This window comes from Engystomops pustulosus, chromosome 9, assembly GCF_040894005.1.
Source record: "Engystomops pustulosus chromosome 9, aEngPut4.maternal, whole genome shotgun sequence".
Taxonomy (NCBI): domain Eukaryota; kingdom Metazoa; phylum Chordata; class Amphibia; order Anura; family Leptodactylidae; genus Engystomops; species Engystomops pustulosus.
Genome location: NC_092419.1, coordinates 21,953,235 through 22,025,323, shown reverse-complemented (window position 1 = coordinate 22,025,323; position 72,089 = coordinate 21,953,235). Strand labels below are relative to the sequence as shown.

General features: G+C 45.1%; 1 protein-coding gene across 3 annotated transcripts; it reads left to right on the top strand.

The window, feature by feature from the left end:
- Positions 1-13,642: 13,642 nt before the first annotated feature.
- On the top strand, positions 13,643-67,612 carry OCRL (OCRL inositol polyphosphate-5-phosphatase). 3 transcript variants are annotated; one of them, XM_072123165.1, is made up of 23 exons: positions 13,643-13,749; positions 15,990-16,069; positions 18,507-18,545; positions 30,671-30,784; positions 31,439-31,549; positions 32,891-33,014; positions 35,867-36,031; positions 36,363-36,464; positions 53,320-53,434; positions 53,584-53,700; positions 53,886-54,073; positions 54,422-54,533; positions 56,285-56,394; positions 57,509-57,644; positions 57,916-58,026; positions 58,146-58,311; positions 58,423-58,658; positions 60,024-60,047; positions 62,348-62,464; positions 63,877-63,961; positions 65,474-65,601; positions 65,680-65,791; positions 66,932-67,612. In XM_072123165.1, exons 1-23 carry the CDS (start codon positions 13,670-13,672, stop codon positions 67,054-67,056), a joined length of 2,697 nt encoding a protein of 898 aa, XP_071979266.1. In that variant the 5' UTR covers positions 13,643-13,669; the 3' UTR covers positions 67,057-67,612. The 3 variants fall into 3 exon arrangements, with proteins under 3 accessions (XP_071979266.1, XP_071979268.1, XP_071979267.1); XM_072123167.1 differs by lacking the exon at positions 18,507-18,545; XM_072123166.1 differs by lacking the exon at positions 60,024-60,047.
- Positions 67,613-72,089: the final 4,477 nt, after the last annotated feature.

Genomic DNA, 72,089 nt, shown 5'->3' with positions numbered 1-72,089 from the left:
CTAAAATACTGTAATAAGACTATACAGAACATATGTAACAATCAGAACAATGCTGAGACCACAATGAGGAGGAACATATGTAACATGGTTCCTATGTTACTTCTCATGTTGGTTCTGGTCGTGGTTCCTATGTTACTTCTCATGGTGATTTGCACGTTTGAGGAGGAACATATGTAACAAGGAAGAATCAGAACAATGCTAGGGCAATAATGAGGAGTACCATATGTAACAATGTAAGAACCAACACAAGAACCAGTAGTAAAACCAATGTTATAAACACAATAAGGATCGCCATGTTCAATTTCATAAGAACCAGTAAGAAGCTTAGATGAGAAGCGTCTCAATGTAAGAGCCAGATGTTATGTCTCTACATCACATCACAATTAGAATAGCGCCCCATGTGGTGAAGTCATGACACTGCAGGAGGATGATGTTTTAAAGTGCAACCTCCAGCAGTAACCTTTCTGCACATTACAGTGGATTAGATTGATAATGATCAGCACAATATTCCGATGTTATCCGCTCAGCGATGATTATTGTGCAGGACGCAGCGTCCGCGGATGTGCTGGATTCCCAGCTGAACCGGGCTTTTTATTTGGAGGGGTAAAGGTGAGAGCAGTAATGACAAGTAATAGATTCAGAATACGGCCTTGCTGTTTCAATTTACATATGGTGGAATATATCAAAAATATTTACAAGGAATGTTGTATGATAAGTAACAAAAATTATAATAAGCCAAAAATCCTGGAGCAACAGGGACATCTAGTGGTCACAGCAGGAACTGTGCAGAAAATGTCCATAAAATATAGAATAAGAGGAGTAGATGTGGAGGGGGCACTAATGAGACCAATAGAGACAACAGGGAGTCACACCAATCACACCCCTCTACGGAACTCACACAATGGGGCACATTTACTAAGTGTCCGTAAGGCGCATTTTCGTCGGGTTTCCCGACTATTTCCGATTTGTGCCGCATTTAAGTGGGATTTTTGGCGCACGCGATTGGATTTTGGCGCAATCACGTTGACTTGCATGCGACAAATCGGGGTTGTGGCCGACAGACAACCCGACTGATTTGGACAAATGGCGGGATTTACAATTCATATTGTGTCGCAAGATCAGCACTCACATGCACCAGGAAGAAGAAGGTGAACTCCGGCGGACCTGAGTGGGGAAGCGACACATGCAGGAAAATGGACGTACGATCTTGAAGAATCGCACTGGACTTCATCCACGTTGGACAATGCACCTCGGGGATCGCTACAGGACCGGGTGAGTAAATGTGCCCCAATGAGTATAATGCAGGTTACACAAAGTGATGCAGACTGTTATCTGGAGGAGCTGTGTGTGAGTTTGGGGTGGGGGGCTTTTTAGACTGTGGTGCTCCCCACAGAGAACCATGAAAAGTGCAGGCCACAGTCCTTTCATATGAACAACCACAAAGCCCCAGCACTTCTGCACTTCTATTAATGACAGCCTTCAAAACAGTGACCTCCACAGTGCCCCCAAAACAGTGACCTCCACAGTGCCCCCAAAACAGTGACCTCCACAGTGCCCCCAAAACAGTGACCTCCACACTGCCCCCAAAACAGTGACCTCCACAGTGCCCCCAAAACAGTGACCTCCACACTGCCCCCAAAACAGTGACCTCCACAGTGCCCCCAAAACAGTGATTTCCACAGCTCCCCCCAAAACAGTGACCTCCACACTGCCCCCAAAACAGTGACCTCCACAGCCCCCCCAAAACAGTGACCTCCACAGCACCCCCAAAACAGTGACCTCCACAGCACCCCCAAAACAGTGACCTCCACAGTGCCCCCAAAACAGTGACCTCCACAGCCCCCCCAAAACAGTGACCTCCACAGCACCCCCAAAACAGTGACCTCCACAGCACCCCCAAAACAGTGACCTCCACAGCACCCCCAAAACAGTGACCTCCACAGCACCCCCAAAACAGTGACCTCTGCAGCGCTCTTAACAGTAACAGCCATTGCTCCATTCTTGAGGCCACTGGGGGGAGTCATTTATCTTATTTCCGCCTTCCCTGCGCTCTTTTTGCACCTTTTGTGAGTCTATTTTTTGCACCTCAATTGTTGTTGTCATTTTAGGCTCCATGTCAAATGCAGGGGTTTTTTAGCCTTATTAGGTGCAATTTTTTGCACAACTCATACCATTGCCTTTCCTGGTCATGACTGGATTGTTGTGCAATTATTTGTGCCCATATAAGTGCAAATCAATGTAAGATAAGGTGCAAACATCTGTAAAAAGGCACAATGTACTGACAAATAGGGCGCAACAACACACAATGGTTACACGGCGAATTTAGGTGTAACATTCCCTCTGGGATCCATTCCCTCCCTGCCACATAGTTCTCTGCTGCTTTCTTTTTGCAGAACTAATCAGCTTTGGCTTTTAGAATCGAGGAATCCAGCGGCTTTCCCCTGGCACTGCCAGCCCTCTCCGTCACTGTCCTGGAGGGTACCCCTGACTAATTAAGGAAGTTGCCCTGGGACTGGAGGCTGTGGGTATTTCTGGGAATAAGAGTTTATATTGGCAGTTCCCACCTTAATGCTAAGGGTGGGGGAGGCGGCTTATTTGGGGGTACCATCCCTCCCCCTCTACTACCTCACCACGTTACCCCGCCTAGTTTACGTGGGGTATTATAAGCCCCTGTTTCCTGAACACGTACCTCTTGGCACCTTGCCACCCTCACTCCCTGTGTTATATTTATTGTTGTTTATGTGAATTTACGCTTTTTTTCTTGTTTATCTCTTAAGTCGCAGCTGGCTGAAAGTGAGAAATGTGTTGGAAAAGGCTTGGCTGGCCGACTTGCCAGCTGGGAGTCCAGCTGGCATACAGCGGCCGAGCTCGAGGAGAACAATTAAAACTCCAAGTGCCTTAAGCCTTTGGCTTTGTTGGATGGAGATAATAAAGCTGCAACCTTTTTACACCCAGCAAGAGTTGAGATATGTTTTATTCATACGTTGGTTGGTAAGGGGTTAACTGCGGCATTAAGGTGCCAAGGCGTTTACTTAAAGATACGGGTAGTTCATGCCTTCAGTCCTCCATTGTGTATGCAAAACAAAAAGCTGCAATATTTTATGCCCCCCCCCCTCCCCCAAGTAAATTTTAAAGCTACAGTTATTCTCTTGACTTCAAAAGTTTTGAGACATTGGGGCTCATTTACTAAGGTCCTTGCGCCAGTTTTCTGTCTGACACAGGCTACAGAGAGCACAGATCACAGCAGTGTGAGGGATGATTACACATCTCTCCAGAGACAATGGGGCAGATTTACTTACCCGGTCCGTTCGCGATCCAGCGGCGCGCTCTCTGCGGTGGATTCGGGTCCGGCCGGGATTCATCAAGGTAGTTCCTCCGCCGTCCACCAGGTGGCGCTGCTGCACTGAAAAGCATCCGGATGCCCTGAAATTCACCGAGCCGGACCAAGTGAAGGTAAGCGCGTCCCAAGCGACACTTTTATTGTTTTAAATGCGGGGGTTTTTCCGATTCCGTCGGGTTTTCGCTCAGCCACGCCCCCCCGATTTCCGTCGCGTGCATGCCGGCGCCGATGCGTAACAATCTGATCGCAAGCGCCAAAATCCCGGGGCAATACAGGGAAAATCGTCGCAATTCGGAAATATTCGGGTAACACGTCGGGAAAACGTGAATCGGGCCCTTAGTAAATGACCCCCAATATTTATCACTGGCGGCAGAGAGCACAGAGCACAGCAGTGTGAGGTCTGATTACACATCTCTCCAGAGACAATATTTAACACTGGCGGCAGAGAGCACAGAGCACAGCAGTGTGAGGTCTGATTACACATCTCTCCAGGGACAATACTAAACTCTGGCTGCAGAGAGCACAGAGCACAGCAGTGTGAGGTCTGATTACACATCTCTCCAGGGACAATACATATCACAGTGGCTGCAGAGAGCACAGAGCACAGCAGCGTGAGGTCTGATTACACATCTCTCCAGGGATAATACACAACACTGGCTACAGAGAGCACAGAGAACAGCAGTGTGAGGTCTGATTATACATCTCTCCAGGGACAATACATAACACTGGCTGCAGAGAGCACAGAGCACAGCAGTGTGAGGTCTGATGACACATCTCTCCAGGGACAATACATAACACTGGCGGCAGAGAGCACAGAGAACAGCAGTGTGAGGTCTGATTGCACATCTCTCCAGGGACAATACTTAAAACTGACCTCAGTCTGCAGGGTCTAAATTGCTGGCACATTCCCTTTAAATCCCTTCCCCTGCAGAGGGGCCCAATTTATCAGTGTCTGTGGCCCTAGTAATCGGTGAGTAGGCGTGTAGTCTCCTGCAGGCAGAGTTGATGTATAAATCCCGCTGCACAGAGTAAATATACAGATTCTGTGAATCACTCCCCGGGGACGCCGTCGCTCGCGTTCTCCTGAATTTCGTCTGACACATATTTCTGCCAATTTTTTAAAATCCCCAAGAGACTGAGTCTCCTGGCGCCCGGTGTGTGCGAGTCTCTGGGATGTTCAGGGATTTTGTGCAACTGATAAGAAGGAAACCTACAATGTGGGACAAGATGTGACTTACCAGAGACCTGCTGAGAGGAGGGGGGGGGGCAGATGTGACCAGGAGAGGAGGGGGGGCAGATGTGACCAGGAGAGGAGAGGGGGTAGATGTGACCAGGAGAGGGGGGGCAGATGTGACCAGGAGAAGGGGGGGGGCAGATGTGACCAGGAGAGGGGGGGCAGATGTGACCAGGAGAGGAGGGGGGGGCAGATGTGACCAGGAGAGGACGGGGGGGGGGGGGGGGAGATGTGACCGGGAGAGGAGGGGGGGGGGAGATGTGACCAGGAGAGGGGGGGGGGCAGATGTGACCAGGAGAGGAGGGGGGGCAGATGTGACCAGGAGAGGAGGGGGGGCAGATGTGACCAGGAGAGGAGGGGGGGGGGGCAAATTTGACCAGGAGAGGAGGGGGGGGGCAAATGTGAACAGGAGAGGGGGGGGCAGATGTGACCAGGAGAGGGGGGGGCAGATGTGACCGGGAGAGGAGGGGGGGGGGACATGTGACCAGGAGAGGGGGGGGGGCAGATGTGACCAGGAGAGGCACAAAACACCACTCCGCAACCAAATGCTGCATTTAGAAAAGACATTAATAGTGGAGACCCCAGAGCAGATAATAATAATACTGGAGACCCCCAGAGACCCCAAAAAGCAGACTAAAAATACTGGAGATGTGAGAGCATAAAACTAATAATACTGTACTATGTGCAGCCACTAATGTGCACAGACTTTAAGAATCTAGCACTCGCTGCACGCGCCAATAGTGGTAGTTTTTCTTGGCGCTCTTATTATAACGGGCGTGAGCCACAATCAGACTTTCAACATAAATGTGGCGCCCAATGCAAATCAGCACCAGAACGTCCCTTTAGGTGACGCCCTGAACGTTCTGTCACCTTCTTTGAATCTTGTTCCATTATTAGTCACAAATGAGATTTACTTTGTAGGATAAAAATTAGAGACAAATTTGGCGCAAAATTAGGCGCTAATGAATTGGACATGAGACAATTCCAAAGCGCATTTGCTAAGGCAGAACTAGATCCATCATAAATCACAAGCCAAAAAAAAGAACAAACCAGGCGCAAAAATAGGCGAAGCTGAGACCCCCTATGATTAATGTCCCCCTATGCCTAAAAACTGGTGCAGACAGTTTTATAAATCTGGGTCAATGATCTCCAGTCTGGAAAAGGCCCAGGTCTCATGTATGTGTTGTTTTATTATTCCTATTTATATCCTCTAGCACCCCCCTGCACCCCATTCATAATCCTCTTGTCTTCTCTTTTATTACCCTGTAGTCCCTACACTTATAATGCTCCACACCCAATTATAATGCTCTAGTCTCCCACTTATAATGCTCCACCCCCTCATTTATAATGCTGTAATCCCCCCTCTAATAATTTGTGGAGGGAGAGGGGCCACAAAATGAGGAGACACAATATGGGAGAAAATGAGAGGCTGCAATATGAGGGGGAGGAGGAGAAGAGCGGCCCCTTGATGAGCAGAGAAGTGATGAGCCACAACATGAGTAGGAGATGAGAGGACACAATGGGGCACATTTACTTACCTGTCCACGTTGCGATCCCAGATACGGAATGTCTGCCGAAAATGGATGCCGCGATTCACTACGAGCGGGCGCCCGATATCCTGCATGTGTCGCTTCCCGCTCAGGTCCGCCGGAGTTCACCTTCTTCTTCCTGGTGCATGTAAGTGCATTGTCTTGCGACACAATTTTAAAGTTAAATCCCGCGGTTTGTCCGAATCCGTCGGATCGTCCAGCGACCATCCCCCCCCGATTCGTGTCACATGAAAGCTGATCATATGCAACACAATGCCCTTCAAACCTGTCCCGGCGGCAAAATCCCCGGAAAGTCGCAAAACCCGACGGAAATGCGGCTGCGGGACCCTTAGTAAATAAGCCCCAATGTGAAAGGGGATGAGAGGTGCCACAATATGAGTGTGAGATGATAGGGGCCACAATATGAGGAGGAGATGATAGGGGCCACAATATGAGGAGGAGATGAGAGGTGCCACAATGTGAAGGGGATATGAAAGACCACAATATAAGGTAGAGATAAGAGGGGGCCACAATACAATGAGGAGCCATAATATGAGGAAGAGGTAAGATCGGCATTATACTATGTGGGAGCTAATAAGTGTAGTGTTACACTGTTTGGTTTGATGTGCCATAGAGGGGGAGGGGCAGGGAGGTAAGAGTTCTCCCTAAGGGCGCGTTCACACGTTGCGCTTTGGATGCGTTTTCATTGCGTTTTAAAACGCATTACAACAGTTGAGGAGAGGTGATTTGCCTAATTACATTACTATTTACATTTGTTAATGCTATGTTAACACATTGTTAACAAAACGCATGTGTTACCGCATTGTTAACATGCGTCATACATGTACAGGGGGAGGCATGCGTTAACATCACGTTTGCAATGCGTTTTGTAAACGCAAACGTTAACAGTAATGTAATTAGGCAAATCACCTCATCTCAGCTGTTGTAATGCGTTTTAAAACGCAATGAAAACGCAACCAAAGCGCAACGTGTGAACGCGCCCTAAGGCTGCATTCACACTGACGTATGTTCCCCCATCCCCTCTTCATAGGAAATAGCGCTGCCCAGCTGTACGTATAAGGAAAAAGGGATGGAGCTTGCTGTAGTTATTTTATTAAAATATATAAAGCATAACAATAACACAAAATATAAACCAAACATTATAACAATATATCCAAAATATTTACAATAACTCATTCACACCTAGAACACTTTTTTTTTAATTTTAAGAATACACCTAAATAATTAAATGACACAACATAACCCCGCCCCCTGACTGCCGCCTGAAGGGGTTATCGTTTTTAAAAAAAAAAAAATATATAGAAGGCTTGGGGAGAGGACTATAAAAACTAAATAAATCTTCACTCCCCTCTTCCCTCGGGCGGCGCCCATCACTGCCGCTTCTTTCCCTGCCACGGCCTTGCGCCTCCTATAGTATCAGTATCAATGTATCGAGGCCGCGCAGGTGAGATGAGAGAAAATCGGAAGTGACCGAGGGAGGACAGGAGCTCCGCAGGAGGGGAGTGATTGTATAGCCCCCAAACCTTACATATATATATATATCCATATAAAAGGCCCCCGGACAACCCCTTTAAGGAGACTATGCCAGTTAAGGCCGCCTTGCAGGTAGGTAGATGCTCCCCTGGGGGATTCTGGGAAATATGCAAATACATCTTAGAGGATGAGATTAGGAAACATGGCGTCTCAGCACCAAGTAAAAAGCTGTGACTCTCAGGAAGCCAAACCGGTTTATCTATGGCAGAAGGAGCACATTTCCCACTGGATAGGGTGACAGTATGTCACTGTTATGCATAGGTGTCACAGGTGTATGATGGGAGCTGTAGTTCGGCGACCGACGCCATTTTTCTGGAGTCCTGAGAGGGCAGGGGAGGGGAGGGCGGAAAGTCACGTGACAGAGGGCACCCGGAGGCCACGTGACGATGGGCAGAGTTGGATCACGTGACAGCAGTACTCTGGTAGCGATGGATGCAGTGACCTCTTCTCACCACTAGGTGGAGTCGGCACAATCGTCACCAGCAGCAGCAGCAGTAGATTGACGCGCGGCATAACGTCACGGGGAGGAGGCGGAGCTACGAGGCCGGGAGCAGAGGCCTGACCGGAGACACCGGAGACATGGAGCGGCCCGGAGGAGACTCTGTATCCTGTATATGTGCGGTATACCGGGGCTACACATGGCGGGACACGAGATACACGTCATACATGTATAGGACACACACACATCATACATGTACAGAGGGACACACACACGTCATACATGTACAGGGGGACACAGGCGTCATACATGTACAGGGGACACACAGGCGTCATACATGTACAGGGGACACACAGGCGTCATACGTGTACAGGGGACACACAGGCGTCATACATGTACAGGGGGACACACAGGCGTCATACATGTACAGGGGGACACACAGGCGTCATACATGTACAGGGGACACACAGGCGTCATACATGTACAGGGGGACACACAGGCGTCATACATGTACAGGGGGACACACAGGCGTCATACATGTACAGGGGGGACACAGGCGTCATACATGTACAGGGGGACACACAGGCGTCATACATGTACAGGGGGACACACAGGCGTCATACATGTACAGGGGGACACACGTCATACATGTACAGGGGGACACAGGCATCATACATGTACAGGGGGACACACAGGCGTCATACATGTACAGGGGACACACAGGCGTCATACATGTACAGGGGGACACACAGGCGTCATACATGTACAGGGGGACACACGTCATACATGTACAGGGGGACACACGTCATACATGTACAGGGGACACACGTCATACATGTACAGGGGGACACACAGGCGTCATACATGTACAGGGGGACACACAGGCGTCATACATGTACAGGGGGACACAGGCGTCATACATGTACAGGGGACACACAGGCGTCATACATGTACAGGGGACACACAGGCGTCATACATGTACAGGGGGACACAGGCGTCATACATGTACAGGGGACACACAGGCGTCATACATGTACAGGGACACACAGGCGTCATACATGTACAGGAGGACACACAGGCGTCATACATGTACAGGGGGACACACAGGCGTCATACATGTACAGGGGGACACACAGGCGTCATACATGTACAGGGGGACACACAGGCGTCATACATGTACAGGGGGACACACAGGCGTCATACATGTACAGGGGGACACACAGGCGTCATACATGTACAGGGGGACACACAGGCGTCATACATGTACAGGGGGACACACAGGCGTCATACATGTACAGGGGGACACACAGGCGTCATACATGTACAGGGGGACACACAGGCGTCATACATGTACAGGGGGACACACAGGCGTCATACATGTACAGGGGGACACACAGGCGTCATACATGTACAGGGGGACACACAGGCGTCATACATGTACAGGGGGACACACAGGCGTCATACATGTACAGGGGGACACACAGGCGTCATACATGTACAGGGGGACACACAGGCGTCATACATGTACAGGGGGACACACAGGCGTCATACATGTACAGGGGGACACACAGGCGTCATACATGTACAGGGGGACACACAGGCGTCATACATGTACAGGGGGACACACAGGCGTCATACATGTACAGGGGGACACACAGGCGTCATACATGTACAGGGGGACACACAGGCGTCATACATGTACAGGGGGACACACAGGCGTCATACATGTACAGGGGGACACACAGGCGTCATACATGTACAGGGGGACACACAGGCGTCATACATGTACAGGGGGACACACAGGCGTCATACATGTACAGGGGGACACACAGGCGTCATACATGTACAGGGGGACACACAGGCGTCATACATGTACAGGGGGACACACAGGCGTCATACATGTACAGGGGGACACACAGGCGTCATACATGTACAGGGGGACACACAGGCGTCATACATGTACAGGGGGACACACAGGCGTCATACATGTACAGGGGGACACACAGGCGTCATACATGTACAGGGGGACACACAGGCGTCATACATGTACAGGGGGACACACAGGCGTCATACATGTACAGGGGGACACACAGGCGTCATACATGTACAGGGGGACACACAGGCGTCATACATGTACAGGGGGACACACAGGCGTCATACATGTACAGGGGGACACACAGGCGTCATACATGTACAGGGGGACACACAGGCGTCATACATGTACAGGGGGACACACAGGCGTCATACATGTACAGGGGGACACACAGGCGTCATACATGTACAGGGGGACACACAGGCGTCATACATGTACAGGGGGACACACAGGCGTCATACATGTACAGGGGGACACACAGGCGTCATACATGTACAGGGGGACACACAGGCGTCATACATGTACAGGGGGACACACAGGCGTCATACATGTACAGGGGGACACACAGGCGTCATACATGTACAGGGGGACACACAGGCGTCATACATGTACAGGGGGACACACAGGCGTCATACATGTACAGGGGGACACACAGGCGTCATACATGTACAGGGGGACACACAGGCGTCATACATGTACAGGGGGACACACAGGCGTCATACATGTACAGGGGGACACACAGGCGTCATACATGTACAGGGGGACACACAGGCGTCATACATGTACAGGGGGACACACAGGCGTCATACATGTACAGGGGGACACACAGGCGTCATACATGTACAGGGGGACACACAGGCGTCATACATGTACAGGGGGACACACAGGCGTCATACATGTACAGGGGGACACACAGGCGTCATACATGTACAGGGGGACACACAGGCGTCATACATGTACAGGGGGACACACAGGCGTCATACATGTACAGGGGGACACACAGGCGTCATACATGTACAGGGGGACACACAGGCGTCATACATGTACAGGGGGACACACAGGCGTCATACATGTACAGGGGGACACACAGGCGTCATACATGTACAGGGGGACACACAGGCGTCATACATGTACAGGGGGACACACAGGCGTCATACATGTACAGGGGGACACACAGGCGTCATACATGTACAGGGGGACACACAGGCGTCATACATGTACAGGGGGACACACAGGCGTCATACATGTACAGGGGGACACACAGGCGTCATACATGTACAGGGGGACACACAGGCGTCATACATGTACAGGGGGACACACAGGCGTCATACATGTACAGGGGGACACACAGGCGTCATACATGTACAGGGGGACACACAGGCGTCATACATGTACAGGGGGACACACAGGCGTCATACATGTACAGGGGGACACACAGGCGTCATACATGTACAGGGGGACACACAGGCGTCATACATGTACAGGGGGACACACAGGCGTCATACATGTACAGGGGGACACACAGGCGTCATACATGTACAGGGGGACACACAGGCGTCATACATGTACAGGGGGACACACAGGCGTCATACATGTACAGGGGGACACACAGGCGTCATACATGTACAGGGGGACACACAGGCGTCATACATGTACAGGGGGACACACAGGCGTCATACATGTACAGGGGGACACACAGGCGTCATACATGTACAGGGGGACACACAGGCGTCATACATGTACAGGGGGACACACAGGCGTCATACATGTACAGGGGGACACACAGGCGTCATACATGTACAGGGGGACACACAGGCGTCATACATGTACAGGGGGACACACAGGCGTCATACATGTACAGGGGGACACACAGGCGTCATACATGTACAGGGGGACACACAGGCGTCATACATGTACAGGGGGACACACAGGCGTCATACATGTACAGGGGGACACACAGGCGTCATACATGTACAGGGGGACACACAGGCGTCATACATGTACAGGGGGACACACAGGCGTCATACATGTACAGGGGGACACACAGGCGTCATACATGTACAGGGGGACACACAGGCGTCATACATGTACAGGGGGACACACAGGCGTCATACATGTACAGGGGGACACACAGGCGTCATACATGTACAGGGGGACACACAGGCGTCATACATGTACAGGGGGACACACAGGCGTCATACATGTACAGGGGGACACACAGGCGTCATACATGTACAGGGGGACACACAGGCGTCATACATGTACAGGGGGACACACAGGCGTCATACATGTACAGGGGGACACACAGGCGTCATACATGTACAGGGGGACACACAGGCGTCATACATGTACAGGGGGACACACAGGCGTCATACATGTACAGGGGGACACACAGGCGTCATACATGTACAGGGGGACACACAGGCGTCATACATGTACAGGGGGACACACAGGCGTCATACATGTACAGGGGGACACACAGGCGTCATACATGTACAGGGGGACACACAGGCGTCATACATGTACAGGGGGACACACAGGCGTCATACATGTACAGGGGGACACACAGGCGTCATACATGTACAGGGGGACACGCGCGCACGCGTCATACATGTACAGGGGGACACGCGCGCACGCGTCATACATGTACAGGGGGACACGCGCGCGCGAATGCGTCATACATGTACAGGGGGACACGCGCGCGCGAATGCGTCATACATGTACAGGGGGACACGCGCGCGCGAATGCGTCATACATGTACAGGGGGACACGCGCGCGCGAATGCGTCATACATGTACAGGGGGACACGCGCGCGCGAATGCGTCATACATGTACAGGAGGACACGCGCGCGCACGCGTCATACATGTACAGGAGGACACGCGCGCGCGAATGCGTCATACATGTACAGGAGGACACGCGCGCGCGAATGCGTCATACATGTACAGGAGGACATGCGCGCGCACGCGGCATACATGTACAGGAGGACACGCGCGCGCGAATGCGTCATACATGTACAGGAGGACACGCGCGCGCACGCGGCATACATGTACAAGAGAACACGCGTACGCATCATACATGTACAGGGGGGGAAGCAGGCGTCACGCGTCAGATTAGTTGCTGTGATCTTCTGTGTGGGACCCCAGACTGATTTGTGCCTCTGCTGCAGATACACTGTTTAGACGCAGCAACATGTGTGAATAGATCCTTAGATCTATACGATTTGGAGACTTGTTTGACAGTAAAGACCCAAATTCTATTCAATAGTAGAAAGGAAAATGAAAGTGGCTACATTCTGGTGTCTTCCTCCTTGGAGATTCTGAGCACGACTTGTTCAGACATCACAGCACTGGAGATTGAGAGGTGCAGCAATCCCACAGCACAACCAGTATTTAGGAAAATGGAAGAAACAGAAGCAGCGCTCATATCTAATGACCCAAAATATCAGACAGAAACACGGAAGCCGGGGTCGCGTGTATAACGCTCTCCCAGAACGAAACAGTCTGTCACCCCTTGGGACTCCGGCGTCCGTGTGTCTGTCTGATGTGGCCGCGAAAGTGAAGATTTTTTGGGTCAGAAGATGTGAGTGCTGCCCGTGTTTCCTCTATTTTCAAGACCCAAATTATGTCAGTTTCCGAGAGAACATTACAGGCATCTCATTGAACATTTATAATGTGGTAATATCCTTGACTCGCTGCACATATGGTGGAGGGAACTGAGGTCACTCAGGGGAAGAAGGTGCCGTGTATCCTGATCCTGAGCCACCGCAACGGACAGTACATGTAAGTATCACATAGAGGACTCCGCCAACTGAATAGTGAGTGCAGCTCTGGAGTATAATACAGGATGTAACTAAGGATCAGTACAGGATAAGTAATGTCATGTATGTACACAGTGACTGCACCAGCAGAATAGTGAGTGCAGCTCTGGGGTATAATACAGGATGTAACTCAGGATCAGTACAGGATAAGTAATGTCATGTATGTACACAGTGACTGCACCAGCAGCAGAATAGTGAGTACAGCTCTGGAGTATAATACAGGATGTAACTCAGGATCAGTACAGGATAAGTAATGATATGTATGTACACAGTGACTGCACCAGCAGAAGAATAGTGAGTGCAGCTCTGTAGTATAATACAGGATGTAACCCAGGATCAGTACAGGATAAGTAATGTCATGTATGTACACAGTGACTGCACCAGCAGCAGAATAGTGAGTGCACCTCTGGAGTATAATACAGGATGTAACTCAGGATCAGTACAGGATAAGTAATGTCATGTATGTGCACAGTGACTGCACCAGCAGCAGAATAGTGAGTGCAGCTCTGGGGTATAATACAGGATGTAACTCAGGATCAGTACAGGATAAGTAATGTCATGTATGTACACAGTGACTGCACCAGCAGCAGAATAGTGAGTGCAGCTCTGGGGTATAATACAGGATGTAACTCAGGATCAGTACAGGATAAGTAATGTCATGTATGTACACAGTGACTGCACCAGCAGCAGAATAGTGAGTGCACCTCTGGAGTATAATACAGGATGTAACTCAGGATCAGTACAGGATAAGTAATGTCATGTATGTGCACAGTGACTGCACCAGCAGCAGAATAGTGAGTGCAGCTCTGGGGTATAATACAGGATGTAACTCAGGATCAGTACAGGATAAGTAATGTCATGTATGTACACAGTGACTGCACCAGCAGCAGAATAGTGAGTGCAGCTCTGGGGTATAATACAGGATGTAACTCAGGATCAGTACAGGATAAGTAATGTCATGTATGTACACAGTGACTGCACCAGCAGCAGAATAGTGAGTGCAGCTCTGGGGTATAATACAGGATGTAACTCAGGATCAGTACAGGATAAGTAATGTCATGTATGTACACAGTGACTGCACCAGCAGCAGAATAGTGAGTGCAGCTCTGGGGTATAATACAGGATGTAACTCAGGATCAGTACAGGATAAGTAATGTCATGTATGTGCACAGTGACTTCACCAGCAGCAGAATAGTGAGTGCAGCTCTGGGGTATAATACAGGATGTAACTCAGGATCAGTACAGGATAAGTAATGTCTTGTATGTACACAGTGACTGCACCAGCAGCAGAATAGTGAGTGCAGCTCTGGGGTATAATACAGGATGTAACTCAGGATCAGTACAGGATAAGTAATGTCATGTATGTACACAGTGACTGCACCAGCAGCAGAATAGTGAGTGCAGCTCTGGGGTATAATACAGGATGTAACTCAGGATCAGTACAGGATAAGTAATGTCATGTATGTACACAGTGACTGCACCAGCAGCAGAATAGTGAGTGCAGCTCTGGGGTATAATACAGGATGTAACTCAGGATCAGTACAGGATAAGTAATGTCATGTATGTGCACAGTGACTGCACCAGCAGCAGAATAGTGAGTGCAGCTCTGGGGTATAATACAGGATGTAACTCAGGATCAGTACAGGATAAGTAATGTCTTGTATGTACACAGTGACTGCACCAGCAGCAGAATAGTGAGTGCAGCTCTGGGGTATAATACAGGATGTAACTCAGGATCAGTACAGGATAAGTAATGTCATGTATGTACACAGTGACTGCACCAGCAGCAGAATAGTGAGTGCAGCTCTGGGGTATAATACAGGATGTAACTCAGGATCAGTACAGGATAAGTAATGTCATGTATGTACACAGTGACTGCACCAGCAGAATAGTGAGTGCAGCTCTGGAGTATAATACAGGATGTAACTCAGGATCAGTACAGGATAAGTAATGTCTTGTGTGGATTGAAATCCTCTGAATCATATCTCGCTCCCTTGTCAGTATTTGTGATATACTCAGAGAGACTTTGTTGTCTGTATCCATGGAAACACTCAGGTTTTCATACTAGCCTGAGACCTAAATCTGTAGATTATTTTAGATGCATTTGTGTAATACAAACTGTTAATAAACTTTCTGTTTTCCTCCAAATTATTTATATCAGTGTTTGACCTTCCTGGCTTTACACCTCTTCCTCTCTCCCAGATTATCCATTCGGACTTCTGGTAAAACTGCGGTCAATGAAGAAATTTTCCCAATAACGAGCAGCTTCAAATGTGTCCAAGGTAAAGCTGCCGCTCCCCTTCTGCTGCTCCTGCCCCTCCACTTCTGCTGCTCCTGCCCCTCCACTTCTGCTGCTCCTGCCCCTCCTCTTCTGCTGCTCCTGCCCCTCCTCTTCTGCTGCTCCTGCCCCTCCTCTTCTGCTGCTCCTGCCCCTCCTCTTCTGCTGCTCCTGCCCCTCCTCTTCTGCTGATCCTGCCCCTCCACTTCTGCTGCTCCTGCCCCTCCACTTCTGCTGCTCCTGCCCCTCCACTTCTGCTGCTCCTGCCCCTCCACTTCTGCTGCTCCTGCCCCTCCACTTCTGCTGCTCCTGCCCCTCCACTTCTGCTGCTCCTGCCCCTCCACTTCTGCTGCTCCTGCCCCTCCACTTCTGCTGCTCCTGCCCCTCCACTTCTGCTGCTCCTGCCCCTCCACTTCTGCTGCTCCTGCCCCTCCACTTCTGCTGCTCCTGCCCCTCCACTTCTGCTGCTCCTGCCCCTCCACTTCTGCTGCTCCTGCCCCTCCACTTCTGCTGCTCCAGCCCCTCCACTTCTGCTGTCCCTCCTCTTGTTCTGCTGCTGCTCTTCCTCTTTTTCTTCTTCTGCTGCCCATCCTCTTCCCCTTTTTCTTCTTCTGCTGCCCATCCTCTTCCCCTTTTTCTTCTTCTGCTGCCCATCCTCTTCCCCTTTTTCTTCTTCTGCTGCCCATCCTCTTCCCCTTTTTCTTCTTCTGCTGCCCATCCTCTTCCCCTTTTTCTTCTTCTGCTGCCCATCCTCTTCCCCTTTTTCTTCTTCTGCTGCCCATCCTCTTCCCCTTTTTCTTCTTCTGCTGCCCATCCTCTTCCCCTTTTTCTTCTTCTGCTGCCCATCCTCTTCCCCTTTTTCTTCTTCTGCTGCCCATCCTCTTCCCCTTTTTCTTCTTCTGCTGCCCATCCTCTTCCCCTTCTTCTTCTGCTGCAGCCCTTCCTCCTCCTCCTCTTCTTCTTCTTCTTCTGCAGCCCTTCCTCCTCCTCCTCTTCTTCTTCTTCTGCTGCGGCCTTTCCTTCTCCTCCTCTTCTTCTGCGGCTGTGGCCCTTCCTACTCCTCCCCTTTTCTTCTTCTGCTGCGCTCTTCCTCCTCTTCTTCTTCTTCTTCTTCTTCTGCTGCGGCTCTTCCACCTCCTCTTCTTCTTCTTCCACTGAAGCCCTTCCTCTTCTTCCTCTTCTACTGCTGCTGCCCTTCCTCCTCTTCTTCTTCTGTGGCCCTTCCTCCTCTTCTTCTTCTGCGGCCCTTCCTCCTCTTCTTCTTCTGCGGCCCTTCCTCCTCTTCTTCTTCTGCGGCCCTTCCTCCTCTTCTTCTTCTGCGGCCCTTCCTCCTTTTCTTCTTCTGCTGCGGCTCTTCCTCCTCCTCTTCTTCTCCTTCTGCTGCCCTTCTTCCTCCTTTTCTTCTTCTGCTGCTGCCCTTCCTCCTCTTCTTCTTCTGCTGCTCTTGCCCTTCTTCTTCCTCTTCTTCTTCTTCTACTGCTGCCCTTCTTCCTCCTCTTCTGCTGGCGCTGCTGCCCTTCCTCTTCTTCTTCTTCTTCTTCTTCTGCTGCTTCTCCTCCCCTTCTTCCTCTTCTTCTGCTGCTGCTCCTGCCCTTCTTCCTCCTCTTCTTCTTCTTTTCTGTTGCTGCCCTTCCTCCTCTTCTTCTTTTTTTGCCGCCCTTCCTCCTCCTCTCCTTCTTTTTTTGCCGCCCTTCCTCCTCCTCTTCTTCTTTTTTTGCCGCCCTTCCTCCTCTTCTGCCTCTCCTTCTTCTGCTACTGCTGCCCTTCCTCTTCTTCTTTTTTTTTAATCAAACTTATTTTTATTATTTTTATAACATATACAAATACATACATAAACACATTGTTACAGTCGTTATATGTACTTTATACGGAAGCATGTACACAATCAGCCAGTCATGGCCTGTATTTCCTTACAATCCTGAAGTACAATAACCTAAGGACATTTATCCAAAACATGGATCTTTTAAATGGACAAAATGCAATAACAAAAGAAAAATACCCTTCCTTTTCTTCTTCTTCTTGCTCTTTTTCTGCTGCTTCTTTTCTTTTTTATTTCTGCTGTTGTTTCCCATCCTCGACTTTTTCTTCTTCTGCCCTTCCTTCTCTTCTTCCTACCCCTCTTCTTCTTCTGCCCCTCCTCTCCTTGCTTTCCCTATTTGTCTTTTTCTTCTGCTGCTGCTGCCCCTCCTACTCCTCTTCTCCTTCTTCTGCTGCTGCTCCCTTCGTCCTCTTCTTCTTCTGCTGAGATGTCCCTTAAAGTAGTAGTAAAGGGGATTTGGTCACTTTGTTATGTGACTGCGGATGTGACTTTCTTCCTGATGTTTTCTTACCCAATACCTGAGTAACCGGACCTCGCTCATCCCTGGCGGCTCCGCCGCTTCCTTCCCCGATTCTCGTCATCTCCTTACCTATAACTTCTTCTCTTTTCTTGTATCTTCCAGAAGCTGAAGAGACTCTTCTCATTGACATTCCCACTAACAGTACGTACAGTGTCACTTCTATACAATGCCTAGAGGTTGGGGATGCCAGGAGATAGAGCAGGGGGTGATGTAGTGCCTCGAGGAGGAGCTAGTGGGTGTCTAGAGGAGCGGGTTCCTGGAGGAGAGCTGGGGGTGATGGCGGTGCCTGGAAGAGGAGCTGGGGGTAGCAGGGTGTCTGTAGGGCGAGCTGGGGATGATGGGGTACCCGGAGGAGGAGCTGTGGGATGTTGTAGTGCCTGGAGGAGAAGCAGAGGAGGAGCCTGGAGGTGGTGGAATGTATGGGAGTGATGGGGTGCCTGGAGGAATAGCTGGAGGTGGCACGGTGTCCAGAGGAGAAGCTTGGAGGTCTCCTGGGGTTCACAGGTGGGGAATCTTGTAGAGATTTTTGATAGCTTTTTCCCTCTCAGTCTATCACCAATTTCACAACCTCTGCTTGCAGTCACTGCATATACACTAAAGATCTTCCAAAGGTCTGTGGCCCCTTGCCTGAGCTTTCTCTTCTTGCCTGGGCCTGGAGACCTTGCCTTGCTTACGTGGCTGCAAAGTTTGTGACCAGAGTGAGCGCCCGTGTCAGCAGCTCAGTATCTGGATGTTATTGTGTCCATCCACTGCCAGCAAGCAGAGATCCTCTATGTAGTAAGAATTATTTCTCCTGGTCTTATGGTTGTCAGGGCAGAGCCCCCCCTCCCCCGGTGTCTGCCTTGTACTGGGGGCTTCCTGATCTCTGGGGTGATATCCATCGGCTTGTATCTCCCTTCTACCTTCCCTGTGGTTGTCCCTTAGCTTTCATTGACACCTCGCCCTCTGCTTTTTTTCTTCTTTGTATCTACTTTATTAATATTTGATTTCATGGATATCGATTCCCATTTCTCTTTCTATTTTTTTTGCAAAAATTATTAGTGAATGCAGGAATCGTTGTGTCATCTTCCGGCAGCCTGTGCTTCATCTCTCCGCCAGGAACTTCTGGCTGCTAGATATCCAGCTAGTCTTAGGCCCTGTACACATGACGCCTTAACCATACATTGTGCTATAGGACAGATGCCTGACACTGCTCCTAATGGAGTAATCCGAAAATATTGCGGAAGGAGGTGCAGCTGCAGATTTTCGTCTTCTGTGTCGTGAAATTGTGTATTCTGTGTGAGGGGGAGGAGGGAGCTGCAGAGCCTCTTTTACTATGTCTCAGACTGTACCCTGTGTGAGGGGAGGAGGGAGCTGCAGAGCCTCTTTTACTATGTCTCAGACTGTACCCTGTGTGAGGGCAGGAGGGAGCTGCTGGTTTTCTTTTACTATGTCTGTAAAACTGTATTCTGTGTAAGGGGAGGAGGGAGCTGCAGATTCCCTTTTACTATGTCTGTAAAACTGTATTCTGTGTGAGGGGAGGAGGGAGCTGCAGAGTCTCTTTTAAAATGCTTGTGAGACTGTATGCTCTGTGAGGGGATTGCTTGCTTTAGCACATTAGGAGGGAAGTGCATCTGAAGCTTATTTTTATGGCTCTGGGGAGAGTAGAAGATAAAGGTGCGAACATGAGCTTCTTTCCTCCATCTAAGAGACTAAATATTATAAGAGGAGGGGAAGAGGGAGTGCAGCTGCAGCTTCTCCTTGTGTGTATGAGACCATAGAAGGAGGGGCAGGCGTGGTTTCTCTCTCTCTGTGTTTGCTATGAGAGTGGAGGAGGGAGCTGGAGCTGCAGCCAGGGACCTCATTTTCACCATGCTGTGAGAGGGGAGAAGGGGCTGCAAGGATGTGCATGTTTCTACTCATTTATTTTACACGTTATTATCAGTATTACTGAACATACTGTACCGGTTTCTCTTTCCTATCTGTTTTGTGTGCAACCCTGATGCAGCCACGATGCAGGAGCTCATCACACCCGCACATATGTCTTTCTGCCTACAGTATGTCCAGTGATACTGATAATAATATGTGCAATAAATTATGAGTGGAAACATGCAGCCCCTTCTCCCCTCTCACAGCATGATGTGGGATATGAAGCCCATTCTCCCCTCTCGCAGCATAATGTGGGATGTGCAGCGCCTTCTCCCCTCTTGCAGAATAATGTGGGATGTGCAGCTCCTTCTCCCCTCTTGCAGAATAATGTGGGATGTGCAGCTCCTTCTCCCCTCTTGCAGAATAATGTGGGATGTGCAGCCCTTTCTCCCCTCACGCAGCATAATGTGGGATGTGCAGCCCCTTCTCCCCTCTCGCAGCATAATGTGGGATGTGCAGCCCTTTCTCCCCTCACGCAGCATAATGTGGGATGTGCAGCCCCTTCTCCCCTCTCGCAGCATAATGTGGGATGTGCAGCCCCTTCTCCCCTCTTGCAGCATAATGTGGGATGTGCAGCCCCTTCTCCCCTCTTGCAGCATAATGTGGGATGTGCAGCCCCTTCTCCCCTCTCGCAGCATAATGTGGGACGTGCAGCCCCTTCTCCCCTCTTGCAGCATAATGTGGGTTGTGCTGCCCTTACTCCCCTCTCGCAGCATAGTGTGGGATGTGCCGCTCATGTAGTATATACTGCGCGAGTGCCTGCAGGTCCTTCCGTCTTGGTCAGTGAGTGTCACTCCGTCTTCTCACCCCTTAGTGACAGATCTGACGCCTCTGACAACCTCTTGTTACATCAATTTTTTGCACAACTTCCTTGAGGCTTGTGGTTTCCTTCGTTGCTACCAGTCAGTAAATGGCTGATATTTTGCACATTCTTCTCGGTCACTGATCAGTTTTCTTTATTTGTGGTGTTTTGACTTTGCCTCACTTTGCCTGAATAGGTTGTGGCTGAAAGAAGAGAATATGGTCAGACAGGGCAACCCCTTTAAATTCTTTGAACACGCATCCCGGGGATCCCAGTCCTGCTTTCATGGATGAAGATTTGTTACAATGTGTCTGTGTGGTGCAGCCTTGATCAGAATCTCACCCAGAGGATATGGGATACATTGTAGTGGGCGATGCTGCCTGCACTGATACAATGTAACAAACCCATCATATAGGAAAAACCTAACATTCTCCTTGAAATGGGAATTATGGATTGTCATGGTGAAGTGTTTGATCCTGCTCCAAGCTCAGGGCTCTTCCAGCTACAGATTATAGGATATGACCTGTTTGCTGATCAATTGGGGTCCTAGATCAACACCCCCACAATCTAAGAAAGAGGGAAGGGCAGTCTAAATCATGACCAGCTGAGTTCTCACACTGTATAGAGACAATAGACTTAGCAGCTGGAGAGCTGTGTTAGTATTAGGGGGTCCTCTCTCCCCTGTGTTAGTATTAGGGGGTCCTCTCTCCCCTGTGTTAGTATTAGGGGGTCCTCTCTCCCCTGTATTAGTATTAGGGGGTCCTCTCTCCCCTGTGTTAGTATTAGGGGGTCCTCTCTCCCCTGTGTTAGTATTAGGGGGTCCTCTCTCCCCTGTGTTAGTATTAGGGGGTCCTCTCTCCCCTGTGTTAATATTAGGGGGTCCTCTCTCCCCTGTGTTGCTATTAGGGGGTCCTCTCTCTCCACTGTGTTAGTATTAGGGGTTCCTCTCTCCCCTGTGTTAGTATTAGGGGGTCCTCTCCCCGTGTTAGTATTTGGGGATCCTCTCTCTAGTTTTAGGGAGGTCTCTCCCTGTGTTAGTATTAGGGGGTCCTCTCTCCCCTGTGTTAGTATTAGGGGGTCCTCTCTCCCCTGTGTTAGTATTAGGGGGTCCTCTCTCCCCGTGTAAGTATTTGGGAGACCTCTCTCTAGTATTAGGGAGGTCTCTCCCCTGTGTTAGTATTAGGGGGTCCTCTCTCCCCTTTGTTAGTATTAGGGGGTTCTCTCTCCCCTGTGTTAGTATTAGGGGGTCCTCTCTCCCCTGTGTTAGTATTAGGGGGTCCTCTCTCCCCTGTGTTAGTATTAGGGGGTCCTCTCTCCCCGTGTAAGTATTTGGGAGACCTCTCTCTAGTATTAGGGGGTCCACTCTCCCCTGTGTTAGTATTAGGGGGTCCTCTCTCCCCTTTGTTAGTATTAGGGGGTCCTCTCTCCCCTGTGTTAGTTTTAGGGGGTCCTCTCTCCCCTGTGTTAGTATTTGGGGGTCCTCTCTCCCCTGTCTTAGTATTCAGGGGGTCCTCTCTCCCCTGTGTTAGTATTCAGGGGGTCCTCACTCCCCTGTGTTAGTATTCCGGGGTCCTCTCTTCCCTGTGTTAGTATTTGTGGGTCCCCTCTCCCCTGTGTTAGCTGTGTTAGTATTTGTGGATCCTCTCTCCCCTGTGTTAGTATTTGGGGGTCCTCTCGCCCCTGTGTTAGTATTCAGGGGGTCCTCTCGCCCCTGTGTTAGTATTCAGGGGGTCCTCTCTCCCCTGTGTTGGTATTCAGGGGGTCCTCTCTCCCCTGTGTTGGTATTCAGGGGGTCCTCTCTCCCCTGTGTTGGTATTCAGGGGGTCCTCTCTCCCCTGTGTTGGTATTCAGGGGGTCCTCTCTCCCCTGTGTTGGTATTCAGGGGGTCCTCTCTCCCCTGTGTTAGCGTTGGTTAGCGTTACTGGTGTCCATCGCACCTCCAGTTTCCCCTGCGGGTGAGCCCTTGGCTCCTGTCCCAGGTCTCTACCATACAACAGCAGAGGGTTTGTCCTCGTGTAACATGATCAGAGATAGCAGCGGGAGGCCTGACTCACACCCTCCAGGCTTATCAGCCGTCATCTCCTGTGTTCTCAGTAGTTTCCATGTTTCTATCTTCATGTTTTATCTGGAAAATTTATAGTGGTTTAACCCCTGACATGCTGCACAGATGGCACAAAGGGAGAGCAGTGCTCATGGGTTTGACTCTGCCAGAGGTGGGGACAGGGCAATAATGTTCCTGGTTACCCCCTTATATCTACTGGGGTCCCGTCATCCTCCTGCAGCGGGACAATTGTCCAACATCTGTATCTGTGACATAGGAAACCATCAGCAGGTGTGACTGCAGCAAGTGCTACATATTGTCCCTGGAGAGATGTGTAATCATCCCTCACACTGCTGTGTTCTGTGCTCTCTGCAGCCAGTGTTGGGTATTGTCCCTGGAGAGATGTGTAATCAGACCTCACACTGCTGTGCTCTGTGCTCTCTGCAGCCAGTGTTATGTATTGTCCCTGGAGAGATGTGTAATCAGACCTCACACTGCTGTGATCTGTGCTCTCTGCAGCCAGTGTTATGTATTGTCCCTGGTGAGATGTGTAATCATACCTCACACTGCTGTGTTCTGTGCTCTCTGCAGCCAGTGTTATGTTTTGTCCCTGGAGAGATGTGTAATTAGACCTCACACTGCTGTGTTCTGTGCTCTCTGCAGCCAGTGTTGGGTATTGTCCCTGGAGAGATGTGTAATCAGACCTCACACTGCTGTGCTCTGTGCTCTCTGCAGCCAGTGTTAGGTATAGTCTCTGGAGAGATGTGTAATCAGACCTCACACTGCTGTGCTCTGTGCTCTCTGCAGCCAGAGTTAGGTATTGTCTCTGGAGAGATGTGTAATCAGACCTCACACTGCTGTGCTCTGTGCTCTCTGCAGCCAGTGTTATGTATTGTCTCTGGAGAGATGTGTAATCAGACCTCACACTGCTGTGCTCTGTGCTCTCTGCAGCCAGAGTTAGGTATTGTCTCTGGAGAGATGTGTAATCAGACCTCACACTGCTGTGATCTGTGCTCTCTGCAGCCAGTGTTAGGTATTGTCTCTGGAGAGATGTGTAATCAGACCTTTGTCTGTGTTGTTATTAGCACCAGGACTGTGATGTATGGATTTGTATTTGTAGACAGAGGGATTGTCCTCATGCTACTCTGCATGATGCTATTTTTTGCTTTTTTTATCGAAGCAGTATGAGGCTCGTGGTTGAATATTAAGGCAGTCATTCAGAGGGGAGGGGCTGTGTAGCAACCCAATGCATGAAACTAAGAGCACAGCAGTGTGAGGACATGCATCCAGTGTATTTGGAGAAGCTACAATCCTGGAATATAAATCCACAAGTTGTAGGTGTGCTGTCCCTTTTAAATGTAAAAGTTTACATGACATCTTGAGGAAGTGTCCCTAATTTACATAAAGGAGATAGGGCATAGTGTGAGGGCATAAATCACCTGCTGTGCCCTGTAGGGTGTCCTGTGGAGGGGGTGGTGTTGAGCTTTGCACATTGGGTGCGGTGATTGTATGGCCTCCGCTTCACGCTATAGATATGATGTACAGTTTATATATTAGCGAGAGTGTGTAAACAGTGACTGCACCAGCAGCAGAATAGTGAGCGCAGCTCTGGGGTATAATACAGGATGTAACTCAAGATCAGTACAGGATAAGTAATGTCATGTATGTACACAGTGACTGCACCAGCAGCAGAATAGTGAGCGCAGCTCTGGGGTATAATACAGGATGTAACTCAAGATCAGTACAGGATAAGTAATGTCATGTATGTACACAGTCACTGCACCAGCATCAGAATAGTGAGTGCAGCTCTGGAGTATAATACTGGATGTAACTCAGGATCAGTACCGGATAAGTAATGTCATGTATGTACGCAGTGACTGCACCAGCAGAATAGTGAGTGCAGCTCTGGAGTATAATACAGGATGTAACTCAGGATCAGCACAGGATAAGTAATGTCATGTATGTACACAGTGACTGCACCAGGAGCAGAATAGTGAGTGCAGCTCTGGGGTATAATACAGGATGTAACTCGGGCTCAGTACAGGATAATTAATGTCATGTATGTACACAGTGACTGCAGCAGAATAGTGAGTGCAGCTCTGGAGTATAATACAGGATGTAACTCAGGATCAGTACAGGATAAGTAATGTCATGTATGTACACAGTGACTGCACCAGCAGCAGAATAGTGAGTGCAGCTCTGGGGTATAATACAGGATGTAACTCAGGGTCAGTACATGATAAGTAATGTCATGTATGTACACAGCGACTGCACCAGCATAATAGTGAGTGCAGCTCTGGGGTATAATACAGGATGTAACTCAGGATCAGTACAGGATAAGTAATGTCATGTATGTACACAGTGACTGCACCAGCAGCAGAATAGTGAGTGCAGCTCTGGGGTATAATACAGGATGTAACTCAGGGTCAGTACATGATAAGTAATGTCATGTATGTACACAGTGACTGCACCAGCAGCAGAATAGTGAGCGCAGCTCTGGGGTATAATACAGGATGTAACTCAGGGTCAGTACATAATAAGTAATGTCATGTATGTACACAGTGACTGCACCAGCAGCAGAATAGTGAGTGCAGCTCTGGGGTATAATACAGGATGTAACTCAGGATCAGTACAGGATAAGTAATGTCATGTATGTACACAGTGACTGCACCAGCAGCAGAATAGTGAGTGCAGCTCTGGAGTATAATACATGATGTAACTCAGGATCAGTACAGGATAAGTAATGTCATGTATGTACACAGTGACTGCACCAGCAGCAGAATAGTGAGCGCAGCTCTGGGGTATAATACAGGATGTAACTCAAGATCAGTACAGGATAAGTAATGTCATGTATGTACACAGTGACTGCACCAGCAGCAGAATAGTGAGCGCAGCTCTGGGGTATAATACAGGATGTAACTCAAGATCAGTACAGGATAAGTAATGTCATGTATGTACACAGTCACTGCACCAGCATCAGAATAGTGAGTGCAGCTCTGGAGTATAATACTGGATGTAACTCAGGATCAGTACCGGATAAGTAATGTCATGTATGTACGCAGTGACTGCACCAGCAGAATAGTGAGTGCAGCTCTGGAGTATAATACAGGATGTAACTCAGGATCAGCACAGGATAAGTAATGTCATGTATGTACACAGTGACTGCACCAGGAGCAGAATAGTGAGTGCAGCTCTGGGGTATAATACAGGATGTAACTCGGGCTCAGTACAGGATAATTAATGTCATGTATGTACACAGTGACTGCAGCAGAATAGTGAGTGCAGCTCTGGAGTATAATACAGGATGTAACTCAGGATCAGTACAGGATAAGTAATGTCATGTATGTACACAGTGACTGCACCAGCAGCAGAATAGTGAGTGCAGCTCTGGGGTATAATACAGGATGTAACTCAGGGTCAGTACATGATAAGTAATGTCATGTATGTACACAGTGACTGCACCAGCATAATAGTGAGTGCAGCTCTGGGGTATAATACAGGATGTAACTCAGGATCAGTACAGGATAAGTAATGTCATGTATGTACACAGTGACTGCACCAGCAGCAGAATAGTGAGTGCAGCTCTGGGGTATAATACAGGATGTAACTCAGGGTCAGTACATGATAAGTAATGTCATGTATGTACACAGTGACTGCACCAGCAGCAGAATAGTGAGCGCAGCTCTGGGGTATAATACAGGATGTAACTCAGGGTCAGTACATAATAAGTAATGTCATGTATGTACACAGTGACTGCACCAGCAGCAGAATAGTGAGTGCAGCTCTGGGGTATAATACAGGATGTAACTCAGGATCAGTACAGGATAAGTAATGTCATGTATGTACACAGTGACTGCACCAGCAGCAGAATAGTGAGTGCAGCTCTGGAGTATAATACATGATGTAACTCAGGATCAGTACAGGATAAGTAATGTCATGTATGTACACAGTGACTGCACCAGCAGCAGAATAGTGAGTGCAGCTCTGGGGTATAATACAGGATGTAACTCAGGATCAGTACAGGATAAGTAATGTCATGTATATACACAGTGACTGCACCAGCAGCAGAATAGTGAGTGCAGCTCTGGAGTATAATACAGGATGTAACTCAGGATCAGTACAGGATAAGTAATGTCATGTATGTACACAGTGACTGCACCAGCAGCAGAATAGTGAGTGCAGCTCTGGGGTATAATACAGGATGTAACTCAGGATCAGTACAGGATAAGTAATGTCATGTATGTATACGGTGACTGCACCAGCAGCAGAATAGTGAGTTCAGCACTGGAATATAACACAGGATGTAACTCAGGATCAGTACAGGATAAGTAATGCCATGTATGTACACAGTGACTGCACCAGCAGCAGAATAGTGAGTGCAGCTCTGGGGTATAATACAGGATGTAACTCAGGATCAGTACAGGATAAGTAATGTCATGTATGTACACAGTGACTGCACCAGCAGCAGAATAGTGAGTGCAGCTCTGGAGTATAATACAGGATGTAACTCAGGATCAGTACAGGATAAGTAATGTCATGTATGTACACAGTGACTGCACCAGCAGCAGATAGTGAGTGCAGCTCTGGAGTATAATACAGGATGTAACTCAGGATCAGTACAGGATAAGTAATGTCATGTATGTACACAGTGACTGCACCAGCAGCAGAATAGTGAGTGCAGCTCTGGAGTATAATACAGGATGTAGTGTTGGCTGATGTAACGCTATATACTATACACAGTTGTCAGGGCTTGTACGTGTGAGGCTCGGGGCAGGTCTTTGTTCTGTGTATTCTTGGATGTATCCGGTTGCTGTAAGTAAATACGTCTTGTGTATCACTAGGAAACCCGTCTGTTCAGTCTCCTCTCATGTGAAATGTGTGGATTTTTTCGGGATTTTCTGCTCCACTTTGAGAAAAGAAGTTAAAAGTTGTTAAACAGAGTTATTTTAGATTCCTTTATAGTGAGTGTTATCAGCCCACCCTGTGTATGAGCTCAGTCTCGCCCCTCCCCGCACCCCCTGCATGTTCAGTCTGCGCCTGATGTTACTTCTTTGTGCAGTGACCTCAGCGTTTTATAGATGGGTGTGGTCACAATCTTTACTCCACCCACACCTAGAGCTGCATTCACTATTCTGCTGCTTTTCTCTATGATGATAGGTTAATACAGTCTGTGGTGCATTGTGGAACTGCTCTGGGTGTGACTAGAGTAACAATGGTCAACCACGGGGTTATGTTAGGCTCTTGTTACTCTTTATTAAAGGGACTAGTTTCAGTATAGTAGTCTAGTGGTAGAAGGGAGGGGCACAGGGCACAGCTTAATAGTCCTCCTCCTATCCCCTGTTATATCTGACTTCCTCCTCTTACCCCCTCGTTATCACTGATTACCTCCTTTTACCCCCTGGTATCTCTGATTTCTTCCACTTACCCCCGTTATCTCTGATTTCATTCCCTTACCTCTTGGTATCTCTGATTTCCTCCTCTTACCCCCTCGTTATCTCTGATTTCCTCCTCTTACCCCCTCGTTATTTCTGATTTCCTCCTCTTACCCCTTGGTATCTCTGATTTCCTCCTCTTACCCCCGTTATCTCTGATTTCCTCCTCTTACCCCCGTTATCTCTGATTTCATTCCCTTACCCCTTGGTATCTCTGATTTCCTCCTCTTACCCCCTCGTTATCTCTGATTTCCTCCTCTTACCCCTCATTATCTCTGATTTCTTTCTCTTACCCACTGTTATCTCTGATTTCCTCCTCTTACCCACTGTTATCTCTGATTTCATTCCCTTACCCACTGTTATCTCTGATTTCCTCCTCTTACCCACTGTTATCTGTGATTTCATTCCCTTACCTCCCGTTATCTCTGATTTCCTCCTCTTACCCCTCATTATCTCTGATTTCTTTCTCTTACCCACTGTTATCTCTGATTTCCTCCTCTTACCCACTGTTATCTCTGATTTCATTCCCTCACCCACTGTTATCTCTGATTTCCTCCTCTTACCCACTGTTATCTGTGATTTCATTCCCTTACCTCCCGTTATCTCTGATTTCCTCCTCTTACCCCGGTTATCTCTGATCTCCTCCTCTTACCCCCGTTATCTCTGATTTCATTCCCTTACCCCTTGGTATCTCTGATTTCCTCCTCTTACCCCGGTTATCTCTGATTTCCTCCTCTTACCCCCTGGTATCTCTGATTTCTTTCTCTTAACCCTCGTTGTTGTCTCTGATTTCCTCCTCTTACCCCCCATTATCTCTGATTTCTTTCTATTACCCACTGTTATCTCTGATTTCTTCCTCTTACCCACTGTTATCTCTGATTTCATTCCCTTACCTCCCGTTATCTCTGATTTCCTCCTCTTACCCCTCATTATCTCTGATTTCCTCCTCTTACCCACTGTTATCTCTGATTTCCTCCTCTTACCCCCCGTTATCTCTGATTTCCTCCTCTTACCCCCCGTTATCTCTGATTTCCTCCTCTTACCCCCCGTTATCTCTGATTTCCTCCTCTTACCCCTCATTATCTCTTATTTCCTCCTCTTACCCCCTCATTATCTCTGATTTCCTCCTCTTACCCCTCATTATCTCTGATTTCTTTCTCTTACCCACTGTTATCTCTGATTTCATTCCCTTACCTCCTGTTATCTCTGATTTCATTCCCTTACCTCCCGTTATCTCTGATTTCATTCCCTTACCCCCTCATTATCTCTGATTTCATTCCCTTACCCCCTCATTATCTCTGATTTCCTCCTCTTACCCCCTCGTTATCTCTGATTTCATTCCCTTACCCCTTGGTATCTCTGATTTCCTCCTCTTACCCCCTTGGTATCTCTGATTTCCTCCTCTTACCCCCTCGTTATCTCTGATTTCATTCCCTTACCCCCTGGTATCTCTGATTTCCTCCTCTTACCCCCTCGTTATCTCTGATTTCATTCCCTTACCCCCTGGTATCTCTGATTTCCTCCTCTTACCCCCTCGTTATCTCTGATTTCATTCCCTTACCCCCTGGTATCTTTGATTTCCTCCTCTTACCCCCTCGTTATCTCTGATTTCCTTCTCCTACCCCCTGGTATCTCTGATTTCCTCCTCTTACCCCCTCATTATCTCTGATTTTCTCCTCTTACCCCCTGGTATCTCTGATTTTCTCCTCTTACCCCCTCGTTATCTCTGATTTCCTTCTCCTACCCCCTCTTTTTCTGTGATTTTTTTCTCCTACCCCCTGATATCTCTGATTTCCTTCTCCTACCCCCTCATTATCTCTGATTTTCTCCTCTTACCCCCTGGTATCTCTGATTTTCTCCTCTTACCCCCTGGTATCTCTGATTTCCTCCTCTTACCCCCTGGTATCTCTGATTTCCTCCTCTTACCCCCCATTATCTCTGATTTCATTCCCTTGCCTCCCGTTATCTCTGATTTCATCCTCTTACCCCCGTTATCTCTGATTTCCTCCTCTTACCCCTCATTATCTCTGATTTCCTTCTCCTACCCCCTGGTATCTCTGATTTCCTCTTTCTCTTCTTGCAGGTGGCTGTAAGGTGCGGATCCAGGCCGACCCCTGGTCCTCGGAGAGGTTATTTGAGATCCCGGACGAGGAGCGCTGCATAGAGCTGTTGAGCGAAATGCGTCTTATACAGGAAGGTAATGGACTGAGCTCAGACCTCTGCTTGCTTTCAATGAATAAGAACGTCCTTAGTGGCTGGATATACAGACTGTACAGCTGCAGACAATCCTCTGAGAGATGAGCATGTGTTTTGTTACAGTGTATCAGTGCAGGAGAAGGGGATCAGTCTGAGATTCGGCCTCTTTAGGTCTTTTTTTGTTCCTTTTTTTCATTATCTGACAGCAAGCAGAGATCTTGTAAACTGCAACCCAAAGGCTTGTGTGTAGGGTGTATCCATTTTTGTACAATGCACCATGGGACTGGTGATAAGTGCTCGGACCCCCACACATTGAGAGTATAGGGGTCCACAAGTTCCCTGAAGTGGAGACCATGGGGATGTGCTTCAGGGTAGGTTGTGTCCACCAATGCTCCATTAGGCACAGGACACTTCAGGGGGACCTGGTCACCCCCAATCTTCTGCCTGTGTGGGGTCCTATCATGATACATGTAGTCCGCATGCCAGTTTGTGTGATTTTTGGCATCAATGTTTTCACTTGTGCTGCAGTACCGGACGTGTCCTAAACGAGGTGATGGCGCTGTGACCTGCCAACAGTTACCATATTCCTTTATTCTAAACCCAAACTTCTATCCTGTAATCCCCCTTTAACCCTGTGTGTAATCCTCTATGACAGGTGCAGTCCGTGGTAAACCCCCTCGACCAGACAAGAAAGAGTCGTCCAATTGGTACCAGACGGCAGAGAAGATCAGCGCCCCCCTGGCTGCACCGCTGCCCCCTGTCCCAGGTAATGCAGGACCCTTAAAGGGACCTTTACCTTCTTATAAATCGGCCAAAATGGTCTCAAACTCCACAGCCCTGCACAACCATACGGATGATGGTCTCATGGTCTGTTTGCAACTTAATCCTATTCAAGTGAGTGGGGCTGAGCTGCAATACCAAGTCCAGCCACTAAGCAGTGTACGGCGCCGTGTGCTTGGTGAGGAGGCTGCAGCTCTCATCTGATTTCTCCTTTTAACCCCTCACCGACATGTGACATAATAGTACATGTCGGGTCCCGGTACATGGAGAGGGCTCGCGGGCCGAGCCCTCTCCATAGCCGGTAAGTCTTTGCTGCATATTGCAGCAAAGGCTTACCAGTAACACCCGCAATCGGTGCCGTCGCCATGGTAACTTCGGGTCTCACGAAGACCCGAATCTACTTCGGGTTAACCCATTCATTACCATGTGCTGTCAGCACATGGTAATGTATGAGTAGTAAAATCCCCATATACTGCCATACTGTAGTATGGCAGTATATGATAGGATCGATCAGACAACCTAGGGTTAAAGTACCCTAGGGAGTCTGAAAAATGGTAAAAATAAAAATTAAAAAAAAGTTAAAATAAAAAAATTATAATTAAAAAACCCTAAAAATTCAAATCACCCCCCTTTCCCTAGAATTGATATAAATAAACAGAAAAATCATAAACACATTAGGTATTGCCGCGTCCGAAAATGCCCGATCTAACAAAATATGATAACGGGTTTTCACTGCGTTTACCCCCGTAAAGGAAAATCGCGCCCAAAGTCGAAAATGGCACTTTTTTGCCATTTAAAAATTTTTTTTAAATTCTATAGAAAGTGATCAAAAGGTCGTACAGTCCTAAAAATGATAACATTGTAAACGTCATCAAAATCCGCAAAAAACGACACCACCCACAGCTCCATACACCAAAGTATGAAAAAGTTATTAGCCCCAGAAAAATCCCCCAAAATCCCCCAAAAAAATTTTGTACAGGAGGTTTTAATTTTTGTAAATGTAAATGTAAATTTGGGGTGCACAGTAAAATCCAAGCCCACAAGAATACGGCACAAATGCGTTTTTTTACCAATTACACTGCATTTGAAATTTTTTTCCTGGTACACGGCATGAAATATTAAATACCACCATTTTGAAGTGTAATTTGTTACGCAGAAAATAAGCCATCACACAGCTCTGTACATGGAAAAATAAAAAAGTTACAGATTTTTGAATGTGGGGAGTGAAAAATGAAAACGCAAAATCGAAAAAGGGCCGCGGCGGGAAGGGGTTAAGGGTTTATAAATTGTGCATCACTCAATGTCTCCCGTTCTATTTATTTCTCAGTGAATTTGGGATTTGACGATAATTTCAGCAACTCGAATCATGTTACTAGAAGAAATCTGCAAAATCAACCGCAGGGATCACGGAGAGAACCGCCGCCCCCTCCCCCGCCTCCCCCGGACAGACCGTAAGTTGGTCCCAGCTGGAAATCTCCATTGTCTTGTTGGTGATGTTTGGTATTGATAGGAAAGTTGTGGCGTCAGGTAGAAGCAGATCAGTACAACGGGAGAATCTGTGGACCTGAAACCATGTTATAGTAAAAGGAATACACGTCACTCGAGGTCTTGAGGATTTTTTAGGATGCACAAGTAGGCTACAACACCATATTCATAAATAAAGAAAAAGTGGCACCCCTTGGTTTTTTGAAGAAAGACGAGTGTGTGTACTTGACCTTTCCATAGATGGTGGATGTAGCAGTGTGTATACTCGACCTTCCCATAGATGGTGGATGTAGCAGTGCGTGTACTCGACCTTCCCATAGATGGTGGATGCAGCGGCAGTGTGTATACTCGACCTTCCCATAGATGGTGGATGTAGCAGTGTGTATACTCGACCTTCCCATAGATGGTGGATGCAGCGGCAGTGTGTATACTCGACCTTCCCATAGATGGTGGATGCAGCGGCAGTGTGTATACTCGACCTTCCCATAGATGGTGGATGCAGCGGCAGTGTGTGTACTTGACCTTTCCATAGATGGTGGATGCAGTGGCAGTGTGTATACTCGACCTTCCCATAGATGGTGGATGCAGTGGCAGTGTGTATACTCGACCTTCCCATAGATGGTGGATGCAGCGGCAGTGTGTATACTCGACCTTCCCATAGATGGTGGATGCAGCGGCAGTGTGTATACTCGACCTTCCCATAGATGGTGGAAGCAGTGGCAGTGTGTATACTCGACCTTCCCATAGATGGTGGATGCAGCGGCAGTGTGTATACTCGACCTTCCCATAGATGGTGGATGCAGCGGCAGTGTGTATACTCGACCTTCCCATAGATGGTGGATGCAGCGGCAGTGTATATACTCGACCTTCCCATAGATGGTGGATGCAGTGGCAGTGTGTATACTTGACCTTCCCATAGATGGTGGATGCAGCGGCAGTGTGTATACTCGACCTTCCCATAGATGGTGGATACAGCAGCAGTGTGTATACTCGACCTTCCCATAGATGGTGGATACAGCAGCAGTGTGTATACTCGACCTTCCCATAGATGGTGGATGCAGTGTATATACTCGACCTTCCCATAGATGGTGGATGCAGTGTATATACTCGACCTTCCCATAGATGGTGGATGCAGTGTATATACTCGACCTTCCCATAGATGGTGGATGCAGTGTATATACTCGACCTTCCCATAGATGGTGGATGCAGTGTATATACTCGACCTTCCCATAGATGGTGGATGCAGTGTATATACTCGACCTTCCCATAGATGGTGGATGCAGTGTATATACTCGACCTTCCCATAGATGGTGGATGCAGTGTATATACTCGACCTTCTCATAGATGGGGAATGCAGCGGTATTGCAGTAATGTACATGGGGAGGAGCACTGTGTAGTTATGATCAGCAGGGCCCATTATAAGCTGCAGTACCAAGCATATCCACTATACAATGGATGGCACTGTGCTTGCTGAGAGGCTGCTTGCTAAAAGATAATTGAAATTTGCCAATTGTCTGCAGCTTTGGATGTGACTGGAGTACATGTCATGATTTAGTTCACATGTGGACAGGATGAGTAAACTTTTTATTGCTCATCAGCCTGTAAAATTTGGTTCTTCAAAGGCGGCGTGACGATGGAGGGAGGGGATGAGGACGCGTGAATGATGGGGGAAGTCACGGCTGCAGAGCAAAACCATCGGAATTAGAGAGGAAAAAATACAATTAATGGAGTCATTGAATATGCAAATAAATAATAAAAATATAATATAAAAATCAAACTACTAATGATAACAAACACTTGAGTGGCCTCATGAGAAAACTCATCTCCCCCTCATATTGTGACCTCTGACCTCCGGCTCATACTGTGGACCCTTGCCTCCCGCTCACATTGTGGCCGGTCATCTTCCCATAATATTGTGGACGCCCTCATCTCCCCAAATTGTGGCTTCTCTCCTCTCCTCCTCGTATTGTGGCCCCTCTCCTCCTCGTATTGTGGCCCCTCTCCTCCTCGTATTGTGGCCCCTCTCCTCTCTTCCTCGTATTGTGGCCCCTCTCCTCTCTTCCTCGTATTGTGGCCCCTCTCCTCTCTTCCTCGTATTGTGGCCCCTCTCCTCTCTTCCTCGTATTGTGGCCCCTCTCCTCTCTTCCTCGTATTGTGGCCCCTCTCATCTCTTCCTCGTATTGTGGCCCCTCTCATCTCTTCCTCGTATTGTGGCCCCTCTCATCATCTCCTTATATGGTGGCTTCTCTCCTCTCCTCCTCGTATTGTGGCCCCTCTCCTCTCTTCCTCGTATTGTGACCCCTCTCATCATCTCCTTATATTGTGGCCCCTTATCCACCCCTCATATTATGGTCTCTCATCTCCTCCTCATGTTGTAGCCCCTTTCATCTATCCCTTATATTGTACCCCCCACGCATTCCCAAATATTGTGGACCGCTTCTCGTCTTCCCTCATGTTGTGGGCACCCTCTCATATCCCCCCCTCTCATAGCCCCCCATACTGTGGACCCTGTCTTATATACCCCCATATTGTAGGATATCTATCAGCTTATTGGTGATGGTCTAAACTCACTGACCAAAGTTAAGAGCTCATCCCATGAATCCGCTATACAATTCTCACCTCCATGATAGAGCGCCCCCGCATGGCAGAGCTGATGTTGTTTCCAAGTATTTCACTAACACTGATACCTGGTAATAAGTCTTCATGAGTAGGACTGAACCATCAACCTACACCCCTATTATTTGGTATCACCTAATGATAAGTAACAGCGCCCCCTGCAGTGTGGCCCTGGGATCACCATCTCCTCCTGTCCTTTCAGGCCGCCTCGCGAGAGCAGGAACCCCGATGGGTGGGGGAGACCTCAGATGACCAACAGTATGAGGAAGCTGCTGGTCCCCGCCAGCCAATCCGGGCAGAGAGAAGGGTTAATCAAGCACATCCTGACCAAGAGAGAGATCGACTACGTCAACATCGAGAACTTCAGGTGAGTGCAGGACTAGGGCAGAGGATCTGTCTTACACTGGAGCTACCTATAGGAGAGATCATTTGCATATATTTCCCAGGAAGCATTGCATGCACCAGCTGCCTCTCCACAATGAGAACCAGTACCGATGTTTACAAGTACATAGAAATTCTGGAATTTTAAATTCATTTCTTGTTGTATCTGGGCTCATTGCATCAATATTTTTATTAACCTACAAAAGTCTTGAGGACAAGGTTCATCTGTGCTAAATGTTATGGGGTGGAGGAGGGGATGTAACTGCAGATTATACAGGAGACGTCCCAGCTGCGTGTAATACCCTCTCCTCCTATAGATTCTTTATAGGAACCTGGAATGTGAACGGCCAGTCCCCTGATGGTGGCCTCGAGCCCTGGCTACACGCGGACCCCGACCCTCCAGATGTCTACGTGATCGGGTAAGAAAAAGGAGATGTGTGTAACATCACAAAGTGGAGAGAATTAGGAATTTTACGGAGGAGCCTATATATTTACACGAGCGGAACATTCCGAACATTAACCCCTCAGGAATGTGACCAAATAGATGGAGCATTATAGTAGTTATATTCTTGTACATAGGGGGCAGTATTATAGTAGTTATATTCTTGTACATAGGGGGCAGTATTATAGTAGTTATATTCTTGTACATAGGGGGCAGTATTATAGTAGTTATATTCTTGTACATAGGGGGCGGTATTATAGTAGTTATATTCTTGTACATAGGGGGCAGTATTATAGTAGTTATATTCTTGTACATATGGGGTAGTATTATAGTAGTTATATTCTTGTACATAGGGGGCAGTATTATAGTAGTTATATTCTTGTACATAGGGGGCAGTATTATAGTAGTTATATTCTTGTACATGGGGGGCAGTATTATAGTAGTTATATTCCTGTACATAGGGGCAGTATTATAGCAGTTATATTCTTGTACATAGAGGGCAGTATTATAGTAGTTATATTCTTGTACATAGAGGGCAGTATTATAGTAGTTATATTCTTGTACATAGGGGGCAGTATTATAGTAGTTATATTCTTGTACATAGGGGCAGTATTATAGTAGTTATATTCCTGTACATAGGGGCAGTATTATAGCAGTTATATTCTTGTACATAGAGGGCAGTATTATAGTAGTTATATTCTTGTACATAGGGGGCAGTATTATAGTAGTTATATTCTTGTACATAGGGGGCAGTATTATAGTAGTTATATTCTTGTACATAGGGTCAGTATTATAGTAGTTATATCCTTGTACATAGGGGGCAGTATTATAGTAGTTATATTCCTGTACATAGGGGGCAGTATTATAGTAGTTATATTCTTGTACATAGGGGGCAGTATTATAGTAGTTATATTCTTGTACATAGGGGGCAGTATTATAGTAGTTATATTCTTGTACATTGGGGGCAGTATTATAGTAGTTATATTCCTGTACATAGGGGGCAGTATTATAGTAGTTATATTCTTGTACATAGGGGGCAGTATTATAGTAGTTATATTCTTGTACATAGGGGGCAGTATTATAGTAGTTATATTCCTGTACATAGGGGGCAGTATTATAGTAGTTATATTCTTGTACATAGGGGCAATATTATAGTAGTTATGTTCTTGTACATAGGGAGCGGTATTATAGTAGTTATATTCTTGTACATAGGGGGCAGTATTATAGTAGTTATATTCTTGTACATAGGGGGCAGTATTATAGTAGTTATATTCTTGTACACAGGGAGCAGTATTATAGTAGTTATATTCTTGTACATAGGGGGCAGTATTATAGTAGTTATATTCCTGTACATAGGGGGCAGTATTATAGTAGTTATCTTCTTGTACATAGGGGCAGTATTATAGTAGTTATATTCTTGTACATAGGGGCAGTATTATAGTAGTTATATTCTTGTACATAGAGGGCAGTATTATAGTAGTTATATTCTTGTACATAGGGGGCAGTATTATAGTAGTTATATTCTTGTACATAGGGGGCAGTATTATAGTAGTTATATTCTTGTACATAGGGGGCAGTATTATAGTAGTTATATTCTTGTACATAGGGGGCAGTATTATAGTAGTTATATTCTTGTACATAGGGGGCAGTATTATAGTAGTTATATTCTTGTACATAGGGGGCAGTATTATAGTAGTTATATTCTTGTACATAGGGGGCAGTATTATAGTAGTTATATTCTTGTACATAGGGGGCTGTATTATAGTAGTTATATTCCTGTACATAGGGGGCAGTATTATAGTAGTTATATTCTTGTATATAGGGAGCAGTATTATAGTAGTTATATTCTTGTACATAGGGGCAGTATTATAGTAGTTATATTCTTATACATAGGGAGCAGTATTATAGTAGTTATCAAAAAAAGAAGAGGAAAATCGGGAAACCGGCACTCATGAAAAAAGGTCCAAGGGTAAGCGACTCTTTAAAAACATGTGGAAGCATTTATTTAGAAAAATATTTTAAAACACTGCTGAATAGCATGGAAAAACATGGACACAGCAATAGACAGTGTGACACGGAAAAAAAGGGGGGGGGGATAGCAGAGGTAACGCGTTTCGGACTCTATTGGGGGGATCTCAGTCCTTAGTCATACCTAGTTTGCTTGTGGTCCTCACCTAGGTTAAATAGTGTTAGCACAAGTGTGCATGAGTGGATTTCCTGCATGGAACCACGCCTCCACAAAGGTGGGGGGGAGAGATTTTTTCGTGAATGGCAACTTGTGTGAAACAATACGTGACATACCTAGATGTACTAGTAAAAATATAATAGGTCATGTCTGTGATTGAGACCCTTTGGATAACGAGTATCAAGATTTAAGATCCAATATGCTTCTTTTGAAAGGAGAAGTTTCTTCCAATCGCCTCCTCTAGGGGGACGAGAAACTTGTTCCATAGCAATAACTTGCATGCTGCTGGTGTTGCCAGCATGAACTTCTTTAAAGTGTTTAGACACCCCTGAGAGGTTCCGGGTGCTGGAAATGGTTTTGGGGTTTGCTGCTGTTATGTGTTCGCTAATTCTGTCTTTGAGCTTCCTCATCGTACAGCCTACATATTGTAGTGAACAGGTGGTACATTGTACTAAGTAAACTAGGTGAGTTGTCTCACAATTCATATGGGTTCTTATATTGTGGATACTGTTCGTACTGTATGAGGAAAATCGTGTGGTTTTATTGACATATTTACATATATTACAGCGTAGACCACCACAGCAGAAACTGCCTGTGGTCTGAAGCCATGTATTTTTGTTTTTACGTACAATGTTAGAAAACGTATTGGGGGAGAGAATATCTCCCAACGTTGTAGCTTTTGTGGAGACAAAAGAAACACCCCCTTCTAAGATTTTTGCAAGTGTGGGCTCATGTTGAAGAAGAGGTAAGTGTCTTTTTATTATGTTAGTAATCTCGTAAAACTGGGTACTGAATTCAGAGCTGAATGTAAGAGTAGGTCTGTTTGGTGTAATTTTAGTAGTGGCTTGTAAGTAGTCGGACCGGGTTTTTTTACTAACTTGGTACATGGCCCGTTTACAAAGCTTTGTGGAGTAACCCCTGTGTTTCAGTCTTTCTGTTATGGTGTGACACTCTGTTTTGTATTGGGACTCTGTGGTACAAGCTCTTTTTGCTCGGATATATTCCCCTATGGGGAGGTTTTTTATTGTATGGGGGGCATGGCAGCTTTTGGAGTGTAGAAGAGTATTTCCTGACGTTTTTTTACGAAAAAGTGAAGTCTGCACTTTGCCTGTTATATTATCCCCTACTAGGGAGATATCTAAAAATGAAATTGTGTTTTGTTTGAATTCATAAGTAAATGTGAGGTTATACGGGTTGTTATTGATGTATTGCATGAAACTGATGACTGCCTCCTGGTCCGAATTCCAGACCAGGAGACAGTCATCTATATATCTGCCATACCAAATAATGTGACTCGAGAAAGGGTTGTGTGGAGAGAATAAGTAATGTTCCTCCCAGAGAGCCATGTAGAGATTTGCCAACGAGGGTGAAAAGCTGGCACCCATCGGGCATCCGAGTTTTTGGATATAGAACCTGGTATTAAACAGAAAAAAGTTGTTAGACAGTAAAAAAGACAAAACTGAAATCATAAAGTCCTGCAAGATGAGATCATAATTACTGAATTTTCTAAGATGGTATTCGAGAGCCTCATTGGCAAGGTTGTGAGGTATAGAGGTGTACAGCGCGGTGACATCGCATGAGAGCCAGTTTGAGGAGGGAGTCCAGTCAAAATCATTCATGGTTGTTAATACTGCTTTTGAGTCTTGTAGATAACCAGGCAGACGGAAAACCAAGGGCTGTAGAAGTTTGTCAAGCCAAATACCCAGTCTTTCTGTAAGTGCCCCCACACTGGATACAATTGGTCTAAAGGGGGGTGGAAAACCAGATTTGTGAGCCTTAGGTAGGGCATAAAATGAGGGACTGACAGGGTCCTTTGGCAGTAAAAATTGGGTGGTTTTTTCGTCAAAAATCCCTAAACAACGTCCTTCTTCCAATAATGACTGTAAATTTTTTGTAATGATGGGGGTAGGATCTTCTCTTAATTTTTGATAAACCGCAGTGTCATTTAGCATTTTTTCTACCTCCTGGAGGTATAGTTCCTTATCCAAAACCACCACAGAGCCTCCCTTATCGGAGGGGCGTATGTAGATATATGGATTGTTTTTTAGTTGATTCATAGCCCTCCGTTCTTGGACTGTGAGATTAGATGGTACTTGTGGTGGTGTAGATTTTTTTGATAGAATTTTTAGCTCCTCTTCCACTATTTCCTGAAATAAGTCCATTTCAATTGTTCTGCTCTTCGTTGGGTAGAAAGAAGTGTTAGTCGCGTTAACCAAATGAGAAGTATTGAGCATGGATATAGGATTTTCTGTCTCTGTGTCCATATCAAGTAAGTGCATTAATGTGATGTTTTCTTGGAAGGTGTTTTTAGGATTGAATTTTTCTTGACCTCTAGTATTTGTTGGTATTGATGCATGATTACTTTCAGTTTTTGAGTTGTTTTCCTCAGGAGTAGAAAAATGTTTTTTTACTGTAAGGAGTCTCATAAATTTGTTAACATCCTTAATAGTCCTATACAAGTTCATATTATTTGTTGGTGCAAATGATAGTCCTTTGTTTAAGATACTGATTTGATTTTGGGATAGGATGCAGGCTGACATGTTTATGACACTTGTATTGGATGCTCCTTGTTTTATTTGGTCCCCATCAGGTGTACACGAGATCCTCTGTGACTGTGTGTTGTGGTCATAATTCTTTTGATGGTAGTTATGTGAGGAAGAAGTACACGTTATTTCTTGGTCTGGCGTGTGGTGTAATTTCTGGGCTGGGTGTCTTTTGGGATGTTTCCTCCCCGATCTTCTGAGTTTTTTGGGGGTTTCTTCCCAATTACTTTGTCGTTTTTTGGAACAGTGTGATTATTGGGATATCTTTCTGTATCTGAAACGTCAGTATTGGGTTCTGAATCGCATTCAGAAGATGAGAAGGTAACTTTTGGTTTTAGTTTTCTATTCTTAGGTTTTCGTCTAAGTATGGATTTGTATCTGGATTGTCCCGTTTTGAGATACACTTGATTGGAGGAATAGTCCTCCAGATCTCTATTGAATTTGTCTTTTTTAGTGCTGGTGATTTGGGTTTCTAGATCATTCAATTTTTCTTCTAGCTTTTGGTGTGCAAGGGCATAATATTCAGATGCTGAAAAAGGTTGTAACTGGCTCTGTATTAGATCGATTTCTTCTTGCAGACTTTTTAGTTGTTCTTGTTCGCTTTGTACTATTAACGCCATGAGTTGCAAGGAGCAATTTGATAGAATCTTGTTCCATTGAACTTCAAATTCCTCTTTTTGAGTTGTGGATGGAAACTTCTTAATACGAAGCCCCCGTGGTATCATGTCCTTGGAGATGTAGTTTTGTAGTGTAGTACAGTCCCACCACAGTTTTAATTGATTTACTGACAAATCTTCTAGTTTGTGTAAGAGATTGCGCATAAGGAAATCAGAGTCTTGATTTGGATCAGTCCGTGAAAAAAGTTCAAGCGCTTTATTTAAGCGTGTTGGGTTATCCAAAGGAGGTAACGATGGTGTAGCCACTGCACTGCTACCTGCTGTGTCCATGGTATGTCGTATCTTACCCAGTGGAATAAAAGTGAAAAAATGGAAGAAAATTTCTTGTTTTTTATTTTTTGTTTACATCAAGTTTGTTTACGTAAACATAAGTATAACATGTTAACTGGCCAACTCAAAATTGTATCTGGTTCTGTATTCTTTACTGCATATTGTATGCAACAGCCCTTAAGTTGTGTGCACTTTAGACACTTGTGAAAACAGTCATATGTTGATGGCTAAGGGCTTAGTTGTTTAGGGGAGCACGTAAAACCAATACCGGTCAATATTATACATAGAAAAAGGAAAAACAAAATTCTGGTAACGGCTCACCCTTTTGTTGTAGTTGGTTGTAGTGGAGATTCAAGGCCAGGTGCACGGTAAAATCCCTTTCACTGTTCCGGTAATCCACAGTGGTGTATCATAGGAATCAAAAAAAGAAGAGGAAAATCGGGAAACCGGCACTCATGAAAAAAGGTCCAAGGGTAAGCGACTCTTTAAAAACATGTGGAAGCATTTATTTAGAAAAATATTTTAAAACACTGCTGAATAGCATGGAAAAACATGGACACAGCAATAGACAGTGTGACACGGAAAAAAAGGGGGGGGGGGATAGCAGAGGTAACGCATTTCGGACTCTATTGGGGGGATCTCAGTCCTTAGTCATACCTAGTTTGCTTGTGGTCCTCACCTAGGTTAAATAGTGTTAGCACAAGTGTGCATGAGTGGATTTCCTGCATGGAACCACGCCTCCACAAAGGTGGGGGGGAGAGATTTTTTCGTGAATGGCAACTTGTGTGAAACAATACGTGACATACCTAGATGTACTAGTAAAAATATAATAGGTCATGTCTGTGATTGAGACCCTTTGGATAACGAGTATCAAGATTTAAGATCCAATATGCTTCTTTTGAAAGGAGAAGTTTCTTCCAATCGCCTCCTCTAGGGGGACGAGAAACTTGTTCCATAGCAATAACTTGCATGCTGCTGGTGTTGCCAGCATGAACTTCTTTAAAGTGTTTAGACACCCCTGAGAGGTTCCGTGTCACACTGTCTATTGCTGTGTCCATGTTTTTCCATGCTATTCAGCAGTGTTTTAAAATATTTTTCTAAATAAATGCTTCCACATGTTTTTAAAGAGTCGCTTACCCTTGGACCTTTTTTCATGAGTGCCGGTTTCCCGATTTTCCTCTTCTTTTTTTGATTCCTATGATACACCACTGTGGATTACCGGAACAGTGAAAGGGATTTTACCGTGCACCTGGCCTTGAATCTCCACTACAACCAACTACAACAAAAGGGTGAGCCGTTACCAGAATTTTGTTTTTCCTTTTTCTAATTATAGTAGTTATATTCTTGTACATAGGGGGCAGTATTATAGTAGTTATATTCTTGTACATAGGGGGCAGTATTATAGTAGTTATATTCTTGTACATAGGGGGCAGTATTATAGTAGTTATATTCCTGTACATAGGGGGCAGTATTATAGTAGTTATATTCTTGTACATAGGGGGCAGTATTATAGTAGTTATATTCTTGTACATAGGGGGCAGTATTATAGTAGTTATATTCTTGTACATAGGGGGCAGTATTATAGTAGTTATATTCTTGTACATAGGGGGCAGTATTATAGTAGTTATGAGAGGGAAACAGGTATAAGCGCTCACACACCTGGACATCTAGTCTGTAATCCAGTCTCCACTCCTCTGGGATGCAAGAGAGCCTAGTCCGCCGGCCACGGACACAAATAGTGAAAATTCAAATGCACGGAATAGCTCAGCATCAGTAGTAAAAATCCATTCTTCTTTATTTCATTTAAATTAAAAAGTCCATAGCAAAGACCAACGCGTTTCAGGAGAATAATCTCCCTTAATCATGGTAACATTTTGCTCAATGCACAACCATATTTAAAAGAAAAGAGGACTGACATGGGTGGGTACATGGGCGGGTACACCCAAGTCTGGACATCACTTCCTCTTTGCACAGCAGATACAATTACAAATACACAGTGGATACAATTGTCATTACAAAACATTTTATACATTTCTTTAAAAAATCATCATAAGGTCTTCCCTGAAATTCATACCTGAGGGGATCCTAGTGTTTAAATTCATAATCCAATAAGCCTCTCTTTTTCTTAATGCTTTTAGCCAGTCACCACCTCTTTCTGGTCGGTTAACCCTCTCTACACCAAAGAATTTCAAAAAATTTGTTGTTCTATTGTGTTTTTCTACAAAGTGCTTTGTCGCCCCTGATATTCCCTTACTTTTCTTTGACACATCCCCTATATGTTCACTTATTCTGTCCTTTATTTTTCTTTTTGTGCTGCCCACATATTTTATGCAGCAAGCTGTGCATTCAATGACATAAATCGCATAGTCTGAATTGCAATTAATGAATGTTTCAATATCAAAGGATCTGTCATTGCTTTTCACAGTGTTACATTTTTTGGCATATGCGCACATATTGCACCTACTCCCATGACAAGGAAAAAAGCCCTTCTGTGAGAGCCAAATTTTTTTGTTTTTTTGTTCTTTGTAAAGACTAGGGGACACTATGCTTCCAATGGTTCTACCTCGTCTGGCTACAAATTGCACTCCCTCCTTTAAGATAGTTCGTAATTTTATGTCACTATTCAGCATTGGCAGATATTTTTTTACTATATTACACACTTGCCCATAGTTGCTGTTAAAATTTGTTGAAAAGGTGATTTTTTCCTTTTTTTGTTTTTTTCTTATTGCACCCTGTTCAGACTCTAATAAAGTGCTTCTGGGAACAGTGTCTATGCGTTTTTTTGCTTCCTCAATATGCCATCGCTTGTACCCTCTAGACTTTAAATTTTGGGCTAATTTCTCACATTCTACTTGAAAAACCTTATCTTCAGTGCAGTTTCTTTTTAGTCTGTGCATCTGACCTAGTGGGATTGCTTTTATCGTGTGGCTCGGATGACAGCTATCAGCCTGTAAAATTGAATTGACTGCTTGTGGTTTACTGTATGTCTCTGTGAGGATTGATCTGCATTTAGGATCTCCTGTGAGGAGCAGATCCAAAAATGATATCTTATCCTTTGCCATATCTCCTGTGAACACCAGATTGCAGGAATTATTATTAATATATTGCCTGAATGAACTTATTCTGTCCTCTGGTCCCTTCCAAATAATGAGGATGTCATCCATGAATCTGCCATACCATAGTATATCACCTATAAAAGGGTTGGCAGATCCATAGATGATACCCTCCTCCCACCAGGACATATATAGATTAGCTATTGATGGACTGAATTTTGACCCCATCGGGGCTCCCTCTGTTTGTAGGAAAAAATCACCATTAAAGCAAAAGTAGTTAGTCTGAAACAAGTGGAATACAGCTGACAAAAGAAACTCCTTCAAATTATTCTCATACCCACTGTATTTGTATAGGTGGTGTTTGAGTGCTTCCATAGCCAGGTGATGGGGGATGCAGGAGTATAAAGCTGTGACATCACAAGTCACCCACCTGCATCCCTCATCCCACGCAATATTGCGCATTGCCTGAAGTACAGATGTTGTATCTCTTAGATATCCAGGGGCTCTCTGAACAAGGGGCTGAAGGTGCAAATCCACCCAGTTACTCAGCCCCTCATTCAGGGAGCCAATACCCGCAATAATGGGTCTTAGCGGAGGTGGGAAAACAGGTTTGTGGATTTTTGGCAATCCATGAAAGATAGGTGTGATGGGGTTTTTATTAAACAAAAAATTAGCTTCTTTTTGGGAAAAAACTCCTAGAGCTTTACCCTCCTCTAACAATCTCAGAAGATGCTCTGAAAAAGACTCTACTGGGTCTTCTTTAAGTTTTCTGTAGGTAGACTCTCTATCAAGCATTGTGTATACAATCTTCTCATATAATTTAGCATCTAAAATGACCACTGCACCCCCCTTATCCGCACTGCGGACTACAATATTAGGATTCCTCTTTATGTCATACAAGGCAACACTTTGTTTCTTAGTTAAATTCCTAGATGGAATTGTATCAGTCTTTAGGTTCTGCTCATGTAGGTCTCTCAGCTCTCCCTCAATCAGAGCATGAAAGTCCTCCAGAACAGAAGCTCTAGACTTGATGGGATAGAAGTGGGGGTTGGGAGTCATTAGAATACCTGGAGTTAGAGGGGCAGTATCAGTATTCAACCTAGATAGATCTTGTAAGTCACATAAAGTATTCTGTTCTGCAAACAGCATATCCGCATATTCATTTGGCATGTTTGACACCTCAACCGGCATATTATTGCTTGCACATTCATCATCAAAAAAATGTCTTTTTATAAATTTATTTAAATCCATCAGGGTGTCAAACATGTTAAACGTATTAGTGGGAACAAACCCCAAGCCCTTGTTTAGAACCTCTATCTGATATTCATTCAAAACCGTGGCAGACAAGTTTATGACATTGTTCACACAGTCCATATTTAAGTTGTTTGGGCTTGGTTTGATTGGATAGTGGTTTTCCTTGTAGTATACCTTCGACCTCCTCCATCTCCTGCCACCTCTCCTCCGTTTTTTGATGCCTGTTTATTTTTTTGTTGTTTTTTATTCTTTTTACTAGCATTGTCATTATCGGATAAATCAACATTTGAGTCCGATGTCTCCAACTCTGATGATGTAAAGGATACATGTTTTTCCCTAGATTTCCTCAAAATAGATCTTAAACGTCCCCTCTGTTCTTTTCTTTTCCACTCATATACTGTATTTGTGGCATAATCATTAATATCTCTCTGATACTTGCGGCTTTTGGTATCCATGATCGTCTGCTCCAGATGTTGAAGATTTTTCATGATGTTGGAGTTTAGATCTTTATACTCTGCAGTGTCTGAGTATTTTCCCACATTTTGTCTTAAATCTTGTATATTAAGTTTTAGTTCTTCCATTTTTATTTCCTCATGTTCCACAATAAGATGCATTAGTTTCATAGAGCATTCGCTCAAGATAGTAAACCATGAGTTTTTAAATTCGTCAGAATATATGAAAGTTGGCATTTTTCTTAGACGAAGTCCACGTGGGATCATGCTCTTTTCAATATATTTTTTAAGGGTATGATGGTCCCACCAGATCCTCTGTTCCGATACCAGCAGTTTTTCTAGTTTCATTAATTCAGTTCTACAAACATTTATTTCTTCATTTGTCCGATCATTAAACATCTTTGTAAGTTTAGAAAAACGTGCTTCTAAGTCCGTATTAAATACATTATTCATATCAGAGTCATTCGACACCACATCTGCCATGTTGAGAAAAGCGTCCAATGTGAACACAGTTCAATATGAAGAAGGATAATTAAATGAGAATCACACTTCCAGAAAAGTTCCGTGGAGAAATGGACAATGTCAGATCATCTTATTGCACTTTGCCCTCCAAGATATCACACAAAAAGAAAAATAAAGGACAGAATAAGTGAACATATAGGGGATGTGTCAAAGAAAAGTAAGGGAATATCAGGGGCGACAAAGCACTTTGTAGAAAAACACAATAGAACAACAAATTTTTTGAAATTCTTTGGTGTAGAGAGGGTTAACCGACCAGAAAGAGGTGGTGACTGGCTAAAAGCATTAAGAAAAAGAGAGGCTTATTGGATTATGAATTTAAACACTAGGATCCCCTCAGGTATGAATTTCAGGGAAGACCTTATGATGATTTTTTAAAGAAATGTATAAAATGTTTTGTAATGACAATTGTATCCACTGTGTATTTGTAATTGTATCTGCTGTGCAAAGAGGAAGTGATGTCCAGACTTGGGTGTACCCGCCCATGTACCCACCCATGTACCCACCCATGTACCCACCCATGTACCCACCCATGTACCCACCCATGTCAGTCCTCTTTTCTTTTAAATATGGTTGTGCATTGAGCAAAATGTTACCATGATTAAGGGAGATTATTCTCCTGAAACGCGTTGGTCTTTGCTATGGACTTTTTAATTTAAATGAAATAAAGAAGAATGGATTTTTACTACTGATGCTGAGCTATTCCTTGAATTTGAATTTTCATTATAGTAGTTATATTCTTCTACATAGGGGGCAGTATTATAGTAGTTATATTCTTGTACATAGGGGGCAGTATTATAGTAGTTATATTCCTGTACATAGGGGGCAGTATTATAGTAGTTATATTCCTGTACATAGGGGGCAGTATTATAGTAGTTATATTCTTGTACATAGGGGGCAGTATTATAGTAGTTATATTCTTGTACATAGGGGGCAGTATTATAGTAGTTATATTCTTGTACATAGGGGGCAGTATTATAGTAGTTATATTCTTGTACATAGGGGACAGTATTATAGTAGTTATATTCTTGTACATAGGGAGCAGTATTATAGTAGTTATATTCCTGTACATAGGGAGCAGTATTATAGTAGTTATATTCCTGTACATAGGGGGCAGTATTATAGTAGTTATATTCTTGTACATAGGGAGCAGTATTATAGTAGTTATATTCTTGTACATAGGGAGCAGTATTATAGTAGTTATATTCTTGTACATAGGGGGCAGTATTATAGTAGTTATATTCCTGTACATAGGGGGCAGTATTATAGTAGTTATATTCTTGTACATAGGGGGCGGTATTATAGTAGTTATATTCTTGTACATAGGGGGCAGTATTATAGTAGTTATATTCCTGTACATAGGGAGCAGTGTTATAGTAGTTATATTCTTGTACATAGGGGGCGGTATTATAGTAGTTATATTCTTGTACATAGGGGGCAGTATTATAGTAGTTATATTCTTGTACATAGGGGGCAGTATTATAGTAGTTATATTCCTGTACATAGGGAGCAGTGTTATAGTAGTTATATTCTTGTACATAGGGGGCGGTATTATAGTAGTTATATTCTTGTACATAGGGGGCAGTATTATAGTAGTTATATTCTTGTACATAGGGGGCAGTATTATAGTAGTTATATTCTTGTACATAGGGGGCTGTATTATAGTAGTTATACTCTTGTACATAGGTGGCAGTATTATAGTAGTTATATTCTTGTACATAGGGGGCAGTATTATAGTAGTTATATTATTGTACATAGGGGGCAGTATTATAGTAGTTATATTCTTGTACATAGGGGGCAGTATTATAGTAGTTATATTCTCGTACATAGGGGCAGTATTATAGTAGTTATATTCTTGTACATAGGGGGCAGTATTATAGTAGTTATATTCTTGTACATAGGGAGCAGTATTATAGTTGTTATATCCTGTACATAGGGGACAGTATTATAGTAGTTATATTCTTGTACATAGGGGGCAGTATTATAGTAGTTATATTCTTGTACATAGGGGGCAGTATTATAGTTGTTATATCCTGTACATAGGGGACAGTATTATAGTAGTTATATTCTCGTACATAGGGGCAGTATTATAGTAGTTATATTCTTGTACATAGGGGGCAGTATTATAGTAGTTATATTCTTGTACATAGGGGGCAGTATTATAGTTGTTATATCCTGTACATAGGGGACAGTATTATAGTAGTTATATTCTTGTACATAGGGAGCAGTATTATAGTAGTTATATTCTTGTACATAGGGGGCAGTATTATAGTAGTTATATTATTGTACATAGGGGGCAGTATTATAGTAGTTATATTCTTGTACATAGGGGGCAGTATTATAGTAGTTATATTCTCGTACATAGGGGCAGTATTATAGTAGTTATATTCTTGTACATAGGGGGCAGTATTATAGTAGTTATATTCCTGTACATAGGGGGCAGTATTATAGTAGTTATATTCTTGTACATAGGGGGCAGTATTATAGTAGTTATGTTCTTGTACATAGGGAGCGGTATTATAGTAGTTATATTCTTGTACATAGAGACAGTATTATAGTAGTTATATTCTTGTACACAGGGAGCAGTATTATAGTAGTTATATTCTTGTACATAGGGGGCAGTATTATAGTAGTTATATTCCTGTACATAGGGGGCAGTATTATAGTAGTTATATTCTTGTACATAGGGGGCAGTATTATAGTAGTTATATTCTTGTACATAGGGGGCAGTATTATAGTAGTTATATTCCTGTACATAGGGGGCAGTATTATAGTAGTTATATTCTTGTACATAGGGGCAATATTATAGTAGTTATGTTCTTGTACATAGGGAGCGGTATTGTAGTAGTTATATTTTTGTACATAGAGACAGTATTATAGTAGTTATATTCTTGTACACAGGGAGCAGTATTATAGTAGTTATATTCTTGTACATAGGGGGCAGTATTATAGTAGTTATAATCCTGTACATAGGGGGCAGTATTATAGTAGTTATCTTCTTGTACATAGGGGCAGTATTATAGTAGTTATATTCTTGTACATAGGGGCAGTATTATAGTAGTTATATTCTTGTACATAGAGGGCAGTATTATAGTAGTTATATTCTTGTACATAGAGGGCAGTATTATAGTAGTTATATTCTTGTACATAGGGGGCAGTATTATAGTAGTTATATTCTTGTACATAGGGGGCAGTATTATAGTAGTTATATTCTTGTACATAGGGGGCAGTATTATAGTAGTTATATTCTTCTACATAGGGGCAGTATTATAGTAGTTATATTCTTGTACATAGGGGGCAGTATTATAGTAGTTATATTCTTGTACATAGGGGGCAGTATTATAGTAGTTATATTCTTCTACATAGGGGGCAGTATTATAGTAGTTATATTCTTGTACATAGGGGGCAGTATTATAGTAGTTATATTCTTGAACATAGGGGGCAGTATTATAGTAGTTATATTCTTGTACATAGGGGGCAGTATTATAGTAGTTATATTCTTGTACATAGGGGGCAGTATTATAGTAGTTATATTCTTGTACATAGGGGGCAGTATTATAGTAGTTATATTCTTCTACATAGGGGGCAGTATTATAGTAGTTATATTCTTGTACATAGGGGCCAGTATTATAGTAGTTATATTATTGTACATAGGGGCCAGTTTTATAGTAGTTATATTCTTCTACATAGGGGGCAGTATTATAGTAGTTATATTCTTGTACATAGGGGGCAGTATTATAGTAGCTATATTCTTGTACATAGGGGGCAGTATTATAGTAGTTATATTCTTCTACATAGGGGCAGTATTATAGCAGTTATATTCCTGTACATAGGGGGCAGTATTATAGTAGTTATATTCCTGTACATAGGGGGCAGTATTATAGTAGTTATATTCTTGTACATAGGGGGCAGTATTATAGTAGTTATATTCTTGTACATGGGGGCAGTATTATAGTAGTTATATTCTTGTACATAGGGAGCAGTATTATAGTAGTTATATTCTTGTACATAGGGAGCAGTATTATAGTAGTTATATTCTTGTACATAGGGGCAGTATTATAGTAGTTATATTCCTGTACATAGGGGGCAGTATTATAGTAGTTATATTCCTGTACATAGGGGGCAGTATTATAGTAGTTATATTCTTGGACATAGGGGCAGTATTAAAGTAGTTATATTCTACTACATAGGGGGCAGTATTATAGTAGTTATATTCCTGTACATAGGGGGCAGTATTATAGTAGTTATATTCTTGTACATAGGGGGCAGTATTATAGTAGTTAAATTCTTGGACATAGGGGCAGTATTATAGTAGTTATATTCTTCTACATAGGGGGCAGTATTATAGTAGTTATATTCCTGTACATAGGGGGCAGTATTATAGTAGTTATATTCTTGTACATAGGGGCAATATTATAGTAGTTATGTTCTTGTACATAGGGAGCGGTATTATAGTAGTTATATTCTTGTACATAGAGACAGTATTATAGTAGTTATATTCTTGTACACAGGGAGCAGTATTATAGTAGTTATGTTCTTGTACATAGGGGGCAGTATTATAGTAGTTATATTCCTGTACATAGGGGGCAGCATTATAGTAGTTATCTTCTTGTACATAGGGGCAGTATTATAGTAGTTATATTCTTGTACATAGGGGCAGTATTATAGTAGTTATATTCTTGTACATAGAGGGCAGTATTATAGTAGTTATATTCTTGTACATAGGGGGCAGTATTATAGTAGTTATATTCTTGTACATGGGGGCAGTATTATAGTAGTTATATTCCTGTACATAGGGGGCAGTATTATAGTAGTTATATTCCTGTACATGGGGGCAGTATTATAGTAGTTATAGTCTTGTACATAGGGGGCAGTATTATAGTAGTTATATTCTTATACGTAGGGGGCAGTATTATAGTAGTTATATTCTTGTACATAGGGGCAGTATTATAGTAGTTATATTCTTGTACATAGGGGGCAGTATTATAGTAGTTATATTCTTGTACATAGGGGGCAGTATTATAGTAGCTATATTCTTGTACATAGGGGGCAGTATTATAGTAGTTATATTCTTGTACATAGGGGGCAGTATTATAATAGTTATATTCTTGTACATAGGGGGCAGTATTATAGTAGTTATATTCTTGTACATAGGGGGCAGTATTATAGTAGTTATATTCTTGTACATAGGGGGCAGTATTATAGTAGTTATATTCTTGTACATAGGGGGCAGTATTATAGTAGTTATATTCTTGTACATAGGGGGCAGTATTATAGTAGTTATATTCCTGTACATAGGGGGCAGTATTATAGTAGTTATATTCTTGTACATAGGGGGCAGTATTATAGTAGTTATATTCTTGTACATAGGGGGCAGTATTATAGTAGTTATATTCTTGTACATAGGGGGCAGTATTATAGTAGTTATATTCCTGTACATAGGGGGCAGTATTATAGTAGTTATATTCTTGTACATGGGGGCAGTATTATAGTAGTTATATTCCTGTACATAGGGGTCAGTATTATAGTAGTTATATTCTTGTAGGTAGGGGGATATTAGAATACTGAGTCATACCTTAGTGATGTTGCCGTGATATATTATAACATTTTGTTGAGTATCAGGATGTATCTGGTTGTGTAGACGTCTCTGGTCCTGTATCTTTTGTGGTGTCCTAGGGGTTATGTGAGGTGATGTTCTGATTCTGCAGTGTAATAATAATGTTATTGGTTTATTTGCTTGTCATGGGTGTCCCTTTTATGTTACATGCCATGTGGCTCCCTCTAGTGTGACTGGATGGTAGTGGCCGCTGCCAGCGGTGGGGTTTGTGATATATTAGGAGCAGGAGCTTTGTTGTGGCTCAGGAGTTGTCTTCTCTTAGTTTCCAGGAGCTGGACCTCAGTACTGAGGCTTTCTTCTACTTTGATTCGGGAAAGGAGCAGGAATGGCTGGAGGCTGTGGAGCGGAGCCTGCACCCCAAGGCCAAGTACAAGAAGGTCAGTGCTGAAGGGGTTAATACAGCGCTCTGTTCCCCCGGGCGCCCCCTCTGTTCCCCCGGGCGCCCCCTCTGTTCCCCCGGGCGCCCCCTCTGTTCCCCCGGGCGCCCCCTCTGTCTTTGCCCTGAGACTTTCCTTGTGTCTTGCAGATTCGGCTGATCAGACTCGTGGGGATGATGATGCTGGTTTTTGCCAAGAAGGAACATTACCGCCACATTCAGGAGGTGGCGGCCGAGTCTGTGGGAACTGGAATTATGGGGAAAATGGTAAATGCACAGAAATGGACAATTTATGTTGGATTTGAGCTGAGGTTAAAAATCCTTGATGCCACTTGTCACTTGCACCCCCTACCTTTATAGAGCTGTGTCATGAGATCGCTACACGTTATTGTTTGTTACAATGTATCAGTGCAGTGACTGTTATGATATAACACGTTGTGTTACCTTTGCAGGGTAACAAGGGCGGCGTGGCCGTGCGCTTTGTCTTCCACAACACGTCCTTCTGTTTCGTGAACTCTCATCTGGCCGCTCATGTGGAGGATTTCGAGAGGCGGAACCAAGACTATAAGGACATCTGCGCCCGACTAAACTTCTACCTCCCGGAGCAGAACATCCCCTCCCTGAACATCATGAAGCACGAGTATGTAGAAACATGGCGGCGTATGCTCTGCCTCCTCTATAGAAATGGCTCTGCATGTCCCTATGACAACTCTTCTCTGTCTGTACTTTTGTAATTTTTTTTAAGGCAATTTCCACGAAAACAAGTTTCTTAAATATACTCAGGATAACAAAATAACACATTTTCTAATTTACTGTTATTAACAAAATTACAGCATTTCACATATATAATTCCAACCTGTCTCAAACAGTCCTGGTGTATACAATTTTGGTTGTTCCTGGATCCGATCAAAAAATCTTCTGACTTCTCATTAATCTAAACTTCCTGGCACATTCAGCTTTGTGGACTTTTCTGTGGTTTCCCCTGCAGTGTTGTCATCTGGTTGGGAGACCTGAACTATAGGTTGTGCAAGTACGACGCCACCGAAGTGAAGGGCATGATCGCCAAAAATGACATCATCACCCTGCTCAAGTTTGATCAGGTAAGCGGGGGTGGAGGGTATCCAAATACTGACCTCCCCTCCTCCTGAGCCGAACCTGGCACTGCTCTTTCCTCCTCCTCTATAAGGACCTGACGCTACTCTTTCCTCCTCCTCCTCCTCTATGAGGTCCTGACTCTGCTCTTTCATTCTCCTCTTTAAGGACCCTGGCGCTGCTTCCTCTTCCTCTATAAGGACCCTGGCGCTGCTTCCTCTTCCTCTATAAGGACCCTGGCGCTGCTTCCTCTTCCTCTATAAGGTCCCTGGCGCTGCTTCCTTTTCCTCTATAAGGACCCTGGCGCTGCTTCCTTTTCCTCTATAAGGACCCTGGCGCTGCTTCCTCTTCCTCTATAAGGACCCTGGTGCTGCTTCCTCTTCCTCTATAAGGACCCTGGCGCTGCTTCCTCTTCCTCTATAAGGACCCTGGCGCTGCTTCCTCTTCCTCTATAAGGACCCTGGCGCTGCTTCCTCTTCCTCTATAAGGACCCTGGCGCTGCTTCCTCTTCCTCTATAAGGACCCTGGCGCTGCTTCCTCTTCCTCTATAAGGACCCTGGCGCTGCTTCCTCTTCCTCTATAAGGACCCTGGCGCTGCTTCCTCTTCCTCTATAAAGACCCTGGCGCTGCTTCCTCTTCCTCTATAAGGACCCTGGCGCTGCTTCCTCTTCCTCTATAAGGACCCTGGCGCTGCTTCCTCTTCCTCTATAAGGACCCTGGCGCTGCTTCCTCTTCCTCTATAAGGACCCTGGCGCTGCTTCCTCTTCCTCTATAAGGACCCTGGCGCTGCTTCCTCTTCCTCTATAAGGACCCTGGCGCTGCTTCCTCTTCCTCTATAAGGACCCTGGCCCTGCTTCCTCTTCCTCTATAAGGACCCTGGCGCTGCTTCCTCTTCCTCTATAAGGACCCTGGCGCTGCTTCCTCTTCCTCTATAAGGACCCTGGCGCTGCTTCCTCTTCCTCTATAAGGACCCTGGCGCTGCTTCCTCTTCCTCTATAAGGACCCTGGCGCTGCTTCCTCTTCCTCTATAAGGACCCTGGCGCTGCTTCCTCTTCCTCTATAAGGACCCTGGCGCTGCTTCCTCTTCCTCTATAAGGACCCTGGCCCTGCTTCCTCTTCCTCTATAAGGACCCTGGCGCTGCTTCCTCTTCCTCTATAAGGACCCTGGCGCTGCTTCCTCTTCCTCTATAAGGACCCTGGCGCTGCTTCCTCTTCCTCTATAAGGACCCTGGCGCTGCTTCCTCTTCCTCTATAAGGACCCTGGCCCTGCTTCCTCTTCCTCTATAAGGACCCTGGCGCTGCTTCCTCTTCCTCTATAAGGACCCTGGCGCTGCTTCCTCTTCCTCTATAAGGACCCTGGCGCTGCTTCCTCTTCCTCTATAAGGACCCTGGCGCTGCTTCCTCTTCCTCTATAAGGACCCTGGCGCTGCTTCCTCTTCCTCTATAAGGACCCTGGCCCTGCTTCCTCTTCCTCTATAAGGACCCTGGCGCTGCTTCCTCTTCCTCTATAAGGACCCTGGCGCTGCTCTCTCCTCCTCTATAAATACCTAATGCTGCCACCTCCCTACTCTATAAGGACTTGACGCTCCCCCTCCTCTATAAGGTCTTGGCTCTGCACCCTTCTCTATGAGGACCTGACTCTGTCCCCACCTTTTTAAGGACCTGGTGCTGCCCCCTCCTCTGTAGGGGCCTGGCGCTGCCCCCTCCTCATCTTTTTTTCATTCTCTTTGTGAATGATTTGTTTATTTATTTCCTGCAGCTGAACATCCAGCGAGAACTGAAAAACGTCTTTGCTGACTTCACAGAAGGCGCCATCAGTTTCATCCCAACCTACAAATATGACCCTAAAACTGACCGATGGGATTCCAGGTAAACAATGGGGGGAGATAAAAGGTGGTGCAGACCCCTCACCTAAGAGGTAGAGAAGTAGCAGGTTTCTGGTGGATTCTACAGCAGCGTTAATAGTAGGGAAGGCATGGGGAACAGAGAGCACAGAGCACAGCAGTGCGAGGAGATGCCCCATCTCCCAGTGCAATTGGAGAAGCTCCAATCCTGGAATATAAATCCATATTTCACAGTCTCGCTGCTACTACTACACACTCATAGAGGAATTATTACACTTAACGCTGGCTGCAGTTTCCATGGTCTCACCTGCTGACAGGATCCCATTATACCCCCATATAATCCCACCCATAGCTGAGGGGCGTTACATATATATTTGCTACTGATACAATCCATTGTCAGCTAAACCATTTCATATATTGGACTGATACATTGCAGCAAACTATCAGTGTGGAAGAGAGAGTTACTGCTGAGTATCTTGCTCAGATATAGTTATAAGTGAAACAAACCCTCAGCTGTGAGCAGTGATGGCCTTGGTCAGGAAGTAGTAATTATGAAGGTCCTTGCAGTCGTCTCTCCAGTCCAAGCACATGAATGGGATCTCTATAGTTTGCACAGTTTGTGTTTGTGGAAGTTAAGTTATTTTGGAGGGTCATGTGTGTCCCCTGAGCAGAACGAATCGTACAGTCCTGTCCGGATCTCACACGTCTGCACCACATTCCAGTCCTATGAAAGACACAAGACGCTAATTCACCAATCCTCGCGTGCCCCGTGCCTATGTCCCTGATCGTCCAGCAGGGGGGATGGCGGCACTTGACCTTCCGTCCTGTAGGTGTAGCAGAGCTTAACGTGTTGTTCCAGACCTTATCAGGCCGGTCCTCCAGTGTATACAGGCCTCCTGCACCCTAATTCCTTTCACTTTTCCTCACTGTGGGGGAACTTGTGCCACATAGAGGCTAAAACATGGATTGTGTGGTGGTTAGGGCCATGCAGATCTTTGTGATTCGGGGGTCCTGGATCTCCCTGCCATTATTCTCTTCTCTTATCCTTTTGCTTTGTGTCTGGTGTTGCCTGTGGAGGCGGCACAGTCCAGGCACAGTCTCTGGCACCCGCTGATCTTGTTTGTCTTTCCTCCTTGCAGTGGTAAGTGCCGGGTGCCGGCCTGGTGCGACCGCGTCTTGTGGAGAGGAAGCAGCGTCAAGCAGCTGAAGTACCGCAGCCACATGGACCTGAAGACCAGCGACCACAAGCCGGTCAGCTCTCTCTTCAGCATCGGGGTGAGGACTACAGACATTATAGGATATTCTGGATCATCAGATTGTGACCCCGGTACAATGTATCAGCGCAGGAGAGATCTTCGCTCCTGTTGTGTTTAGCTCATAGATGATTGTGGTGATTGGATACAATTGTAAAAAACTGTAAGCACTGACAAGTATGAGATTAGGACAGGTTACTAACCCGTACAAGTGGATGGTTCTATGGGGGAAGGCTGACCCCGATCCCAAAAAACTCTTGAACTCCTTTATAACCAGATTCCTTCTGTTACAGGTGAAAGTGGTGGATGAGCGGAAGTACAGGAAAGCGTTTGAGGATATTGTGCGGATGATGGACCGGATGGAGAATGATTTCCTGCCCTCCTTAAAGCTCAGCAGAACAGAGGTGAGAGGAGCAGAGATGAGCAGACCCTGGTGGCTGCGTGCTGGCCACGTCCCCGTGCGGCCTGCTGGGTTCCTATTAACTCCTCATTTCTGTTTCATCTCTCCCTTTCTGTCTTATAGTTTAAGTTTGAGCAAGTGCGATTCCGGCAGCTCCAGAAGGAGAAGTTTTACATCCAGAATGACGGTCAGGTCCCCTGTCACTTCTCCTTCATCCCAAAACTGAACGATTCCCAGTACTGCAAACCCTGGCTGCGAGCTGAGCCCTGCGAGGGCTACCTGGAGCCAAGTAAGTGATGGACCTACCGGATATATATCTATCTATCTGTATTCTCGATCTTATGCCCACATCTTGTATCTCTGTCGGGTTCTTGCACTGATGTCTTCTCTCTGGTTACAGATGAGTCGGTGGAGATCAGTCTGGATGTTTATGTCAGTAAGGACTCTGTGACGTTACTGAACTCAGGACAAGATATGATTGAAGATATCCTGGTCCTCCACCTGGACCGAGGCAAGGACTACTTCCTCACCATCAGCGGCAGTTATCTGGTCAGCTCCTTCGGGACGTCCCTGGAAGCCTTGTGCCGAATGAAGCGGCCGATCCGGGAAATCCCCGTCACCAAACTCATCGACCTGGTGAGGACTCCGTCTTGTGTGATGTCATCCGTCTTATGTGATGTCATTTTCTACGTATTTATGGTCTAAGGAGCCTCCACACGTAGAGTGGTAATAAGACCAGGTAGTCCTCCTGTTATTATTCAGTTGGTGGAAACTTGTTTCCTTCTATTTGTTACAATTGTATTCATATGAATTAATAATTGTATTTATCTCCATGTCAGGGAAGGCTGTGGTGACATTGTTAGATCTGTCTGGCAGCTCTCTCAGCCTCCTCCTGTGTGACATGGACATCCGGCTCCACAGCTCTCATCCCACCTTACACCTAGACAGATTTACTGCTCCTGAATGTCAGAGGGTTACAAGTCCACGTTACTTGTTGCTCAGTGTCATAATGGTCTAATTTATCGTAAAGTGAACCTAAGCTTTTTACAAAGTCCACATGAACCACTAGTGCAGTTGCTGTATTTTCCCATTATGTGACTTACATTCTTCATTGTTTAGCGGTTGTTCCCTCTGTAGCCTCCATGTGTGATTTTGAGTTATTTCAGAGCTGTAAACCATCTGCTATGATGTCTCCCATACACTGAAAAGGAGAAGAGTATCTGCCCCATGACTCTCTTCTGTCTTTCTCAGAATCCTCAGTAGGATCATATATTATAGAGATGACTGACCTGTACTGATGGGAATAAAACACTTGGGGTGAGATAGAAACTTCTTATCTCCAGCAGCCTCTGTCTGTGTCCCTGCACACTTACTTACAAGCATCAGCAGGTTCATATAGGACATTATAGAAAAAGCACTGACCTGTACTGAAAGGAATTGGTGAGAATAAAACACTTGAGGTGAGATAGAAACTTCCTATCATCTCCAGCAGCCTCTGCCGTTGTCCCTGCATTCTAAGAAGCATCAGCAGGATCATATAGGACATTATAGAGAACTACTGACCTGTACTGAAGGGAAATGAGCAGAATAAATCTCTTGGGGTGAGATAGAAGATTTCTCTGATCTCCAGCGGCCTCTGTCTGTTACTATGTGTCTCCTCTCTCCCCTCCCCTCTCCATAGACTTCTGTGAGTCCATTCTGTGTTGCTCTTGCCAGACAGAATCAGTCAGTATGAGAGAGGTGGGGAGAGAAGCTCTTTCCTCGGATAAGATTTTATTGTATAACTTTTCATGGAGTCACTTGTGCCATTGATGTATACAGGGTTATTGTGAACATTGACAATAGTGGGGTATCCTGGGGACGGCTGAGTGGGGCCACACTTTACCCCATCATTGCCCCCATAGATTTCTGTGATGTCCGCGCTCCGTGTTCACTCTTCCTGTTGACGTTTCATTGATGTGTTTCTCCTCTTTTCCTCCACTGCTTCCCCTCTGCTCATAGGGAGAAGACAACTTCTCAGAGAAGGTAACTGCTGCCCCTGGACCTTCCCCTCCGCTCCTCACCCTTTGCCCCTCGCCCGCTGCCCCTCGCCCGCTGCCTGTGTCTTATAGCGACTTGTGCCGAGCCTCATAGTCACTTTGCTTTCAGCTTTGTTAATCTTGTAGTTATATCTGTTTTAAAAACAACTTTTGACTGGAGGGAGGGAAATAGTCACCATGCAGACTGCAGCCAGTGTTATGTCTTGTCCTTACACTGCTGTGTTCTGTGCTCTCTACAGCCAGTGTTTATGTATTGTCCCTGGAGAGATGTGTGTTCATACCTCACACTGCTGTGCTCTGTGCTCTCTGCAGCCAGTGTTATATATTGTCCCTGGAGAGATGTGTAATCAGACCTCACACTGCTGTGCTCTGTGCACTCTAGAGCCTGTGTTATGTCTTGTCCTTGGAGAGATGTGTAATCAGACCTTTGTGTATGTTGTTAGTAGCAGCAGCAGGACTGTGATATATGGGTATATGGTCCTGGATTGTAGCTTGTTAAAATGCACAGTCCTGCTGCTACTAACATCATACACAAAAGTCTGATTACACATCTCCCTGGGACAATACATGAAACCGGCTGCAGAAACCACAGAGCACAGCAGTGTGAGGATAAACCCCCAGTGCACTTGGAGAAGCTACAATCCTAGAATATATATTCTTAGTGTGTGGTATGATTACACATCTCTCCAGGGGCAATACATATCCCTGGCTGCAGACAGCACAGAGCACAGCAGTGTGAGGTCTGATTACACATCTCTCCAGGGACAATACATAACACTGGCTGCAGACAGCACAGAGCACAGCAGTGTGAGGTCTGATTACACATCTCTCCAGGGACAATACATAACACAGGCTGCAGAGAGCACAGAGCACAGCAGTGTGAGGTCTGATTACACATCTCTCCAGGGAAAATACATATCACTGGCTGCAGTCTTCATGTTTTTTAATGCTGAGGGTTTTTGTTGTCCTTTAGTCAAAAGTTGTGACAATGAGATTTACTGTTGGGTGAATTGTGGAAACTTTATTCTGCCGGTGCCGGGGCTGCGCCATAAATGTGATATATATACAGTATCCGTGCACATGTGATCCTGTATCTATTATATGTATCACTTAGTATTTATTATTTTGTTCTTATTGTTTTGTCACGTCTGTATTTTCTCTTAGTAGAATTTAGCATTAATGTTTTATCCGGTTTGTGTTTATTTTTTTCTACTCTGCAAGTTTTTTTTTTTCAAAAACTTATTGCAAGATTTGACAGCAAACAAAATTGCGAAAAGGGAAATGAGAAAATGACAATCTGATCAGATGCTTGTGATAAGCGGCAGAGACGCCTCGTACTTAACCAGTCTCTGCCCCTGTAGGATTACATTGTACAATTCTTGTGATGGGTCATGGCAGTCGCCCCCCTCTGATCTGCTTGTTATCCCCTATTCTGTGGACACTTGATACAGGATGGGGAGAAACCTGTCAATCAGCCGTAGTCAGGAGGGGAGAAGTCAGCGTGGAGCCGGCTCATCGCTCTTCTCCCCATTCTGGCAGCTTGATGGTAATAACACAGCTGGATAACACCACAAAGCCGGATATTATGTAATTTTGCTTCCTCCTATTTATAATCCAGAAGTTTTTCTGATCCTCCATTGATCATCCGGAGTAAGATCTGATTTTTAGTTGCCACCCCCACAATATAAAAGATGCATCAAAATCAAAACTTAGAAACTAATAAGTAATAATATAAAGAGACACAACCAACCTAACGATGAAGGTCGAGATTCTGAACCACCAGGATCGGAGTAAGATAAAAATCCAGAAAAATCATGAGAAAATAAATATAAACTCAAGACGTTATTACTGAAAATCATGGTGGAAAAAAAGTGGGGAATTTAGTATTGGAAAAATATCATCTACGTCCAATATTTAGTCTGATCAAAATATGTGAGGATAAAATTAATCCTAATAACAATATAAATTCTGTGTATTCCCAAATTATTGAAAGGCGTAAAATACTCGCGGTTTGGTATTTATATTCCTACATTTCCTCATTATTTTTCACCTGTTTGGTTCCTATCTATAAATTTATTTTTATTCATATTTTTGTGGAGTCTTGAGTTCTGACCTTTTATTTGAAACCCAATTTTCCGCACTTGCTCTGACCCCGGACATGAGGTCGGTTGCTGTTCTGTACTTGGTGTCTGATTCTTGTACAGTCCGTGTCTTCCCTCTGTGTATGATTCCCTGGTACAATCATCTATTCTATAATGTACATAATAATGTATTCCTCTTCCTCAGGAGAAAGCGGTGCTGCAGATGTCAGAGGAGGTGGACGGTACTACTGACAAACCCCTGAAGATCCCAAAAGAGATGTGGCTGCTGGTGGATCATCTGTACAAGAACGCCTGTCGCCAGGTATGTGCTTTCCTGCCCTGAGAGAATCCTGCTCCGACCTTACCTGCCCCACAGGCAGTCCTGCTTCGACCTTTCCTGCCTCCCAGGCAGTCCTGCTTCGACCTTACCTGCCCTGAGAGAGTCCTGATCCGACCTTACCTGCCCCTCGGGGAGCCCTGCCCCGACCTTGCCTGCCGTGTGAGAATCCTGGTCCGACCTTACCTTTCCTGAGAGAATCCTGGTCCAACCTTACCTGCCCTGAGAGAATCCTGCTCCGACCTTACCTGCCCTGAGAGAATCCTGGTCCGACCTTACCTGCCCTGAGAGAATCCTGTTCCGACCTTACCTGCCCTAAGAGAATCCTGCTCCGACCTTACCTGCCCTGAGAGAATCCTGCTCCGACCTTACCTGCCCTGAGAGAATCCTGCGCCGACCTTACCTGCCCTAAGAGAATCCTGCTCCGACCTTACCTGCCCTGAGAGAATCCTGCTCCGACCTTACCTTTCCTGAGAGAATCCTGCTCCGACCTTCCCTGCCCTGAGAGAATCCTGCTCCGACCTTACCTGCCCTGAGAGAATCCTGCTCCGACCTTACCTGCCCTGAGAGAATCCTGCTCCGACCTTACCTGCCCTGAGAGAATCCTGCTCCGACCTTACCTGCCCTGAGAGAATCCTGCTCCGACCTTACCTGCCCTGAGAGAATCCTGCTCCGACCTTACCTGCCCTGAGAGAATCCTGCTCCGACCTTACCTGCCCTGAGAGAATCCTGCTCCGGCCTTACCTGCCCTGAGAGAATACTGCTCCGACTTTACCTGCCCTGAGAGAATCCTGCTCCGGCCTTACCTGCCCTGAGAGAATACTGCTCCGACTTTACCTGCCCTGAGAGAATCCTGCTCCGACCTTACCTGCCCTGAGAGAATCCTGCTCCGGCCTTACCTGCCCTGAGAGAATCCTGCTCCGGCCTTACCTGCCCTGAGAGAATCCTGCTCCGGCCTTACCTGCCCTGAGAGAATCCTGGTCCGACCTTACCTGCCCTGAGAGAATCCTGGTCCGACCTTACCTGCCCTGAGAGAATCCTGGTCCGACCTTACCTGCCCTGAGAGAATCCTGGTCCGACCTTACCTGCCCTGAGAGAATCCTGGTCCGACCTTACCTGCCCTGAGAGAATCCTGCTCCGACCTTACCTGCCCTGAGAGAATCCTGGTCCGACCTTACCTGCCCTGAGAGAATCCTGCTCCGACCTTACCTGCCCTGAGAGAATCCTGCTCCGACCTTACCTGGGTGGTCTGTGCGCTTTCAGCACGGGATAGGCAGAACAGCCAGGGATCACATGATTTAGTTTCCAGATTTTTAAGAATTAGGAAGGAAACCCCTTCATCCAGCCCTCTGATTGGTCACTTCAGGGCTGTTCCCTTAACGTTAATTTTCTTGCAGGAGGATTTGTTCCAGACCCCAGGAAAACAAGAGGAGCTGCAGCAGATCATAGACTGTTTAGACACCAGCATCCCAGACACCATCCGTATCCTTCCTTGTGACCAGACATGGAATGTTCTAGATAATTTAACACAGGGTTTAGAAATACCAGAATAACCTTTGCGCTAGTTAATGTCATATAGAAAGAGCCTAGTAACAAGCATATACGTATGTATTCAATTAGACATTTATTTTGCATATATATTGACAAGGGGCAATGCGTTTCGGGATGTGTTACCCCCCTCGTCAGGTCCAATACAGGCAGTCCCCGGTTTACGTACAAGATAGGGTCCATAGTCGAAACTGTATACTTTATAATTGTAGATCCAGACAAAATTTTATTTTGCCCCAGTCACAATTGGAGTTTCAAAATTTTTAGCTGTAATTGGACCAAGGATTATCAATAAATCTTCATTACAGACACCTTACAGCTGATCATTGCAGTCTGGGGCTATAGTAACATCCAGAGAGGTCACCAGAGGTCACAGTGGGCAGAGGGGTCCGTCTTTAACTATGGGTCATCTGTAAGTCGGGTGTCCTTAAGTAGGGGACCGCCTGTAAATAGTTCTGTAACAATGAGAAGATATAGTAAAAAAAAACAACAATGTTGGATGTAGTCATATGTACATAATATGCAATTAGGGAGACAAAGAGTAATAGAATCCAGTTGAGTAAAATGGATGAAAAGATAATGAAAAGGTGCGGATTCATATAAAAAGTCCATAAATACATGTGCATAAGATAGTAATCAGATATTAAGTCCATAAATAAATTCATTAGAAAATTCACATGCATAAAATAGTCATCAATTTAAAAGGGATGTGTATAAAAACAAAGACATTTCATAGTTTCTATATATTGTTCATGTATTATAATATAGGGATAGATATTGTACTGACCAGTCTAGATGCTTAACAATGCACCTCTGCGGCCTGATGCAGAGATTGTAGATGGGACGTGGGTGTCAATATATAGTGAAGGTAAAATATTGTTAGTTGATGATCGTACTGACCGGAGTGGAAGGTTTCTACAGGGGATGTATTATAGTTTATACGGTTGAAAAAAGACACGTCCATCAAGTTCAACCAAGGAAGGGAAGGGATTGGATGAGGAAGGGATTTATAGGCAACAATTCTATATAACATAACCATCAATGTTATGTAATAGGCACCTAGACCCTTCTTAAAGCTCTCTGCTGTCCCTGCTGTGACCAGCGCCTGAGGCAGGCTATTCCACAGATTGACAGTTCTCATAGTAAAAAAAGCCCTGTTGCTTAGTAGGAAAAAGTTACTCCGGTTAGAGGTTGCTCATGCGTCTGGTTTGCTGGAATGTAAGGGTAAAGGCAGTCGCTTGTTAGTCCGTGGGCTTAAGGCAGGCTATAGGTTTTGCAGCCATTAGTGTGCATGAGTAGTGACTGTATCCAGTCATTATGTGACTTGTAGTCTTCCTTTCCTCCAGTTACATCTTTGTTGCTTATCAGGAATTTGTAGATCTCTCTGGTCACTCCACACTCCCCTCTCCGATACATTGTTTCTTGTCCCTTAACCATTCCCCGCAGCGGGAAGCAACCATTCTGTAGCGGAGGCGCTGCTCATCTTCCTGGAGGCGTTACCAGAGCCGGTCATCTGCTACGAGCTCTACCAGAGATGCATCGACTGTTCACACGACACGCGCCTCTGCCGGCAGGTATGGGTGGGGCATTCAGGAGGGACGCTGCTTAGTTTCGTTCCTCATTTTTAAAACTGCCCCCTCCCTCCTTAATAGGTGATCTCCCAACTACCACGATGCCACCGAAATGTATTCCGATACCTGATGTCATTTCTGCGGGAGCTGCTCAAGTTCACTGGTGACAACAACCTGAACGCCAGCCTCATTGGTAATTACCTAGACGCAGAGCCCCCTGCAGGGCGTTACAATGTGTCAGTATGACTGCAAGCCTTCAGCGCTGGGATGGAGAACAGTATATACACAGAGACATGATCCATGGTAACAAAACCTCAGCTGTGCAAAAAGTTCTCTACTCACTGGCAGCAGGCAGAGATCTAAAAGATGAAGCTTATGTATTAGAGTGCATTGTTAGCCTCTGATATGTTAGAACTTATACAGGATCCCCTTAAAGGGGTCATCCACTATCAGAAAATAATTGATATGGTTTATGTAAGGAAAAGTTCTACAATTTTCCAAAATACTTTCTGTATCACGTACTAAAGGTTTTCTAGATCTCTGCTTGCTGTCCTGCTATAGGAAGCTTTTATGTTTACTTCCAGTAGATAGAAATCTGTTCATGGTCACACACAGGCGCGCGGCTCGTTATATCACACGGCTCTGATTACTCCCTGTGATACTAACGAGCCGCGCACCTGTGTGACCATGGTCAGATTTCTATCTACTGGAAGTAAACATAAAAGCTTCCTATAGCAGGACAGCAAGCAGAGATGTAGGAAACTTCTCTTACACAAACCATATCAATAATTGGCTGAAAGTGGACGACTCCTTTAATGGCTGGAAACCACTGGTTACATTGTATCCACAGATTTAGTGCTTGTTAATCCTGCAGTTAGGTCTGGGGCCCCTAAACCGCCAACAATGCCTTCATGTAGATGGGGTTTAGAGTCCCAAACCTCTTTACGTTACCTGCATTCCAGGGATTCCAGGTAGTAAAATTGTTGGGGATGCAGAGACTTCAGTGCGATCTGACCCCCACTGCACGACACCTACTGCCTCACTACACTGCACATGTGCCCATTGTTCAGAGGCTCGGGTTACTGACCCGGTCCATCCTGTGCTGCAGCCCACTTTGTACTGATGTGGCCCACATTCTACTGACCCGGCCCACCCTGTGCTGCGGTTCACTTTGTACTGACGTGGCCCACATTGTACTGACCCGGCCCACCCTTTGCTGTAGCCCACCACCTGCTTTGTTAGGAATTGACTAAAAAATTTAAATTCTAAAACTATTATATCAACATTGTTTATCTTCTATTAACCCCTAACACTCAGTTATTTCTTTTTGTAGCTACTGTTTTCACAACTCTCCTCCTCCGGCCTCCGCCAAACCTAGTGGGAAAGCAGACGGCGAGCGAGCGCCAGCGGGGCAGCACTTTCATCCTGGGGTTCCTGCTGGCCGGTGATGAGGAATGAGCCATGACCCCCCTCCCCCAAACCTGGACTTCTGATACGGAGGATAATACACGGAGCAGGACTGGGGAGGGGTCCCCATCACTGCAGAGTCAGGGAGAGTCCACCTGTCCCCCTCTCTGGGGGGGCAGAGCCGTAACGTGCACATGATGGGGGTCAGGCACGGGTCGCCCCCTGGGATGGACCTTTCCCGTGTTGTCACTGGTGCCATAGTCCGTGTCCATTGGTTCTTATTTAAGTGCCCTTTCTCCATGTAACGTATGAGGTGACTGTGTCCACTCCCGTTTCATTGTATTTATATCCTCCAACATGAAGAAAAAAATCTGCTCCTGGGAAAAGCTGGGTGACCCGGCAAAGAATTCAGGTTCTGAAGACCATCCATCTTTCCCAGGAGCAGATAAAACTTCTCATATACTTGATAAGAGGCTTCTATTTGCTGGGGATTCTTTTCATGTTTTGGGATTTAGTGCTCTGTTGTGGTTTTTCATGTTTTTCACATTTTTTCTTTCTTTGCCCAATCACCTCTATGAGCTCGGACATTGAGATAAAACACTAGCGGCTTCCTTGTCCTGTGCTCTTCCCTGCAGCGCCTCCTTAGCGTATCCCGGATACGCTAAGGACGGAGCAATTTTACATCTATTGTGACGGAGGTAGCGCTGATTGGACAGATATATTGTAGATCTATTGTGACGGAGGCAGCGCTGATTGGACAGATATATTGTAGATCTATAGTGACGGAGGCAGCGCTGATTGGACAGATATATTGTAGATCTGTTGTGGCAGAGGCAGCCGCTGATTCGACAGCTGTATTTTAGATCTATTGTGACGGAGGCAGCCGCTGATTGGACGGAGCAATTTTACATCTGTTGTGATGGAGGTAGCAGCTGATTGGACAGATATATTGTACATCTATTATGATGAAGTCAGCAGTTGATTGGACGGATCTGTTGTGATGGAGGCAGCAGTTGATTGGACAGATATATTGTAGATCTATTATGATGAAGGCAGCAGCTGATTGGATGGATCTTTTGTGATGGAGGCAGCAGCTGATTGGATAGATATATTGTAGATCTATTATGATGAAGGCAGCAGCTGATTGGATGGATCTGTTGTGACGGAGGCAGCTGCTGATTGGACAGATGTATTGTAGGTCTGTTGTGACGGTGGCAGCAGCTGATTGGACAGATATATTGTAGATCTATTATGATGAAGGCAGCAGCTGAGTGCATGGATCTGTTGTGATGGAGGCAGAAGCTGATTGGACAGATCTATTGTACATCTATTGTGATGAAGGCAGCAGTTGATTGGACGGATCTGTTGTAATGGAGCCAGTACCGTTTCTGGTACACGAGCGCCATAGTGTGGCATAAACCAAAAAACTGAGCCAAAAACATTTGCTTTTCTAAAAATGGTACAAAATGTTGATGTTTTTTCTTCACCCTTAAGGAAGGCGCCAGGTAAACACTACATGATACAAGAGATGAAACTACACGAGGGAGGAGGAATTTTTTCTTTTTAATTTTTTTCTTAAATTCTCTTCGGTGCGCTCCGATCATACAACTCCAAAACCTACAGAACCAGGAATATCGCCGGCATGTAATGGATCCCAGTAGGGGTGAAATATTCTGCTCTATTTTACTTGTTGTAGAACTTCTCATTCTCTAGTCACATCCAAAGCTGCATTCCGTAGATCCTGACCTCGCATCCTTTGCTGGTTCAGTAGCTGTGCAGAGGTCCAAACCCAAAGAGTCTCCAGAGAGAAAGCAAAGTGATAGATGGAGCTGCCTAATGTCAGATCCGATATGATATGGAACGCACCTTTAAGAACCGATCACTGTGGATCCAGTGTCTCAAGTTCTGGAGTAAACCGAACAGAACCTGAAGCAGCAGGACGCGGTCATGTATCAGAAGAGAAGACTCTGCAACATTCTGAATGCAGCTTCGGCTGTGACCAGAGTAATAAGACCTGAGGTTATTGAAAAGAAATAAAAAAACAGCCTAAAAATTATCTGAAGACAAGTTCCAGATGATTAACTCCGCCCCTTTATATGTAATAATACTGTAAATATGTCACCATAAAAGGAGCAAACATCTTCGTTTTTCTTTTCTGTCTGACACAGAATTCTTTTAAAATCTTTTATTTACATCTTTATTTATTTTTATAGGTTTAAAAATTAAATAATTTTGGTGAAAAACAAAATTTTGATTATTTTTTATTTATTTTATTTTTTTATTTTAATGGTGATAATTTGTAAAGTAATTATTGGGGGAAGGTGAGAAACCAACGGTACCTAAATGTTACCATTTAATCCTTGTCTGGATCGACACAAGGTGAAAATGGATATTTCTTAGATTTATATATTTATATATTGGGAATGATGGGATATTAGAAAATGCCATAAAAGGGACCAAAGATTGCACAATGCACCAGGGTAGGTACCGCTGTACCCCCGAATAATCACTTCCCCAGGTACTGTGGGCCCTGATAAGGTGAGGCCTGTGTGATGACCCCATGGCAGTACCATGTGTTCTGTTACTTTACCCCTCACAACTACCTAATGTAAGAAGTGTAGCTACGATTTCAGTGTATTACAGGTGTATATTTTAGGGCATTTTTCGTTTCCTTCCGAAATATTCCTGCTCGACTTTGGAACCCAACTAAAACTTTCTCTACATCCTGACCAGTGGAACAACTATGTCGGTACTTTGCATTCCTTCTCTTGCTCTGATTTTTGTTGTTTTCTCTTTTGCAGCAACATCCAAAGGTTAGGTCAGAAATCCGTTTTAAAGGTGATTTTACTTGTGTGAAAGGGAACCTGTCAGCAAGAGTGACCCTTCAGGCCAGTGGCGTAACTTGAATCTGCAGGGCCCCAGTGCAAAGTCTGTGCCAGGCCACCTGACTATAATGTAAGTTTTATAGTAATAGTCTTCTCATATGGGAAAGTGACACCTTATGGGCCCCCTAAACCTCCTGGGCCCGGGTGCGATCGCAACCTCTGCACCCCCCCCCCAAGTTACGCCCCTGCTTCAGACTGCAGCCAGTGCTATGTATTGTCCCTGGAGAGAGGTGTAATCAGACCTCTGTCAATGTAGTTAGTAGCAGCAGGACTGTAATATATTCCAGGATTGTAGCTTAACCAGTACACTTGGATGTGTCTCCTTACACTGCTGTGCTCTGGGCTAAAGAGCGTCACAGCCCGCCACCTTTTCTCTGAGTGAAAGCTTTATTGGGCATTTAGCAGAGTATTACAACAATCATCCCGGGCAAAGATAATGGGCTGTGAAATAATCCAGGGTAAGGAGCTAAGAGCACAGCAGTGTGAGAAGAGTCACTTGCTGACGGGTTCCCTCTAGATTGTCCTACACTATGAACCACCGAATCCCTGTAGATGTTATGGAGTGTAATATACACCCTGTGGCAGTGACCCAGAGTGTGGACCGTCCATACCCCTCGGCTTAAATATCAGAACCCAGCACAATATTTTTGATCCAGTGCTTCATCCCTGAGGCTCGTTCTGCGCCTCCTGGTGTTACTGAGCGGTTTTATTTGCTGATGGTCAAGATTTTTGTACATTTATTGCCTTTTTTTTTCATCCCAATAATTTGTAGTATTTCGTAGTAACCTCTCATATAGAGGCAGATGAGCTGACCTTTGACCTGATGTTAGTGACTCCTCTCCTTCTGCGTGTGTCATGTGACCTCATACATTCCGTCCTTGGTGTAATGTCAGTACAGCTACCTACAATATACCTCCTGGTCACCTCATCCTCCCACAGCTTTTCTGCATTGTAACATGTCAGCTTCAGTGGTCCTCGCTCTGTCCCTGTACAAATACCCCCCCCCCCCGGTATCTACTACCGCCCCCAGTAATTTTATATGTAGTTAATTTATTTGGTACAAACATCGTAATAGGAAAATACACAAAACTGTGCAAGAAATAAACTACTTTTATGTCATTTCATTATTGTCTGGTTTATTTGTGTCTCCAGTACATAGGGGGCAGTATTATAGTAGTTATATTCTTGTACATAGGGGGCAGTATTATAGCAGTTATATTCTTGTACATAGGGAGCAGTATTATAGTAGTTATATTCTTGTACATAGGGGGCAGTATTATAGTAGTTATATTCTTGTACATAGGGGGCAGTATTATAATAGTTATATTCCTGTACATAGGGGGCAGTATTATAGTAGTTATATTCTTGTACATAGGGGGCAGTATTATAGTAGTTATATTCTTGTACATAGGGGGCAGTATTATAGTAGTTATATTCTTGTACATAGGGGGAAGTATAATAGTAGTTATATTCTTGTACATAGGGGGAAGTATAATAGTAGTTATATTCTTGTACATAGGGGCCAGTATTATAGTAGTTATATTCTTGTACATAGGGGCCAGTATTATAGTAGTTATATTCTTGTACATAGGGGCAGTATTATAGTAGTTATATTCTTGTACATAGGGGGCAGTATTATAGTAGTTATATTCTTGTACATAGGGGCCAGTATTATAGTAGTTATATTCTTGTACATAGGGGCAGTATTATAGTAGTTATATTCTTGTACATAGGGGGCAGTATTATAGTAGTTATATTCTTGTACATAGGGGGCAGTATTATAGTAGTTATATTCTTGTACATAGGGGGCAGTATTATAGTAGTTATATTCTTGTACATAGGAGGCAGTATTATAGTAGTTATATTCTTGTACATAGGGGGCAGTATTATAGTAGTTATATTCTTGTACATAGGAGGCAGTATTATAGTAGTTATATTCTTGTACATAGAGGGCAGTATTATAGTAGTTATATTCTTGTACATAGGGGGCAGTATTATAGTAGTTATATTCTTGTACATAGGGGGCAGTATTATAGTAGTTATATTCTTGTACATAGAGGGCAGTATTATAGTACCGTATTTTCTGCCCTATAGGGCGCACCGGACTATAAGGCGCATTAGTCCGATGCGCCTTATATATGTAATAATTACATATATAAGGCGCATCGGACTATAAGGCGCGGCGGCCGGGGGCGTGGC

What these genes read in the sequence shown, in the direction of transcription:
- OCRL (XM_072123165.1), top strand. Translation starts at nt 13,670, where the DNA reads ATGGTGGAGGGAACTGAGGTCACTCAGGGGAAGAAGGTGCCGTGTATC. An exon ending in GCTCTCTCTTCAGCATCGGG is followed by an intron (nt 57,645 to 57,915) that starts GTGAGGACTACA and finishes CTTCTGTTACAG; the next exon opens with GTGAAAGTGGTGGATGAGCG. An exon ending in TCACCAAACTCATCGACCTG is followed by an intron (nt 58,659 to 60,023) that starts GTGAGGACTCCG and finishes CTCTGCTCATAG; the next exon opens with GGAGAAGACAACTTCTCAGA.